This window comes from Hibiscus syriacus, unplaced genomic scaffold, assembly GCF_006381635.1.
Source record: "Hibiscus syriacus cultivar Baekdansim isolate YM2019G1 unplaced genomic scaffold, ASM638163v2 tig00116996_pilon, whole genome shotgun sequence".
Classification (NCBI taxonomy): domain Eukaryota; kingdom Viridiplantae; phylum Streptophyta; class Magnoliopsida; order Malvales; family Malvaceae; genus Hibiscus; species Hibiscus syriacus.
The window spans coordinates 1,647,255-1,714,438 of record NW_024063512.1 but is presented as its reverse complement, the minus strand read 5'-3'; the positions used below and the strand labels follow the sequence as shown (position 1 = coordinate 1,714,438).

The 67,184-nt window shown below is 34.1% G+C and overlaps 2 protein-coding genes, 1 non-coding gene and 2 pseudogenes across 5 annotated transcripts; 4 read left to right on the top strand and 1 right to left on the bottom strand.

The window, feature by feature from the left end:
* Window positions 1-19,253: 19,253 nt before the first annotated feature.
* On the top strand, window positions 19,254-22,046 carry LOC120193593 (annotated as a pseudogene).
* Window positions 22,047-29,438: 7,392 nt separating this feature from the next.
* On the top strand, window positions 29,439-31,224 carry LOC120193455. Its single transcript, XM_039195943.1, has 4 exons — window positions 29,439-29,678; window positions 29,814-30,011; window positions 30,567-30,782; window positions 30,989-31,224. The coding sequence occupies exons 1-4, from the start codon at window positions 29,676-29,678 to the stop codon at window positions 31,217-31,219; spliced, it is 648 nt and encodes a 215-aa protein (XP_039051874.1). The 5' UTR covers window positions 29,439-29,675; the 3' UTR covers window positions 31,220-31,224.
* A 12,225-nt stretch (window positions 31,225-43,449) lies between these two features.
* Window positions 43,450-45,448, bottom strand: LOC120193492 (probable inositol oxygenase). 3 transcript variants are annotated; one of them, XM_039195974.1, is made up of 9 exons: window positions 45,280-45,448; window positions 44,974-45,055; window positions 44,684-44,888; window positions 44,415-44,474; window positions 44,270-44,322; window positions 43,981-44,173; window positions 43,819-43,897; window positions 43,638-43,719; window positions 43,450-43,542 (listed from the first exon to the last, which is right to left on the bottom strand). In XM_039195974.1, exons 1-9 carry the CDS (start codon window positions 45,399-45,401, stop codon window positions 43,516-43,518), a joined length of 903 nt encoding a protein of 300 aa, XP_039051905.1. In that variant the 5' UTR covers window positions 45,402-45,448; the 3' UTR covers window positions 43,450-43,515. The 3 variants fall into 3 exon arrangements, with proteins under 3 accessions (XP_039051905.1, XP_039051906.1, XP_039051907.1); XM_039195975.1 differs by having other exon boundaries at window positions 43,461-43,532; XM_039195976.1 differs by lacking the exon at window positions 43,638-43,719 and having other exon boundaries at window positions 43,472-43,542.
* A 1,687-nt stretch (window positions 45,449-47,135) lies between these two features.
* On the top strand, window positions 47,136-47,209 carry TRNAV-CAC. The gene has a single exon. It is a non-coding gene; the product is annotated as a tRNA-Val (tRNA).
* A 2,229-nt stretch (window positions 47,210-49,438) lies between these two features.
* LOC120193453 lies at window positions 49,439-50,605 on the top strand (annotated as a pseudogene).
* The last annotated feature ends 16,579 nt before the right edge of the window (window positions 50,606-67,184 follow it).

The following is a 67,184-nucleotide window of genomic DNA, read 5'->3' as shown; positions in this document are numbered from 1 at the left end:
TGAGAGACTTTTCTTTGGAGTGTATTGGTGAGGTTTTGTGTTAGTGAGGTCTATATTTCATTTTTATTGTTAATCATGTCTCGTACTTCAAGAGAAAATTCTCATATTTCAGGAGGTGACGCCAAAAATGATGGTGGTGCACCAAACTTGCTAATGCAAGCCATGACACTAGAGATAAGGAGTTTGTTTCAAAAGCATCTCGACCCAATCTCAAAGAAATTGGAGCGAATGATTGAAAGACCTTCTTGTTCACAAATACGTTCATCGAAGATCAAAACACAACTACAAAGGAGAGATAATACTCGATCTTTTTCTAGTTTTACACTTAATTGCAGTAGAAGATCTTACAAGGAGGACCCCAGTTTTCTAATAAGAAGTAATGTCAAAAGTTCAACGCGAAGTGAGCCAATGAATTTTGCATCTTTCAATCCAGAAAGTCTAGCTCGTCTTCAAGTGTGTTTTGATAATTTTGTCAAAGAAACACAATTGCAAGAACAACTAGAAAAAGAAAATATTTGCAAAAAAGAAAGAGAAATAAGAGTTGAAAAAGACATTAAGAGCAGAGAAAAAGAATTTTGTGAAAATATGGGGAAAAGGAAATTTTCGAAGAAAAATAGTGACATTGAAGAAGAAATTCAAAAACAACATGAGAGAGAAAATGATGAGTTTGAAAAAGAAATTGTTTGTGCAAAAGAGAGAGAGAGAGTCAAATTTCATTTTGCACTAACAACCTTAATCATTCTTCTTCTATTCTTGAATTTTCATTGTTGCAGGATAACGAGAAGAGAACTTCAAGAGACATTTCAAACACATTGCCAACCCTAAAGATGATCGAACATCGTCCATGCTTTAATCATGCTTCAAAGGAGGATCCAATGAAGTTTTCTATCACCAAGGAATCGGTGCCCAATAAGATCATCAAGCATCCTCCATGGTTTGATTTTTCCATTTCTTTTGTTATTGAATTATTTACTTCTAACTTTGATTTGCTTTTCATAGGAATGATTCAAAAACAAGGAATTGATTTATTGAGTTGTGAGGATAAGTTTATTTGCAATCTTGAGATGAAATTGCCACTCTCTATTTTGCAAATAGATGATTTAAAGAAAAGGCTATCCACCTACTAAAGAGCCATCATATGGAAAGGCATGAAGATTAAAGATGGTGCAACCTACCTACTTGAAGGAGTTCAAAGGTCAAGACTCTCCACCCACCCTCATGAAGATTCAAAGGAACACAAAGAAGGAGTGCAAAGAACATATACATATTTGGATGAACATGGAAATGAAGTGCACAAGCAAGCAAAACTTAATTCCAAAGAATGGTATTTGTGCAAAACAATAATGAAGAAGTTCCCAGCTAAGAGGAAGTCGAGAATGTTTCCTTTTGTAGCAAGCGTCGATTTGGGGACAAATTGCATTAAAGAGGGAGGGAATGATGTGATTCCAATCAGCCCTAACTTTTTTCTTGATCTGATTAAACCATTGAAGTTCACCAAGGATGATTCAAAGGGATTTCTACCTTACTTCATCCTATACCTACTCATTTATGCACTATATTTTATCATATGTTTGTATTTACCTCTTAGGATATGCTTATCACATGATATCATTCATTGCATGAATTTGCATGAGTTTTATTAGTTTCATGACATTCATTGCATTTAATATGTTTTTCATTAAACCATGCATTGCATTTAAGCATGTATTTCATTTAGGGAAGTAGTTCATTTATACATCTAGTTATTTAATAAACTAATTCATTCATGCATTTAGTTCATTGAATAAAGTTAGTTCATTGAATAATGTTATTTCATTAATAAAAACTAACTCTTAACTATCCCATGCATATTTACATGTTATGATTGAATAAAATTTATCTTTATGTTTAGGTGCAATAGGGAAGCTGAACAGTCTTAACAGATGCAAGATTATCAGTCAGAATGTCTTCCAATTCTGGATTCTATACAGGCATGTTTGGGTCCAACAATCAATTGGACATTATTCCTGTATCTCTTAGCTTTCCAATGCCTTTTGAATCACCTCAATCCAATATCGGGAGCTTGAGATATGATCGATTTACTGAAGATAGTGCAGGCTGGAATTTTCATTACGGGAATTTCATGCATGGATTATTTGGATGAGTTTGTGCCAAGGAAGAGTCATTTCATCTTCTACCAAGAGACAAGCAATTGAAGACTATCTTTAATGCTTCTATTCAAAGCAATTCAAGGATGAATTCTTTTCATCTTTTCAAGGCTGTTCATATTCTTTGAGAGACAATGCATTCAATCCTTCATAATTCACCTATTCAAGTCTTACTTATCATTCTTTGAAGGCTATTCACATGCTACCAAGGAACAAGCAATGAAGGCTGATTTTATTTCATTTAATCATCAAATTAAGTGATAAAATCAGCAAGGAATTTGAAGACACAAGGTGATTTGGACATGTAGGATGTCCACATTCATCATATGACCTCATTTATCCTCTTTTCTTCCATTTGCAAGCAAAGCAAGGCAGCCCAAGAGTCACCCTCCTTTTTGGACGAATTTAAGGCTGAAATTATCTCTAATTAAAGCTTAATTCATCCATTTTCAATCTACATGGCCAGCCATCAAAGGATAAGAAGAATGACAAGTCATTTAATTGAATTCAATTGCATTTAGGTGATTGTTTTCTTTTAATTGTAAAATCTCTTCATATGGTGCCTATCAACACTATAAATAGGCACCTCCATTGCATTTGTACATAGAACTTTTTGCATAATAAACTCTTTGAAAGGTTGCTTTCATTTTAGTTCTTGGATTAGAACTCTATCGGTTTCTTTTCGGTCTTGAAGCCTTCATCCATTTCATCTTGTTATAGCGTTGGTTCCTAACTCTACTATAGCTAGTGGGTCGCGTTCCACCCTCTATCACTTCGATTCCATATTTATTATATTGTTGGTTCCTAACTCATATATAGTTAGAGGGTCACAATCCATCCTTTGAATTACTATCATTCTCCATGCCAACCACAAACATCCTTCATTTTCGTTACATCCATTCAACCACTATCACCACCACACTTCTTTCATTTACAATCCACTTCAACTTCATTCTATCATTTCCATTACTTTCATACACATATTCATATATACATATTTTCCCTCTTATAACGTTGTTTATGCATTTTCAGTCTTCAATCAAAGCACTGTGAAGTTCTTACTAGAATCACAATCGGGCAACATCGTATATGACTCGGAACACATAACCAGGATCATATCAGATAGCCAATCGGTGATTGGCTTCATAGGAATGCTTCTGTTTTGTATGTTTTTCAGATGAATTATTATGTGTTTCAAATTTTATTACAACCCACCACTTATGCATTTGCACCATTCATTCATACTTACCATTAAGCTATGATTTTATATAAAAAGCAAAGGAATTATCAAAACCTATATAAACTATGCTTAGTTGTGAAAGAAACATATTGAACAAAGCATTATCGAACTAAACAAATTATGGAATTTGTCACCAATATTAGGAGCCAACAAAACAAAATTTACATAAATAAACTTGTGACTAAGCTATATCACAATTTTATCTAATTTGTCAACAAACCACAAAGTATATAGAATTCACAAACTTAGTGAAATAATCGAATTCACAAACCTAGTAAACATGTTGAGTAACATATATGACATTAGGACTACCAGAGCGACCCACAGTAAAAAGCCAGGAAAAATTAAAAAATTTGTTAAAACGTGAAAATTATAAAACAATTTATAATTAAAATACCAGTTCATAATACAATTCATATATTACAAACAGAATTAAAATCATATAAGTTTCAAACTCAGTATAAAAAAAATCAAATGTGACCTACATACCCCCTAATTACACTTGTATCGTATTCTTCAACCCAAGCCAAAAGAACTCCCATTACAGAAGTCGATATATGCACTGGATCAATTCTTTTAACCTGAAATGGTTAGTAAAAGAGTGAGCTTTGGGAATCTCAGTAATACATAACTACCAATTGATGCTGAAGAACATGCAAATAATAGACAAGCATAAAAATTTCCTTATTGATTCAGGCTTCTACAGGTTTTTATAATGAGTTGAGGTTTCACTGATGTTTCTTCAAGTAAAAGACATAAAGTTTACAGTTCAGAGGAAAAGGTCAGAGGACCAGGTTTAGGAGATCGAAATAGGATGTCTAGTGTGTTCCCACGAAACCAAAAATAAATAAAATCATATATTATAAATAGTAATATTTTATTTCAGTAATTTTTTTTAAATCACTGTAATATCCTCCATCCAAATACTCTATATGTAGTTTCTCATAATTGCATCCATAAGGGCTTTCCCTAAGCACAAAGCAAAGGAACCACCCTAAGAGAGTACATTGGGGCATATGGGCCTACTTAAGGGTCATCTTAGGTCCGTAAGGAATTACCAGCTTGATCAAAGGTGAACCTTTGTACTCCAGACTCCTACCCATACACTATTCAGTAGAAATCAGATTTAGTTTGTACCCTATAATATCAAAATTATGATCTAATAAAATATTGTAAAAATAACTATGTAGTTAATTTAAATCACATGAATGCCCTCCACCCATACACCATATACAGTTCTCCATAACTATTTACCCTAGGCCCAATGGACCTATGAGCCAACCTAAGGGAATGCCTTGGGTCCATAGGGAATTACCAGCTTGATCAGACCTGAAATTCCTACTCTAGTATCCTACTCAAAACAGTATCTCAATAAAACAATTCACCTTGTAAGTAGTGAATTCAATGGTCCATAAATCGGCATAATCATATCTTACAGTGAAAACATGTAATCATATAACATATATCAGATAACCATGGTACATAATCAGTCAACCTGTATATCAGTAAATCAGTAATTCCGGTAAATCATATTTCAAAACATATAAAACAATCATATAGCACGTAGGGAACATACCAGAAGATTTAGTTATTTTTCGGAGGTATTTGATCGTTATCAAGAAGAGAAAACGTAGAATTTCTGTAGATTGATCGATTTCAAGTACATTGTCCCTATATAAAAAGGGTTTAATTACTAACAGATCTAATCAAACATTTAGGAATTGATACTTTACTACCATTTAGGATTCAAGTGCATCAGGGAAGTATTCAGAAACCTTACGTCAGAATAATTTAAAATTCATATATAACTAGAGTAATTCCATTATTTAGGCAATCAGGGGCGTTTTGGACATTTTATTTTTGGAGAATTCTTAGTAATTTAACCTAATAATGGTTGGGCAAAATTTTGCAATATTTAAGATTATATTGAATCATCAGACTTGAGTCAAGTTGCACTAATCAGATTCTAACATTATGATACTTGCCAATCATTTGGGTCAAGATACTTCACGAATATTCCTTCCCCAATACTTATTGCACTAGTTGAACGAACCTCATTTATAATCAACATCGAATAGATCTTTACAAGACGAACAAATATTTTGGTGGTGTTTAATTTATTTATGAATTGCAACAATATCCAGAATGGTAGACGTACTTCGGTCGTGATTCACCTTAAATAGCGATACAACACTTAGGTTTATCGATGTTTCTAAAATCTACAAAGGACATCCACTTATTTTAAGTTGTTAGGATAACAGGCCACTTCAACAGTCGTGGTTACTTCGATCATCTTAGAGTTCAAGGTATTATGGTTCTTTTATGGTTTAGGGTATTTTGGTTATTTAAATATTGGAGGTTATTTTGGTTGTTTCGTAGATCAAGGACATTTCGGTATTTCTGATTAATCCAAACATATGTACATTTCTGTTAATTTGGTTATGTATGTCATTTCAGGGTTATTTTTCACTTTTAGGGCAATCTTGGTCTTTTTGCAGTGCAAGGGCATTTTTGGAAATTTTACTCCATAAGGTTATTTTTGTCATTTTGATTTTAAAAGAATACTTAATAATTTAACTATAATTTGTCCTATTCAAGATTTATATTGAATTATCATGTTTCTGGGTAAAATAAGGTTGAACAGATCTCAACACTGCAGTACTCACTAATCATTCGGACTGATATCCTTCAAAATATTTACTTCTTAATATTGATTACACTAGTTGAACTAATTACCATCATGCCACCATTAGAGCGAATCTTGAGGAAACAGACATATATCCCAATGATATTATTTATTTCTATATTGCAATCGTATCCAGAGAGAATGACGAGCTTGGGCTGTGTTCCAAGACCTTTGGAGGCAGTTCAATGATTATGTTTAAGGTATTTCAGGGTTTATCCAAATTCATTTACTTATTCCAAGTCGTTTCAACTATTAGAGGTAAATCATGTCATATTTGTATCCGAAGAGCATTTTTGACATTTTACCGAGATTAGTATAAGTTTAGAATAGTTAATATTTATTTATGCATTAACCAATACCTAACTTGTACCATACAACATGCAATGGGCAATAAAATATTAACTCAATTTACGAGCCACATCAATCGACCATTTAAACACCATTCGATCGCCCTCAAACTTTAAGTCCACGAACCATAAAGTCTCAAATACATAACAAATGAATTTACGTCAAAAACATAACTTAATTGAAAAAACCAAATTGAATCCGAAGATAAAACACTAAAAAATAACTTACCGAGTTTGAATTTGGCAAAACAGATTTCTGATTTAGATTCATGACGTTAAAAAACATAAAATACAACTTTTCAAAAAAGTTAACTTTTTGGTCAAAGTCAACAGTCAACTCTGGACAAAGTCAAGGGACAAGTCAACGGTCAGTCAAAGTCAAAGAGTTGACTTTGTCAGAGTTGACTTAGTGAGCTGACTCATCTCAACCTGGTTCAGTTTGACTAGACGGTTCAATCTGACTGGACCAGTTCCAGAATGCTCCTAGATCGGCATACGATTCTCGACGGGGGGCATTTTGAACGGTCGATTCTCTCCTGAGCAACTACACACTTAAAACAGCCAGCATCAACCAAAAATTTGCTGGAACATGTTACAATCGCTGGAAAAGCCTTTGACAACTTACCTCAACGGTGATCAACGACGGCACGTTGACGAGGAGTGAAATCGATCGGGTTTTGGTCGCACGTCACCGAAAAAGCTGATGGGAGCGACGATGAGATAGAACGGTCACCGGATCGGCTGAAAATAAAAAAATCACGGTAGGGGTTCGTTCTTTTCGACGATGTTTCAAATGATGATTCACGGTGTTTCATGGCGTTTTTCGATACAGTGAGGCTCAGGTTTTGGTTGTCGATCGACGACAAACACAATGGTAGCAATGACGGGCTTAACAATGGCCAGACGGTGTGGAATTCGGGGAAGAAAGCGATAACTAGGGCTTAAGATTTAGGAAAATTAGGAATTGGGGATTTTGGGGGAAATTGGGGTTAATTGGGCTTTAAAACGATAATATATATTTTTAACACATATATCATCAACAATACCCTGACCTAAATGGCTAGGGTATGGGCTACCTTATCCCTCGGGATAGGGGTTCGAACCCCGCGGCAACCACTCTATTTCTTTTATTTTTTCCCTACTGACAAAAAATGGATAAATTCAAGGCTAGGTCCCTGAATTTCTTATAGTCTCTAAAACGGACTGCAAGTTTCAAAACTTGTAATTTGGCCCCTAAATTTAACTAACTTGGTTTAAATTTTGTATTTTTACTTTTTATTTCTATTTTATTTAAATTCGTTGTGAAAAGATAATTGACATTCTATCAATTCAAACATTGTACTTAACAACATTTTATCTGAAATATGATTACTTTTTCATGTTATATTTATTTTAACTATTTCAATTATCAATTCAAATATATTTAATCAATGACTCGCTTATATGAACACATAAATCAATACCTACACAGCTCATGGTTCAAAAGGCTTAGCCCTCACACCCTATAATGGCACTAAGTGCCTCCAAACCATAAATTTCATTTTAAAGCAATGATTATATATTTTATTACTACTTGTATCTCATAAAACCCATACAATAATTCTAATGATTTTATAACATGTCAATTATGTCTAACACATTACCAAGACAATCAAGATTTAGATTTTTGGATTACCTGTAATATCCTCATATCGATACAGGTGATCCAACCCAATCTAATCCAGGGTGTCACATTAGGGTCATCGGAGCGACCTAGACTGAAAATCCTGAAAAAAATTGAAATTTTTTTGTTAATCCATTTAAAACTGTAAAATAATTTTTAGATAAAATACAAGTTCAAAAAATCATTTATATATGAAAAATAGAACTCGAAAATATCCAATAATAAAATAAGTTTCAGACTCGAATATAAAAACATACTACAACCTTCATGCCCCCTAATTACATGCACTGTACTCTCCAAGCAACACCGATGGAACTCCTTTACTGATATTGGTAAAAGTACATAATCAATATCTTTAACCCGAAATGGTAATTAACAGAGTAAATTTTGGAAAGGTTAGTAATACAGACCTACTGCAATAAGTCATCGGTTATATGGTAAAGTATAACTTTCCTTAGCATTACAGACATCATCAGATTCTAGCGGTGAATTCAGATTCCATTAGCTAAGTTTTTAGATACAAACATGAATTTATGGTCTAAAGGAAGTATTTAGATAGACAAATTTAGAAAATTGAATTGGGGAGTCTAGTGTGTTCCAACAAAATAGAGAAATGTGTACAGATCCTTTAAAAACATTAGTAGTTTAAAACATATTTTAAAACCACATTAATATCCTTTAACCGAACACCGATATGCAATTCCCCAAAACTGCATCCATAAGAACTTACCCTAGGCCCATTGGGTAGGTGCCATCCTAAGAGAACACATTGTGTCCATAAGGTCTTACCCTAATCGAAGCGTAGGTTCCCACCTAAGGGGTGTGCCCTCAAGTCCATAAGAACTTACCCAATGAACACAACAGAGGAGTCACCCTAAGGGAGTACTTTAAGGTTCATAAGGTATTACCACTAGGCCCAAGATCCCACTCAATGGTCGCCTTAGGTTCATAAGGAATTACCAGCTTGATCGGTGCTGAACCTACATGAGGAATTACCAACTTGATCGGAGCTGAACCTACATACTCCAGAATCCTACCCAGACATTATAACAATAATTGGTTCATACAATAAACAGTAGATTCCATGATCCATAAATCAGAAACGATTATATTTTCTAGTGAAAACATGTAATCAAAGAACACATATCATGTAGCCATAGTTTATAAATACTAAATCAATACATCAATAAATCAACAACTTCGGTAAATCACATTTCAATACAGATAAAATAATCTTATATCACATAGGGAACACACTAGAGGATTCAATTATTTTTTGGAGGTACTTAGTAATTATCAAGCGAGGAAAACACGAAACTTCTACAAATTGATTGAATTTTAGAAACGATATCCCTATAAAAAGGGGTTTAAAAGCTACCAGATTCACCAGTCATTCAGAAAGTGATTTATCAAGATCATAGTATTCAGATATGTTCGAAAGGTATTTAGGAATTATTGTATCATAATTTATTTAGGATTCAGACATTCCTAAAATGATTCATTCAATCAGGCTTATAAGAGCATTTTAGTCATTTGATTCCTGAGAAATTTGATAAATCAGTTTAGTAAGGGCATGCAACGATTTTATAGAATTCCAGAATTCAAGCATCTTAACAGGTTTCCAATTCCAATCGCATTGTACAAATCTCAGCAAAGGTGATACTTATCAAGTATGTATGTAGAGAAAACTTCACAAATATTCATTTCTTAACACCAACTACACTATAGAATCAAATTGATCATCTTCAAAACTATCTTTGTACGTATAATAAGGATACGAACAAGTATTTAAGCAGTATTTAAATACTTCTCGTATTGTAACATTATTAGGGATTATTGACCTACTTAGGTCATACTCTATAAACCTCGAGGGTGTTACAACATTTAAAGCTTCACTGGTATCTTCAAAAGTTATCTAAGACATTCGCGTAATCCAAGTCATAAGAGTATTTAGGTCATTTTGGTATTCGAGCTTGATTTATTCATTTTGGAGCTTAGGGGTATTTAGTCATTCCAGGGCTTGGAGGTACTTTGGGTCATTTTACACTTCAAAAGGGTATTTTGGTTACTTCTTCCAGTCCAGTCTTTCCACTTAATTCAATTTTCTAAGCAATTCAAACATAAGTAGTACTCCTGATGTTTTAGTCTCTAGGTGTTTGCTGATAAATCAATAATTCTAGGTCTTGTACCTTCTCGGATGTTAGGATTTGATTATCAGTGACTTTCTGAACAGATCAGGAATTTAACAGGTGAATCAGTAGTTTGTCAGATTAAATATGAATTCTCAGGGTACTTTCACTATCAGGGTCAGTCAGGACCATTTTTCCCTCATAAGGGTAATTTCGTAATTTCTAAACAATGTGATTTGGGTATTAAAACTTTTAACGAAAATAATTAAAATTTTAATATTATGAGGTTGATTGCTCTATCGGTTAATCATTGAACCTGAAATTATTTCTTATCAGTCTTTTAGTGTCTTATATGTGTAACTTGAGTCTTATTCAATTTAATTATTTTTCATCACATTTGGATCGAGTTTAGAAATATATTAATTACACACATGTAACCAAACACATTCATCTATGTATTAACCAATATCAACGTGTTCTATAAAGCATACATAAGGTAGTAATATATTACCTCAATTTTTGAGTCCTTTCGATTGATCACTTAACTCCATTCAATCGCTTTCAAACTTTAATCCAATGCCCAAAAAATATCTCAGATATAAACAAAATGAATTTCATTAAAAACATAACTTAATTGCGAAAAACGAATCGAATTAGAGGATAAATGCTGAAAATAACTTACCGGGATTGAATTTGGTGAAACGAAATGCGGATTCGGACTCAAAACGTCGAAAAACATAAAATATGACTTTTTGAAAATTGTTGACTTTTGGGTCAAAGTCAACGTTCAACAGGCAGGTCAAAGTCAACGGTCAGATCGATTCAGGTTGACTTAGTTCGGTCTGATTTGACTCAGTTTGGTTAAACAGACCAATTCAGACCAAGTTGGGTCGGGTCGGTTCGGTCCACCTGGACTGATTCTAGAAGAGACCACAGCTGGAGAAGAGCCCCAAGATACGACGTGGTCAAGGGTGGCATCCAATTACTTTGAAAGCAACACCACATTCAATTATCAGTAGAACAACTAACATAATCCACCGATACACCACAAAATATTCAAATAAAATAACGAAAAGCTTACCCAATATAGAATAACAAAACGGCCACAACGGACGACGAACCCGGTTGGGTTTTGGTCAGAAATGGCTTGGGAACACAATACAAGGGGTGGTGAGGCAAACTATCGTCGGGTTTGACCGGAATCAATGAGCCATTAACTGTGGCTGACGGTTTTCGATGCACACTTGATCGTTGATTCTCGACGAATGACGGTGACCCACGACAAGAGGATGAAGGGGTTTTGGTCGTGGGAGACCGTCCGTCATTCATACTGGTAGGGGTCAGAACACCACAATGGCGGTCGTAGCGGGCGATAAGGGATGGTTTGGGGTTTGGTTTTTCTCGAATGGAGGTTTGGGTACTTGGTTCACGAATGGGGGATGGATTTTTCTGGTTTTTGGTTTTTAGTTTTAACCCAAATCAAATTATTATAAAAATATATTTTATTAAATGAAACATTAATAGAAGCCTAGCTTAATGACTAAGGGTATAGGTGGTCACAACCCTATGGTAATGGGTTCAATCCTCCTAACCACTCCTTTATTTTATTTTTGGTGTCAACTGATATTTTTGGGTATGAAAAAATTACTGGGTTATTCTCTAAACTTCCTATATATTCAAACTTGATCCATAAATCTTCATAATTATCCATTTTAGTCCCTTAAATTTTACCTCAACTTCAGGGGTGTGATATTACATATCATTGAAAACTTTTAAGTATTGTTTTAGCATATCAATATTCTACTTACAAATTTTTGGACAATATCATATATGTCATAGTTATATTTAATACATTTAGAGAATATATATTTCTATATATCAAATCCATCAAATAACTGTAGTAGTTAAAGAGATTATTGTTTTTCTTAAAAGTTTTGTGTTCGAACAGTTATATTTACAGAGTGTGTATTGTTAATGGTTTAGATTGTTTTTGAAATACACTATTCTATCACACATTTAGATATCACTTTAATTACAGATTCATTGAATTTATACAATGCTTACACTTTACCGACATAAGGAAACACATATACGTAAACAAATCATGTATCAAACAATTCAATTATACTCATCTTTTCAAAGCCCTACAAAATGCCATCCAACTCCAATCAAGCATTTCAACCTTTCCACGTCCTCTCTTTCCTTTAGATTTTTTCGAAGTTTCTACGTCAATTTGAGCTTCAAATATAAGTGTATACATTCAATACACATATAACCATTATTTATAAATTTAAATGAATTTCTATATGTGCATGAATAAAAGAGATGACTTTAAGACTTAAAAAAATCTTACCACATATAGTGACAATCCAAATGCTAATTTTATAAATTTCTTCAACCAGTTAATTTCTAAATTTATTATAATTAAAAAATAATGATTATTATAAATTTATTTGTCAAAATATAACGTAGACATTTGATGACTCATCAATTTTATGAATCGTTTAACATGCAAAGATCCCTCTTTTTCTTTTATTCAATTTTGTCACTTCTATTCAATTTATGAGTTATTTAACATGCAAAAGTGGTAAACATTGAGGTCTTTTTTTTGTCAATATACCAATTTTAAGATTTATATATAATTTTAACATATACATCATCCAAAATTTTCAAACAGTAAGGATACACATTTGTAATTTGATTCACGTGTCTTAAATATGCTTCATGTCATCATTTAAACCAATATTTAATGCCTAAACTAATAATTAGGCTCATCAAATAACTTAATCAGTGAGATACTAAGGGTTTGTTTGGTTTTAGCAAATATAGGCTACTCTAATTTTCTTATAAAATAGGAAACGTTGAAGAAAATATGTTTGGTTGTAAAATTGGAAAATGATTTCTGGAGACGAAAACGAAAATAAATGAAAACATGAAAACATAAAATAGATGATTTTAGTATTTTCATTATTTATTTTTTTTGAAATTTAAAAAATAAGGAAACATAGATCTAGATTTTTAACTTAACTTACACGAGTTCAAATTATTCTAATAATCATTTTTTGATTTAATGATATCTAAAGCCATCAAACTTTTGTAAAAAAATTGATATGGTCTTTGAACTTTTTTTACACTTAATATAGACCTTAAATTGATTTTTAATAAGCTAATTTTATAGTATTTTTATATTTAATGTATTGAATATCTTAATATTTGTTCATGTTTTATATTTTTAATTTAAATATTTTTCACTTTTTTAAAAAAAATATATAAATCCTCAAATTTTCTAGAAATTTTCTAAAAGAACAATTACACCATCAAACTTAACTAAAAAATCAATTAAACTCGTCTACCACATTATCGTCTAGTGTGTACTACCACAACAATAACATAAATTGTCACATCAATATTGTAAATTATCATGTAAGTTTATGAACTATCATGTAAGTTTATGAACTATCATGTAAGGATCATGATAGTCAACGTTTGATTCCGTTCTTCAAAGGGCTATATTATTTTTTTTAGTGAAAAAAACGTCAGGGGTACACTAATTATTTTTCCCCAAAAGTTCAAGGGTCTCAATTGCCATTAAACATATTTTTATTTTAATGACACTTTTGTGTGCTCTTGCTTATAACAATATTTTTTGTATTTTTAAAGTTTAATACTTTTAATTCATTTAGATGCCCAACCTTTATCTTTGAGTATTATAAAAAAATCAAATGGGTATTTAAGGCTAGCCCATTTTTAAAATAAAAAAGAAGTATAAGTAATAATATTTAAATGAAACATAACTTATTAATATTATAATTAAAATCAATTGTATTTAAATATGTTTCAATATGTAACTTCTTAGATATTAAAATAAAAATTGTACTGATCAAATTAATATCCGATCTGTATTTTTATACAAAGATTACAAAATGATAAATAATAAGTTAAATAACCCAAGCAACGAAAAATGTCCAATTTTTATATCCGAACATTGGACTTAATGTCTGATGTATAAGAAAGGTTTGGCGTATAGTTTGAAGGGCAAGAGACGATTATTGTTTAAATTCGGGCCCTAATAAACAAAATATTGGCTAGGAATAAAGGACTGATTGAATTATCTTAAATTTTTGTGTGTGGATAAATCAGCTTTATTATCCAAATAGCAGAATCTGCTACAAAATACAAGAGGGTTTATAACAAAAATGATCTACATACAAAAAGAATTAGTGATCAACAATACCCCAATGGTTACATAGAGAAATATTAACACTATCAACTCTATTAATATTTCTACCTCTAAGTTGTATACTTACAATATCCTTAATAGCCTTAAAGATTTCTTCAACAGACAGGGAACGACCTTGGAACACCCTTTTGTTTCTTTCATCCCAGATTATGTAGATGAGAGCATTGAGAACAATCTTCATTACCATTGTTAACAAGGATTTGCCTTTCCATGTTGAGCAAGCCCACGCTTCAAATGTTTCCCAAGAACGAGCAGCAAAATGCAAACCATAAAGAGATAAATAGATTTCCAAATGATGACAACCGTAGGACATTTAAGAAACAGGTGCTCCCTTGTTTCCAGTTCTGAATTGCAGAGGACACAGAGGCTTTCATTGATAAGTTCCATTTTTTGAAGCCTTTCCCTTGTTGGTAGCCTATCAAGGAAAGCCATCCAAGCTATCAGATTGTGCTTGGGAATATGCAAGGGGAACCATAAAAGTTTCTGCCAAGGAACTGTAGGCTTTTTCTCCCGAATAAAATCCCATATTGCAGTAGCATTCAAAGCTCCAGAGGACAGAACTTGATGAGCTTCTGATCTTAGCTTCATCAGTTTTTTTAAACTCCAACTGGCAGTGGAGTTTATATCAACAATCCAAAAATCTTTCTCTTTAAAAACGTATTTTTGGAGCCAAGCGACCCATAGAGATCCTTCGCCTGCAAGGATTTTTTTTTAATTAATAATATCATGCTAGCTTTATTCCAGGTTTTCATGTCCTTTAACCCAAGACCACCTTTAGATTTCAAGTGGCAAATATTTTTCCAACTCACTCTTGCTCTAGTTGCAGCTTTATCTGTCCCCTTACAAAAAAACCGAGAGCAAAGTTGCTCAATCTTCTTCAAAACAGATTGAGGAAGGAAAAGATGTGTGCACCAGAAATTGGTGATACTAGACAGAACATCCTTGATAAGTTCCAACCTTCCTGCATAGCTAAGAGTTTTAGAAGACCAGTTGTGCAATCTTGATTTGATGGAATCAATATGCATCACACAATCTTTTTCAGAAATTTTCCTAGTGAGCAGAGGGATGCCTGAGTAACGGACTGGCAGAATACCAAGTTTGAAGCATTAAGTTTAAGGCCTAACATCTCATAAATTTTTTTCAAGAACACAAGTGACCCCAATAAAAGACTCAACATTCCCTTTGCAAAAGATAATAAGGTCGTCAGCAAAAGATAGGTGTGCCAAACCTATTTTTTTATATTTGGGGTGGTAACCGAATAATCCTCTTGAAGCTACCAAATTAAGGAGATGAGAAATGACATTCATAGAGAGGATAAACAGTAAAGGAGAAAGGGGGTCTCATTTCCTTAGTCCTTTGGCTCCCTTAAAAAATCCAGTCAAGCTTCCATTAAAAGAGACTGAGTAGCTTGCAGTAGAAAAACAAATTTCAATCCATGAGACAAAGGACCTTGGAAGGCCAATGGATTTCAAAATGGCAGAAATAAAGTTCCAATTGAGAGAGCCAAAAGCTTTATGCATGTCATTTTTAGAGAACATCTAGGGGAAAGGTTTTTCCTACTATAACCTCTAACAAGTTCTTGAGCCAGTAAGGTGTTATCAGTAATGCTTCTCCCTTTAACAAAAGCAGTCTGATTAAGTGTGACCAGGTCAGGCATAAAAGAAGTCATTATTTTAACCAAAATCTTGGAGATAGCCTTGTAGACCACAAAACAACATGAGATTGGTCTAAAGTCCTTTACCTTACTAGGGTTAGGAAGCTTTGGAACCAGTGAAATAATAGTTTTGTTGAAGGCAAGGAGGAGAAAAGATTCTTGAAAAAATTGAGATATAGCAGCAACAACATCCCTCTCAATAACAACCCATGTTTTTTAAAAAAGAAAGGTGAGAATCCATCTGGGCCTGGATATTTTTCATTTCCTTGATTGAATAATGCCTCTTTTATCTCCTCTTTAGTAACATCCTGCACTAGAGAATCAACCTTATCAGCAGGCAAGGAAAAATTAAAAAAATCCTTTAACAGGTTAGGATTGATACTAGCGACTGTAGGATCTTCAGTGTCAATCAAGTCGGTGAAGAATTGAATCACCTCAGCGGACATTTGCTCAAATGATTCCAGTCTATTGCCATTCTCATCAATGAGGATGCGAATAGTGTCTTTTTTTATTTTTGTGTGCAACAACTGAGTGGAAAATGTGGTGCATTTATCCCCCTCCTTCAACCATTGAACTTTTGCTTTTTGTCTAAAAAACAATGTTTCAGCTTCTTCCATAATTTTTAACTCATTTTGGAGGAGCAGTTCTTTGGCATTGTCATCTTCTCCTTTAAGAGTTTTAAGTTGTTGCAGCTCAATGATAGATTTCAATTGTTTAACCCTTGCAGGAAGGTCACTAAACCATGTCTGGTTTAGTTTCTTGAGGCAGGTTTTCAATCTCTTTAACTTAGTGAAAAGAATCTTCATTGGGTTTCCAATAGCGGGTCTCTGCCAAGACTGTTGCACCACCTCCATGAAACTAGGGTGATTGGTCCAATAGTTGAAGAATTTGAAAGGCTTTGGCCTATTGGCTTGAGCTTCTTTTTTGAGCCAAACTTGAGCAAGGCAATGGTCAGAGATACCAGGAGCTTGAAATTCAACGTGGGAGTCCTTGTAGGTGGTCACCCAATTAGAATTAACTAAAACTCTATCTTAAAATTTTAATCATTAAAATAATATAAAATTTCTTTAAAAATAATTTTATACGTTCAACTAACATATAAATTTCTCATTTTTTTTAATATGAATAATTATATTTTTATGTAATCTTAATTGTATGATCTAATAACAGTAAAAGGAAAAAATCATATTATCACTTTAATAACCACAACTAATGGTGTCAATAGTTTAAACCTACTAATAACAATATAAGAATAAATTATTAAATTATATCAAATCAAAGTAAAAGAAATAAACCTTGATCCTCTTACTTTAGAACGATGGAATTTCAAATAGTTGACTAACAGTAATACCTTAAAAAATGCAAAAGGGGAATAAATAATAATAATAATAAATAAATCCCTAGAAATAGGTTGAGCCATCAAATAAATAAAGCTGAGGTGGAGGAAATACGTACTAGTTGAGCTTTAAACATCCGAGTTAGGGGATCGGTAATAACCACTACTTGGCCACCAAACTCCGCGTGGGACGTCGTCCCCCTTTCCCACCCCACGTGTCCCTCAAGGTCATTTACGTCATTAATACTGCTATAATCGTCATTTCCTTAATAAATTTGTTTGCATTTATACATTGTTGTCGTCAATTCTAAAGCCATGCGTGAGGAGAAGAGAAGAAAAGAGGAGAGGATCCAACGCTCTCACAACAAACCTTCTCTTCTTCAAAAAAACAAAATTACGCCAATTTTGTAACAATAATAATAAACAACGTCCATGGCGTCCTCCGATAACCTGAGCGATAAGAACGCTGTTTTCAGAAAGCTGAAAGCAAATCAGATAACAAGGTTTGTTTGTTTGTAACGCTCTCCCAACAAACCTTCTCTTCTTCAAAAAAACAAAATTACGCCAATTTTGTTTCGAAATTCTGAATAATTATAATAACAATAAATAAACAACGTCCATGGCGTCCTCCGATAACCTGAGCGATAAGAACGCTGTTTTCAGAAAGCTGAAAGCAAATCAGATAACAAGGTTTGTTGTTTGTTGATTGATTTTTAAATTATTATTATTTAGATCTGGAAAATTCTTTTTCTCCATCTCCGATTATTCTTATCGTTATTTTATTCGTAGATGTGTTCGATTGTAATGCGAGGAATCCGACATGGCGTCGGTGACGTATGGGATCTTTCTGCATTGATTGCTCTGCCGTTCATCGGAGTCTCGGTGTCCACGTCAGCTTTGTCAGGTATCGGCGTCATTTTTTTTATTATTAAATATGCATTCTGTTATTTTTAGTTGTGTTTTGTTCTGTGATCTAAGCTCCGAATTATGTGTGAACACGTTGGATTTTTGTCGAATTATAAAGGGAAGAAAATTGATTTGGTTTTTCCCTCTGATGCATCTTTTCATAGGGAAACCGAACTGTCTGGTGTTGACATTTATAAATTTAATATATCAAAGGTTTGAGTTGACAGATTATTACTATTGGAGGGGATCTCCAGATGGTGGAACAGCCAAATGATGCTTTTGAGAAATTTGGTTCCTTTTATAGTTAATATTATTTTTATAAGCTCCTCAACTGAAGTACGATCTGTTCTATATTCTTTCTAAGAGATCTATTGTTCATATTTATAATGATGTTTGCATTGGACTCGAATCCTAATATGAAATGTCCTCTTTTTCTGTGTTTTTTAATGAATGTGATAAATTCATTGTCAGGTATATTATGCATATGAGATAAGCTGCTACGATTTTAGTTACTTAGATATAGTTCCAAAAATTACTCAGGAAGTCAGGATTGTTTTCTCTTTTTTCTAGGGGTGTAATGGTTTGATAGTTGGAACTTCTTGCAGATATTAATCTGCTCATATTTAACATGCCCGTGAGCATTTGTGGGTGAAAAATGTAGCATGCACATTTTCCCAACTTGCTATTTTCTGGGCATTAGGTTTTTTGGTACTCATGTTTAGCCAAATTTGGAGGTACATAATCACTTAACCACTTTCTCAAGAAAATATCCATACTGGCACAAAATGCACTTTTTCAAGAGTGTCCTCCTTCCTAGCCAGAAAAGCAAGAGCTTTCAGATATTTTCTGTCTACTCTGAAACATGTTCACATGTTCATTAGTGAAGACTTGGGATTTGAGAATCCATGATGTTGATGCTATCATACAATGTCCCTGCTATTGATTATATTCGTGAGACTTTGTGTTCCTCTCTTCTGTTCTTAACGCACTTATATTTTATGCAGGTCTACAATTTAGATTCATGGTCTCCTGAACAATTGAAAATGATGATCTATGGAGGAAACAACCGTGCACAAGTTTCTTTAAGCAGCATGGATGGACTGATGGAGGCAAAATGAGTCCAAGTATACTTCAAGGGCTGCTGAGTTATATAGGCAAACACTATTAAAAGAAGTCACTAAAAGCTTGGCACAAGAGGCGAGTTTGCCATCATCTGTTGCCTCTCAGTCGTCACAAGCATCCAATGGACTTCTTGATAGCAAGATTGATGAGGTTCCTAAGAAAGTTCTTTAGACAGGTTGGAAAAAACAGAAGTTTCTGCTCCGCAAAAGTCCTTTACAACTGTTACAAGCACTGTCAGGAAGCCTCTTGGCACAAAGAAAACTGGGAAAGCTGGGGCTTGGCACCAGAAAGCTTGCCTCTAAGGTATTCACATAGACTTTTGAGCAATGCAATCACAGCAGAATGATCATAAGCATATCTCATTAGAACAATTACATTTTTTGGAGTTATTTTCAGTGCTTTTCTCTTCATAACATCAATTTACTTGCAGTCGAGTGAAAATATTAACCAGAAGCCTCAAGAACCCGTTGTCCCTATTGCTTCCTCAACAAGAAAACCTGCACCACCCATTGGCTCATCTTTTCCATCGCGTTTTGAGTATGTAGAAAATGGTCAATCTACTGAGTTGAATTCTGGTGGCCCACAAGTGCTTAGCCACGTTGCTCCACCAAAGTCATCTAGCTTCTTTTCTGATTTGGAATGGACAACGGATTTGAGAAGAAATCAAGCTCAAATTCCCCAAAAGTGCAAGTAAGTAATATACCTCTGTCAAAGACCTAGAAATTGCATATCTTGTGTATAGATGGCCGATTAGTTTGATGGAAAGTCTCTTTCTGTTTAGAACATACGGCTCTTCCATTTGAGTCTTCATATCACTCAAGGTCAATTTCAAAACTACTAAATATGTTTACAACTTTCATGTTGAGGATGTTTGACATCAAGGGATTGAACCCAGTATACATAATTCTGGTTATGCTTTTAGCTAAAGTGGACTTATATTTCCTTAAAAATCAAATTTCAATACATGACATTTAAGTTTGCATGCTGTGTTTGTGGACACTTTATGAGACACCTTGAATCTTCTTGGATCACACGTCCATGTAATACAAGGTTGGAGAATTTGACGGGTAGGAATTTTTTTGGGATTATCTTTTAATTTTTCTAGTTGTCGATTGAAGTGGTCAATATTTGTTTATTAGTTCTTGTATCTGTTCTGCCTTCTCGCTGTGTTTCTTATTGCTTATTATTATTTTTTTATCCCAGATTCAGGAAACTGATGAAGCTAGGAAAAAGTTCTCGAATGCGAAATCTATTTCATCAGCCCAATTTTTTGGTGATCAGACCAGAACAGCAGACAATGAAGCTCAAGCTACTTTGCAGAAATTCTCTGTATGTACACCGGCTTTTCCTTCCTCAAAGAATCATTTTATGTGCTCAAGAGACTGTATTACTCTATTACGAAAACTAGGGATGACAAAAATCCGAAACTGATGGGTTCTAACCCAATCCAATAAGGTTGGATTTTTTAAATTGGGTTTTGGAGTGGGGTTTTTGATAATTTTTTTGTGGTTGGGCTGGACGGATTTAGACGAAACCATCTTGCCCTCATATATTTGCTAAAATATCATTTTTTTTAAATTATTTTTATAAAATATTATTTAGGGTTTTTTAGGACGGGTGGGATTTTGTTTAAAAAAAATAGGGGTCGGATATATCATTTATTTTTGGGTTTGGATTTTAGTCGAATTAAAGTATTTTGAAATTAGGTTGTGTTAGGCTTTCATTATGTCGGGTTGCGGCAGGGAAAAATCTGCCCCGCTCCGCCCCTCCCCTCCCCGCCATCACCATCTCTAATTATGAATTTTTACTACCCTTGTATAATATCCTTTTCCTTAATATTTTGATTGACCATCGGCTGTAAATAAAGTAGATTCTTATAACTGTAATAGCATCAGTTATTTGCGGTAAGGTAGCAAAAGAAATAGCAAATGCTTGTTTTAACGAAAAAATATTGGCATAACCGGAAGTAGTACTAGTGGGTAACTCATTTATGAGGTAAGAGATAATTTACGTTTGAAATGTGGTTCCTGAGATGAATAGCCATCTTGTGTTTTTTTGCAGGCTTCAACAGCCATCTCCAGTGCTGATCTATTTGGGAAGGGTGAGGATCTAGACCTCTCGGCTAGTGACCTCATCAACCGACTCTCATTCCAGGTCTGCTGTCTAAATTGCATCATCCCTTGTCACCTTCTGTGTTATAGTGCGTATGACATACATGGGGAATTTATCTTTCTTTTGTTTTGTTGTTTGTGAAATTTATTGTCAGGCACAACAGGATATCTCGAACATAAAGAACATTGCGGGGGAGACCGGGAAGAAACTTAGCTCCTTTGCAACCACTTTTATGTCAGATCTTCAGGATAGAATCCTCTGATGTAATGTTCTGGGTCTAAGATTTGTAGTGAAACAAGTGCAAAGTGGTTTCATCATTTTTTTTTTTGCATTTTGCATTTTGCAAAGACTTCCTTTTGGGGGGTGGGGTTTATTATAAAATTGGTTCAAAAGGGTCGAGTGAAAAACCCCTCCAGATTTGTAACAGGCTGGTTTTCTTCATATCACCGGTTGGTGTTGGGTTATCGTAGTATTATAAATAAACACTTTCACTTATCCAGAAACCAAATTGGGACCTTAAACGACAACTACGTAATCGAACTTCAAAGTTTCCGAAATGGCAATTCATCATGTTGTGTTCTTTCCATGAAGCAGAGCTGGAATTATGCTGGATGGATTGTTTATGGTTCTTGAATTTGGGCTAGAATTCACCACTCCATTTTCCACTTCCCTTTCCCTTTTGAGGTATATGACACTATAGTGATCAAGGTGGGATAATTAGATCAGATCAAGATGCAATTTAAACACATCAAAATTAAAAAGCAAAAAAAGAAGTAAATATAAGACAAATAAAGTTTACGAACAAGACCAAAAGAAGTGAAGAGTTTTTAATTATATAGACTACTATTATCTACCACGTTTACCATAGATTTTTTTTCTTTTTAATTCCAAAAGTTGGTTTAAAAAACCTTATCTAAGAGTTATTTTTTTAGTTATAGACTGGACTATTATTCTACCACGTTTACCATTGATTTTTTTTCTTTTTAATTCCAAAAGTTGGTTTAAAAAGCCTGCTCATTTTTTATTTTTAAATAATGATATATATTTTTTTTAATATTGTTTGTTCAATTAAAAAATTATTGCTAGCATATCAAATAATAATAATTTTTAAATTATAGTATAACAAATAAAAACCTGATTTTCTTTCTTAGATATACATATGTTATTGTAGTATTTGGCTTATTACTTCAACTACTACTTTTGTTCAATAGCCTAATGACCGAATACTTAACAAAGTTAACCCACTTCATACTTTTCCAAAACAAATATCTTAATTTTCTCTACGTATTGTTTAAGAATCATCACATTTTGGTCGATCAACTTGCTGACAAGCAACTGGTTCCCTATCTTTTATCTTCAGATACTGCCTCTCTCTCCCGAAGTACAACCCTTCTCTATTTCCTCCTAAAGTTACGATCCAAAGGCATCAAACCTTTGATGTCAAATAATGCACCCAACACAATATAAATACTGCATAAAATGGATGGTTTTCATATATGATTTGGCAAGTCATTATCAGATTCCTATGACAAATATGGACAAAGTAAACGGAAAAAAAGTGGGTAATGGAAACCCTAGCGCATACAGAATATCAATAAAATATACATGGCAAAGTCATCAAAAAGTAGATATGGGAGCAAATCATATAAGACTATAGCTATTGATCGATATCATCGTCACATTGTTTGTATATAATTAGGGATGTAACTAGGGGACCGGGTGGAGACAATTGTCCCCTAAAATTTTTAAAATCTATATATTTTATATATTTCTTTATATTTTTTATTAAAAATTATTTTCTCCCCTAAAGTTTAATAAATTCATCGTCCTTTAATTTTATAAATTCGTTCCCCTAAAAAAATCATGTGCCAGGTATAATGCTTATGCTTTTTCATAATGACAAAAAAAAACTAGTTAAAAAGTATACATACGGGAAAAGGAACCCTAATTTTAAAAGAACAGTTTTTTTTTACATGTTGGAGCTTGTAAGGCCAGACCGTTACTTTCTTCCAAAAGTTCTTTTGGTTTTAATGGGTTAGGTAAAGTTCTTGTAGCTTTCCTTCCCCTCCAATGAGCTCAATTTCACCTCTTATTTTAATTGCTTTTATCGACCCCTTTTCTTTCATGAGATTTGCTTTTAGGCACATTTTTTTTTGTTGGCTTGTGATGTATCCATTTCCATAATTATTCTCTCCCACTCCTTGCTGAGGACAAGAACCAAAGTACTTGAAAGACAAATATGATTTGGATTCTTTTATCATCTAAGCTAAGTGTAACTTTCATGAAAAGAGACTGAATTCATCTGCAATAATAGATAGCCCATTGTATATTCAGAGATAAATTTTTTTAACTGTATTTCGGTAGTAAATCATAAATATATCAAATCATAAAAAATAATCTAATAATTGAAATATTTCTGAATAAAATCTCATATGATTAAATCTAAAACAAAATTATAGCGCTTATTAAAAAATGCTTTAAATCTTACTTTTAAATTTGTTAAAAGCGAATTAACCAAAAAAAAAAAGAGAAACTCCCACGCTTGGCCTAAAGGGGTTTGGAATTTAATTTAATTTTGGTATTATAAACATTGAACTTTACGTTGTTGTGACAAAGAAAGACAGCAAATGACACAAGGATGGAAAAAAACTTCATTAGGTGGCATGACCATGAAAAGCATTCCACCTTTGCAACTTGCTCCACTCCTGGGATATCCTTTTCTTACATTAATTAATATATGTAGTTCCTCCTCCGAAATCACATGACCATTGAAAAACTCACATAATCTACAATCCGCAATCTTATAGTCAAATTTAGTTGGCTTGTAACATACAAATAACCTTAGGCCTTACATCAATACTAAGGGTCAGTATATAAGTCACCGTGCAAGGTTAAAAAAGAGGCTTTTCTATTTTTCGGGCTTTTTCATTCTTGACGAGTGTTCATCGTCGTCTCCTGCCCATTTGCTCTTTATTTTCTCTGCACTAAGTAACTAATCGTGGTTCTCCGCTAAACTAAAAAAGGGTGAACTGTTTACATCTACGTAACTCAATTTTTCAATCAACAATTGGTGCAGTGAACATAACACCTCCCAAACAAAAGAATCAGATTAACCCCCAAGAGCGTAATAACTAGTCCTACCTCTCATCTCCTTATCAAACATTCCATGTAATTCCACAACAAACCATATGTTGAAAAAGTTTACTAGTGTTATGGCATGTGATAGGTTTATTGAAACTGATTTTTTACGAGAAAGATAGATTTATTGAGGTAAGTTTCTAAGAGAAGAAAACCATCAAGCTGATGTTTTGTCGATATGGATTGCTTTCGTAGAAATCAAAGAGAGGGAAAATGTACTGCTTGAATACAAAGCCTATCCAAACTATATGCTTACACATGTCTTGTTCTTAGATGAAGGATTGAATTGGATGACGCATATCATCAAGGTCATTTCAGATGAAGAAGAACCAAAGGATCCCAACGAGAGAATTAAACTACGCAATAAGGCTGTCATATTTACATCTTACTTGATAGAGTATTGTATAAGAAACTTCTCTGAACCCTTCCTCTATTGCTTGGGTCTATCGAAGGCAATTATGTTTGAAGCAATAAATTTGATGCTCTTGATAGTTCCTTTATTTGGGCAACGTCTTTTGACGTGATTACTCTCAATTCTATTACCATCTAAATTTATTATGACAGTCGAATTCATATTAATCGGTGTCGTCAATCTTAAGACCGACACCAACACCCTATCGTTTAGTGTCGAAGAGATAAATATATATATCCCCACGAGCAATACTAAGTGAGGATCTTGAATTCCGCACCTGCTGTTCATCATCATTTGCTAATCATTTTTTTCCTCTCTCTAAACCGTCACTGACGGTAATTCTCATACCATCAACATATTTAATGACAAGAAATTACTGATGACTGAAGTGTTCATTTTAATTAAGCTAAGGTCATTGTATTCGGTGAAAGTATCGAAGGAAGTGTTGTCAATTTCAGTCACAATGGTGAGACTGCCCGCTTTGGGGTGGCGTGTTGCAAGACCATTCAATTTGTTTTAAAGTTCAATAAATTGTCTTATTGCTGAGAAATATATATATATATATAATCTTTGTTTTTATTAAGATTATAGTTTATACAAAATTACCTTCAAATTTAGTTTTAGTATTTTAGTTTACAAAAATAAAATGTGTGTTGTAATAAATTGACAATGATTTAGTATAAAATTATAGGGTGAAGTACACAAATGATCCCTCGACTATAAGATGTAACTTTGTTAAGTTTTCTGACTATTAAAAGTTACAAATTGGTCTCCCTACTATAAAGCATTATTTTGTTGAGTCTCCGGACTATTAAAAGTGATAAAATGGTCACCTGACTATTCATATGTTCCAAACTCATCATTTTTGGTTAAAAAATTAACGACCGCCTGAGTTTGATATTAACCTGCTAATTGAGATATGATAAAATCATATTTTAATGATGTCTACTGACATTGTTGTTGCTTTCAAGCATTGACCCAACGACATAATGTTTCAAGCGTTGATTCAACGACATAATGTAAATGGAGAGTCGATCCATAAAATACAACTCAAACGGTTCCGACATCAAATTTTATCATATCCTAATCAAAAGGTTAATGTCCAGCTCAAACTTCAACCAATTTTTTTACAAAAAAGGACGAGTTTGAAACATATGAATAGTCAAGTGATTATTTTGTAACTTTTAATAGTATGATGATTCAACAAAGCAATGTCCTACGGTTGAAATATCATTTATAACTTTTAATAGTTGAGAGACTAAACAAAATAACGCCGTATAGTTGAAGGACCATTTGTGTACTTTACCCAGAATTCTAATAATTTGTCAATAAATTGAAACTAAATTACCCTACGAGGTTTATAAAGTGGTTTAGTTTAGACCAAAATCAACATGAACCAACAAATTTAAGAAAAGGAAAAATAACTTTTAGGCTTTAAATTGATAAAATTTATAATTTACTTCTTGAATTTTATTTTGATCCATTTAATGTGAATTTGATAATTTCAATTTTAATTCTTTTAATTATATGATATTTTAAGGGCTACTCTCGAGATAATGTTCTCGAATAATTAATTCATTCACAGATAATGCACTCCTCAGATTAATTGCTCAAATAGGGTGAAATCTACAGTGTTGGTCGTAGGCGCCATGCCATCCGGCGACCTACTAGGTCGCCATGTCTTCCCGGCGAGCTATGAGAGAGATTGCATGTCATGCACGTTCCAACACGTTGGGCATCTGAAGGCATCCGACCGAGGGCATCCGACCGATGCCATTCGAGCGAGCTATGCGAGGGCATCCGAGGGCAAGGAATCACGCGAGGAGCAGGAGGAGTGCATGGCGACCTACAAGCGCCAGGAGTGCATGGCGACTATGCTGGGAAGCTGCCACGCCGTAGGTCGCCCGGAAGGCATGGCGACCTACGGCCAACACTGTGCAATTCACCCTATTTGAGCAATTAATCTTGGGAGTACGTTATATCGTTAAATAAATTTTCGAGAACATTATCTCGAAAATTTTGCCTATTTTAAGATCATATTATATCATTAAAATAATTAAAAATAGATAAAAAAATAGATTTAAGACCCATGTGAACTAAAAATATTTAAAGAACAATTTTTTTAAAAAACAATTAAAAGTCACCTATCTCGACCATTTTCAAATCAAATACACAGAGAAAGCTACGAGAAAATGAAAGCGGAAATAATAACAATATGTAAAGTCAAAGTCAATCGTTGGTTTGCTGACATGGCACGATCATTGGTCAGAACTCAAAGCTAAGAAATCTGAGAAGCAAACGGAGTGGGGGTCCCACATAGCAGTTGCAATAATAGAAGTGAGTCCCAACTCCCGTATTCGGACGGCAACAGCCGAAACACATGGTGTAATAAAACGGCGTAGCATCAGATAGCCGCTCTATCGTTGTTATTTTGCTCTCGAGTCGTGAGTGGTATCCCGTGTTGGGTGCAGTTCAAATCTTGTGTCATTGACTTCTAAAGTCCGTAAATTTTCAGAAAAAAATATCTATTCAATTTTTTTTATCATAATAGTATCTAAAAATTATTTAAAGAAATAATATTATTTTTATCGTATAAACAGTTTTTATAATATGGGTAAACGAGGTAGTATCTGTCCAATTATAACTTTCAACCATTTGACATTAAACACTCGTACCCTGGACATTTTTTGTACTCGAACTCGAGACCTTAAGAAAGTGATTGATTGAATAGGAAATATATAGATTGTAATTCGTGTCTCTCATTAAAAAAATTTAAAATTTAGAGGCCTGATATTTTAACTGTAATTTTTTCTTTGAATAGACTGTGATAATTATAAAGTAATATTTGTTCATAATCTAAATTGATATTAGATAAAAGTCGATTACTAATATTTTAAAATAAAATTTAATTATTAAATCAAATAAATAGAAAACATTATTTTAATCTAGATGGATATTAGATAATGAATTGCTTTAATATAAATGCATTATAAATGAATAAAATCGATTGTGAACTATGTACTTATGTATTTATTGTCATTTTAATTTCATTTTTATTTTATATTAGTTGCCTCTATTTATTGTGAGACGAATTAATCAATTGTAAGTATAATTACAATTGTAATTTTTTTAGAATTCGAACATTTAAAAATAATTAGTATCTAAGATTGCAATCTCCTTATACCAAAAGAAGAAAAAAATTCAAAATATCAATGGTGATTTACTATTAAAAATCATACCAACATTGTTCACCACATCTTAAAAATATTATTATTAACATAAACTAAACGGTCTCGATAGTAAATGAATTGTTGTTATTCATTGAGATCTTGGGTTCAAGCATTCTTAATATCAGAGATGAGCATTCATTGTCAAATGATTAAGAGTTATCTTTGAGCATATATTGTCTATACTTACATCAGATTAATAAAAAATAATAACATTATTCGAATTAAGTTATCTCACAGTAAATGTTGATCATGAACAAGATTAAATTATTAAAATAGTTTTCTTTTAATCATTTTTTTATTAAAATAGTACTCTAAAGATCATTAATTTCTAAAATGACACATATTTTTGTCACATAAGAGAAGGTATGTGTCTATGAAAAGCTTTTTTTTTTCAAAGAAATACCTTTACTTACATGATAAGTCACATGGATTATTTCTCCAACGCTGACATTATTCAATACCAAAATAAAAAAATAAAATATTAAGCTAAAAATTACATAAACTTTATTAAAAGAAAAGTATTGGGTCAAAATATATTAAAAATAATTAATAATTAATTTATTTTTAAATTTTATATAAATTATGAATTTAATATTTTTATTTTAAAAAAATAAATATCATAAAAAATTTAGTTAAAATTATTAAAAATTTTAATTTTAAAATTTTCTCGTATTTTTTTTAATTAATTTATATCCTTTAAAATTATAAGTTAATACAATTTAATGTTTTTTTAATAAAATATAAAGTTTTGGAAATTACACTAAAGGTTACTAATTTAGTGTTCTTTTAATAAAAGTTATATAATTTCTAATTTAATTTTTATTTCTTTCATTTTGTTGATAATGTCAATGTTAAAAGAAATAATATGACCTGTCACATAAGCAGAAATATTTTCCTTAGAAACAACTTTTCAAAATTTTTAATATAATTTTAATAAAAAAGAATTAAATGATATTATTTTAATAATTTAACCAATGAACAATGAATGAGAATTAAGACATTAAATAATAAAGAATTATAATATATGATAAGACCGAGAGAGAAATGGGTGTGTGAAAATGAAAGAGGTGGATTCCTTGCACCTCCCATCGACTTCGAGAGCGTAGCTTCGGTTTTAGCTTGGTGTCTGGACTCCCTCTCTATTTAGCCTTTCTTTATTCTCTTTTCATTTTGCATCTCTCTCTCTCTCTCTCTCTCTCTCTCTCTGCTCGCCGCCTTCTATTCTCTCTCTGTAATCTCACTCATTACCTCAAGACTTCAAGCTGGCGATCGAAAACCAAGAATCCACTGTGAAGCCCAAGAACAGAAGAATCATGGTAAAAAAAAAGACTACTCCTTTTTCGTATTTGTCAATTCAGCTTTTGTTTCTTTTCAAAATTTTCTCTTGTTTTCGCTACTTGGATATTGATAAGATTGCGTTTGATGAGATTGGATTTGTGTGTTCTTGATAGGGAGCTGATGGACCCGATGAAGAAGATAACAGATGGCCGCCATGGTTGGAACCTTTGTTGAGAGAACATTTCTTTGTTCAATGCAAACTTCATGTTGATTCTCACAAGAGTGAATGCAATATGTACTGCTTAGATTGTATGAATGGCGCTCTCTGCTCTCTCTGTCTACCTTATCACAAGGACCATCGTTGTATTCAGGTTCAATATTTTTTTGCCCTTTTTTTCTTTTGAAATTTGCTTCATTTCCTAATTCATCTTATGGAGATATGAGGAATCCCGTTAGTCAATCTCCTTTTGGCATTCATGTTTCCAATTCTGGACTTCTGTTTTTTGTCCTTTCTTAGAGATTGTTTTCAATTCTGAGATTCTCCTCCAAGTTTATTTCTTTTTGCTCTGTTTTTTTTTCTTGAATGTACTAAAAAGACTGGAATTTTCACATTTTCTCAACATCCAAGCAGGCATTGACTCAATCTTGTAGACCTTTTCTCTGTTTTGTAAATGATTTTCGCTTATTTTCTTTTCTATTGTCATCCAAAACATTAGTGGTTTTTCAATCTAACAATCAATCCCACCAAAAAAAAACTCCTTAATTTGTCCTTTGTTTCTAACAAGAAACCCAAATGTTTTTTCCCCATGAAAATGGGTCAAATCTGATTTTGTATTTCTTGGCAGAAAAGGCCATAAAACTCAGAACTTTTCCATTAACTTACTAATTCGATTGCTCTGTTCTTTTTTTTCCCCTTTTTCCTACAGATCAGGAGGTCCTCGTACCATGATGTGATAAGGGTATCGGAGATACAAAAATACCTGGACATATCTGGTGTCCAAACTTATGTTATTAACAGCGCCAAGGTCGTCTTCATCAATGAGAGGCCTCAACCAAGGCCCGGAAAAGGTGTCACCAACACCTGTGAGGTCTGTGACCGTAGCCTCGTCGACTCCTTCCGATTCTGCTCTCTCCGTTGCAAGGTGAATCCCATGTTTTCTCTTTAATCAATTTTCTCGGTAGTCAACGGTGTTGTTTGGTAGTTGAGAAACTGTACGATTAGTCAAGGTTCCAGTTTTCCAAGCAAAAAACCAAAGTAGTCAAATTTGCTTAATTTTTGTTTGGCGAAAGATATGTTGACTTGTTCTTCATTCTAATTGGTTTCCACATTTACTTTTTCAAATTTCAGATTGTGGGCACATCAGGAAGTTTCCCGAAGAAGAAGAGGCACATCTCCGCCGTGGCATCGGACTCCGAAGACTCGAAATGTAGCCATGGAAAGCTGAAGAACCACAACAACAAAGTGCAGAGCTTTAGTCCTTCGACACCGCCTCCGAGTACGGTTAATTACCGAACCGCGAAACGGAGAAAGGGGATTCCCCATCGAGCCCCAATGGGAGGACTAATCATAGAATATTAGTCATAGACATAGCGTTGTGCCTTTTTGTCCTCAAAGGCCGTCATTGTCACTATTGTGTATATAATTACATGAGAAGCAGGAACCAACAGAGCGTATAACTGGAGAATGATGGGAAAATAAAGCCCCAAAATATGTCAAAAGGAGTCCACAATGATTATACATAGGTTCTTTAGCAAATAATGATGTGAAACCAGATATGTAAATAGGGTTTCTTTTTCAAGTTTTTGGGTTTGGGTAGTGGAAGAAAGCCACGTACTGTGTGCAAATGCTTATAATTTTGGGTTATGGAAATGAAATAATAGTAAGGTTGGTCGCTTATGATTTGATTGATTGCTTTCCGTTATTGGAGCGTGGTTTCCTTTTCCTGGCGAGTGGCACGTGTGGGATTGGATATGTCTTGAAATTGTGTGTTTTGGTCGTGTCCACTGTCCAATACCACCATGGTTAGGTTAGCCGCCACTCGCTGAAATCGTTGAACCGTCCACGTATCGAAATGTCATATTCCACGTGTGAATCCACAACTAGCCAGACCAGCCACATACCATTGTCTTAAAACATAGAAAGGAAAGCAAAAAACAAAAACATCCATCGTCATTGATGATCTGATCCATCACGAGGAACCCGGGGAACATGGAATATGGATAAAGTTGTTCGGTTTCGGCCTAGATACTTGTAATAATTTTAATATATATATGGTGTGAAGTAAATATAATATATGTGCTTCCAAGATTTGCAACGACGCAGCCCTGGCCGGCAATATAATAATGGAAAGATCGTGCGATGTGCATTTTGGAGATGGAGCGGCAATCCGGCTGTTGGTTTACACTTCCCTCCACCTCAGTGAGGGAGCGAGGTTGAGTTAGCGGTGGATTAAATATATTTTCATAATGAACATATCATACATACATATATATTAATAATATAATTTTTTGTACAAACAAAATTTTATGATAAATATAACCAATCAAATAAATAAATAATAGAAAAAAATTAGATTTCAATCCGCCACTAGGTTGAGCCCACGTGACATTAATGAATCCACCATTAAAAGCACATGCATTCCAGAACTGCTGTGTCTGCTCTGTTCCAGTAGGAGTGGGATTTCTGTATGGGACTGGCTGACCATAAGCAATCAAATATTTGTTTAAGTTGTGGAAACTCTTTCACCCCGAATACTATATGTATGTAAACAATTTAATCCATGCATTTAATTATTATAAAATTCCAGCTTCTTTTACACTAAAAAACAATATATTCTAATGGATATGGTGGTGAAATCGTAGGATATCACATTAAAGAAAAGGAGAGTCAAAAGAAAGTGGGCAAAGGGGGATATCTCTCCACTACCTTTTGTGTTGTTTCAGTGTTGTGCTTTTGATATGAAATATCAAATCACTCTCCCTCTTTTTAAAAAAAACATTTTATGTGATTTAATTATTAATTAGATTATAAATATGTTTTTTTTTCTAATTTAATAACTTTTTAATTGTTATATCTATCGCGGCCGTATTTCGGTTGGGCCCGGATTTAAGTTTCGATGTGAATGAATTGGGTTAGAGTCGCCACATATCATTTAAAAATAATTTTAGGTTGATCGGACACCATCTTACCTGATCTACGTTTTACCAGAAATGTGTCGGGTTCGGGAGTCAATTACGGTCAAGGAAAGATTAGCACCCTTGAATCACTCTTTCGGTACCAATTAATTTGTCGGTTGTCTTAATTACGAAAATTTAAAATTAAAATTAAAATTTAAAAAACGTTCGATTCAAATTACTTACTTTTGATTAGTTAAAAAGTATCCCTAAAGTCAAAAATATTGTTAGATTGAAAAAAAATAAAAAGAGAAAGAGAAAAATATTAATATAATAATAATAATAAAATAGATAACAAAGATAAATAAAAATTAGTAAAAAATAATATAAATAAATAAAAAGGACCAAAATGAATGATGTTGAAAAATGGCATGACTAAGCAAGGATTAACCCTTAGAAAATCCAAAATACTTCAATTTGCACAAACAAATTTAAAAGGAAAACACAATATTTAAAGGGAAAACACGTCAATTTACGCAAACAAATGGTTATTAGCTTATGGGTCCCACTTATAATATATTAAAAGGGGTTAGGAGGGCAAGGATCATGGAGATTATTAAAGTTGTCAAACGATTCAAGGGAATATTTGATGATACCATACCATGTCATCATTGCCCGTAAAAGACAAGTTAAATTTTCAATTGGATTTGCGAGGTTTCAAAGGTAGTATTATGTGCTAAAAAAGATTAGACTATCCCACAATAGGAAAGTTGTTGAAAACAAACCAGTAAATAAATCGGAAGCTGGAATGCCGCTAGATAATTGCAGAATCTTCAACTGAACAAGTAAAGACGGACCTCGAACTAGAATGAAACCGCTTAGAGTAAGCCGGGACCTGTTTCTGACGCAAAGGGAAAAGATATGCAAAGGTTTTTTTAGGTGCCTCTTCTAGCTTGAGCGATCACGTCTTTGTCTTCTTCAAACACAGATATCCTCTGTCGGACGCTAATTTGCTCGAAGTTTAAAGGGTTGTTCACCGTTTTAATGCTTTGATTCTTCTTTCGCAAAGTTTTCTTCTCATTCTCGGATATTTCGATTTTTTCAGGATTCCTTTTCCCCCTGTTTTTCCAAATCGTTGCCCCTTCCTCTGATTTTGGTTTCACCTTTTTCCCCGTTGCGTTTACAAGCATGCCTATTTATAATGTTTAGAAGCCTAGTTCCGTTTGATTTTAGACTTCTAATGATGTTGTACAACTTGCTTGTTTGTTGATGATGTGGGTGTTGGTTGTTGTCGAGAAAACCAGTCGAAAAATCGAGGCTTTGTAGATAGGGAAATGCGGCTGCGGTTGGGTGGGAATGGTGAGAAATCAGGGACGTTTTGTTACGGTTAAAAGATGGAGTCTTCAAGGTCGAAAATTAGTGTCTACAGTTGTCCCTATTTGTCCTTTATCGTGGAACGAAAAATAGGACAAAGATAAAATGATACATTTTCGTTCGATGGAGTTGAAAATTGAATCTGATATTTCAATTAAAAATAATTCCCTGTCGAATTGAGTTGCGGATGACTCCTCCGTCGCGAAGTCGAGTCTATCTTGAAATGATATGGAATTGAAGCCGTAATTCGGAATTTGAATCGAAATGTGGCTTCTCGTTACCAAATTGTAGTCAACTTCGGTCTTTTTCTCGGTTTAAAGACATTGGTTTAAAAATTTGACTGGAAAATAGTTCATTGACTCCACCATGTGGTTGATAGTCTCTCGAGATCGAACTCAGAAATCTTCGTTGACAGATAGCTTTTCTGGACTTAAGTTGTGCTGCCGGAAAACGGTTTCTTGTCACTAAGGCACGGCTTACCCAGGTCTTCTTCTCGACTTGAAAACCTCGACTGCAACCGAAAAATATTGTGATTGATATGTCATCGAGCTGAATGGAATCGAACTCGACAATTTCGTTGACAAATAGCTCTTATTACATTGAGCTATGCTGCAACTGATGTGCCTTTGAGCTGAATGGAATCGAACTCGAAGGGTCTTTGATGACAGATAACCCCTCTAGCTTGAGCTATGCTGTAAATTTGATATGCCTTTGAGCTGAGTGTAATCAAACTCGAAGGTCTTGGTTGACAGATAACCCTTCTCGCCTTGAGTTATGCTGTAAATTGGACATGCCTTTGAGCTGAGTGTAATCGAACTCGAAGGTCTTTTGTTGGCAGATAGCCCTTCTCGCCTTGAGCTATCCTGCAAATGATGTGCCTTTGAGTTGAGTGTAATCGAACTCGAAGGTCTTTTGTTGGTAGATAACTCGAAGGTCTTTTGTTGGCAGATAGCCCTTCTCGCCTTGAGCTATGCTGCAAATGATGTATCTTTGAGCTGAGTGTAATCGAACTCGAAGTTCTTTTGTTGGCAGATAACCCTTCTCGCATTGAGCTATGCTGCAAATGATGAGTGTAATCGAACTCGAAGGTCTTTTGTTGGCAGATATCCCTTCTCGCATTGAGCTATACTACAAATGATGTGCCTTTGAGATGAGTGTAATCGAACTCGAAGGTTTTTTGTTGGCAAATAGACTTTCTTGCCCTGAGTTATGCTACAAATGATGTGCCTTTGAGCTGAGTGTAATCGAACTTGAAGGTCTTTGGCATATAGCCTTTCTTTCCTTGAGCTATGCTGCAAATAATATGCTTTTAAGCTAAGTGTAATCGAACTCGAAGGTCTTTGTTGACAGATAACCCTTCTAGCCTTGAGTTATGCTGTAAATGATGTGCCTTTGAGCTGAGTGTAATCGAACTCGAAGGTCTTTTGTTGGCATATAGCCCTTCTTGCCTTGAGTTATGTTGCAAATGATGTGCCTTTCGAAGATCTTTAGCAGATATCCCTTCTTTCCTTGAGCTATGCTGCAAATAATGTGCCTTTGAGCTGAGTGTAATCGAACTCAAAGGTCTTTGGTAGATAACCCTTCTTGCCTTAAGTTATACTGCAAATGATGTGCTTTTGAGCTGAGTGTAATCGAACTCGAAGGTCTTTGGCAGGTAACCCTTCTTACCTTGAGCTATGCTGCAAATGATGTGCCTTTGAGCTGAGTGTAATCGAACTCGAAGGTCTTTGGCAGGTAGCCCTTGTTGCCTTGAGCTATGCTGCAAATGATGTGCCTTTGAGCTGAGTGTAATCGAACTCAAATGTCTTTGGCAGCTAGCCCTTCTTGCCTTGAGCTATACTACAAATGATGTGCCTTTAAGCTGAGTGTAATTGAACTCGAAGGTCTTTGGCAGGTAGCCCTTCTTGCCTTGAGCTATGCTGCAAATAATGTGCCTTTGAGCTGAGTGTAATTGAACTTGAAGGTTTTTTGTTAAAGGTGCTTTTGAATCGAGTATTTTCCATTTTGGAGTCGAAACTTGACCCTAAAAGCTACAAAACATTATGTATGTGAAAAAAAAATGTAATTATCTTAAGTATGTCTAAGATGCATGCAATATGAATTAGTCATGGATGGAGCCTCATTCTGTCTGTCAGTTTTGTACTCGGAATCGACCATGCCCTATTTTCTTCTCGGGTTGTAGCATTTCACATTTGAGACTGTCCTGTTTGAAAGTGTTTTTCTCATTTCTCTTATTTTAGGAGGGAAAACGATATGAGAATATAAAAATTCTGTAAAACATTGCTTCTTAATCTAGGCTCGCAATCGAATCAAATAATAAACATGATTTCAAAGAATATCAAAAGAAGCAACAACTCTCTCATGCTTTTAGAGTTATATTTATTTGACAAATATTTAAATGGATTGGTTGGCTTTAGGTTGGCTTCCTATTTTCTAAGGTTCCAGCCATAAAAAAATGTCATTTTTTCAATCATTGTAACGTGCCTTTTTCTTGGCTTGGCATTTTAATTGGATGCGGACAAAATGACGCAACTAGCATGATCAACTACTAGACCTTCTATTTTAGTTCTCTGAAATCTTCCATTTGTTCAAGCTTCGTAGGCTCATCTAACAAAGGCAGTGCAAAAATATCGGTCTAAAAATGAAATTCTTGAGTGCTCGTGTGAAATTGACTATAACAAGTGTTCCTTAACTCCCTTAGGCCATTTTTACCGAAACTCCTTATTTAATTTGCCATTGTCTGGCTAGCTGGATCCATAAAGCCGAGGCGTTTAACCAATTTCTCTAGAATGACAACTCAATGATATTATAATCACCTTTATCAGGCTAGCTGAATATTATCCATAAAACTGGGGCGTTTAACCAATTGCTCTACAGGGACAACTCAAGCTTTATTGTATAGATATTATAATCACCTTTATCAGGTTAGTTGAATCTTATCCATAAAGCCGGGACGTTTAACCAATTGCTCTAGAGAAACAGCTCAAGCTTTAATGTATATATAATATTATAATCTGGGTATACGGATCCAATTTCTTAAGTTTGTCAAGAAGAACCTGTTATAGTCTAGGTGTTGTTGAAAGTCAAGGAATCTCATCTTTAGAGTTCAATTTCCAAGCAACTGACCTAAACTAGATTCACCTACTCGACTATTCCATATGTGAAGATCATTATCATCACTGAACGTCTTAAACAAAAGGTATAGTAATGTCATGTGCAAAAGATGCCACATGTTGTCCGCACCTATGCACATCTAAATACCAATCCTATTTTCCATGAGAGGAGAATGCTATATTGGTTATTTGCAAGAGAAGGGTACGGTGTTTGAGCGTATATTCTGGGTAAGGTCAAAGTCCTTTTTTTATTAGCTTGTCAAAGATCTGTAACTCTGAATCATTTATAAAGTTTTTAATTCAGCTGACATTCAAAGAATTTCAAGTTGTAAATTTGATTCAATGCCCAGCATGAATTCATTGAAATATCCTTAAAAAGTAAAATATAAGAGCTTGAAAGCAAGTTACAAAAAAAAGTATATGAGAAAGTTCCAAAAACAAATTCAAACAAGATGCCTCAAAATTAAATAAGGCCTCATCAGGATGCCCCATTAGCTGGATTAGGGCCTTCATCTGCACTTGCTCCCCATTTCTCGATCGTTTCACTTGTCGGAGCTCCTTTTAATGTACTCTAAGATGAGCAAATTTCTTCTTCGAGAGTGTCATTGCTTTTATCGTAAAATTCCCGCACTTTTCTATTTGAACGAGTGTTATGTGGATGAGGTGTGTCCAACTCTTGTTAGTTAATGTGAATGTAATGAGGGGGAAAAAGAAAAAAGAAAAATAATGCAAAAATGCATGATGCATGAAGTTTCAAGACACTGATCCAAAAATGTGTCTGTTATTATAAATTATTGGGGACAAAAGTATTATGTCTTAAGAGACAAAAAATATTATAAATGTATAAACCCCGAACAACTTCTGACAGGTTGACTCATCTTCTGCCTTCATTCGTCACTGGTTGAATACATTTTCAAACCGTTCCAACCTCTCTGAGCTGCTTTTTGTACTTGTCCCATGAAGTTTCGAATGGCTGCATCTCCGGTTTTCACTCTCTGTTAAGTCTGTTCCTTAACTGAAACGCTATTGAAGCCCTTTATCGTTAAGAGCTATCTAAAGTTCATTTGCTTGTTTAATGAATTCGTCAGCAATGGCATCCAGCTCAGCTAGGGTTTCGCCATCTTGTTCTAGTAGTCTTCGAAAGGACTCTCCGGGTCAATAACCTTTTTCTTGTCTTACCCCTGTAACTTTTGTCATCCCGTTTTGGAAAAGTTAACTTTCGGTGTACACAGTGTAAATCTCGGTCCATTCTGATTATTCTCTGACCATAGCTGGACTTATGAGCTTTTCATCTATTGTCTAATAACCCCTTTATCCATTAATACAAATTATTTACGTTTAACGAACACGTTTTTTGTAGATCAACACCTCATTTGAATGATGCAAATGATAGAAATGAAATAGAACAAAAATGAAAAGAGTTAGTGAGGTAAATCAAAACAATAATAAAAATGAAAAGTCTTACCCCACATAATATCTACCCCACATGCTTAGTATTCCTACCCAGACATGATCTTTATCCCGCAAGTTGACTTTGAACAAGTCCTAACCGCATAAATTTATAGTTCATATGCTTTGAACATAAAATAAGGCAGGAAATGAACTCAAAATAGCCTAGGGTTTGAAATGAAGTTTCGGGGTGAGCTATAATTCCATATAGTCTCCCGATTTAGGTTCTAAAAAAGGGTACCAGAGTTCTCCATGCTGGTGCCCCCTTGGGCTTGCCAGACCTTTAGTCTTAAGCCATTACAAGCTTGTGTGAACTAAGTTAAACTCAAGAGGAAACATTCCCTTATGCCCATACGGAGAATAAATTCCCACGAAAGCATTAGGTATATGAATCCCGAAGGTTACTTGTTAGGCCCATACGGAGAATAAATTCTCACGAGAGTGTCGCTTTCACCCCACTTAAAAAGGGCTCGGAGCTCGGGTATAGAGCCAGAGATAGAAACTTTTCAAAAATCTAAAATCATTAAAAAAATGTCAATACAACTATTTATTTGAAAAATAATTAAAGGTAAATAATTAGAATCAAATAAATAAATTAAAATTTAAACTTGTAATTTTCGCTCAAAAAGACAACCAAAAATTAATTTCGGCCTGACTCACTTATCTGTCCCCAACAAAGTTGCCAAGCAGTCGCGACCGTCTTTCGGTTGGACCCGGAATTGGACTTCGACGTGAATGAATTGGGTTAGAGTCGCCACCGATCATTTAAAAATAATTTTAGGTTGATCGGACACCATCTTATCTGATCTGCGTTTTATCAGAAATGTGTTGGGTTCGGGAGTCGGTTACGGTCAATGAAGGATTAGTACCCTTGAACCGCCCTTTCGGTACCAATTAATTTGTCGACTATCTTAATTGCGAAAATTTGAAATTAAAATTAAAATTTAAAAAACGTTCGATTCAAATTACTTACCTTTGATTAGTTGAAAAGTATCCCTAAAGTCAAAAATATTGTTAAATTGAAAAATAAATATAAATAAATATAAAAAAAGAGAAAAAATATTAATATAATAATAATAATAAAATAAAATAGATAACAAAGATAAATAAAAGTTATTAAAAAATAATAAAAATAAATAAAATAAATAAATAAATAAAAAGGACCAAAATGAATGATGCTGAAAGATGGCATGACTAAACAAGGATTAACCCTTAGAAATCCAAACACTTCAATTTACACAAACATATTTAAAAGGAAAACACAATATTTAAATGGAAAACACGTCAATTTACTCAAACAAATGGGTTATTAGCTTGTGGGTTCCACTTATAATATATTTAAAGGGGTTAGGAGGGCAAGGATCATGGAGATTATTAAAGTTGTCACACGATTCAAGGGAAGATTTGACGATACCATACCATGTCATCATTGCCTGTAAAGGACAAGTTAAATTTTCAATTGGATTTGCGAGGTTTCAAAGGCAGTATTATGTGCTAAAAAAGATTAGACCACGCCACAATAGAAAAGTTTTCGAAAACAAACCAATAAATAAATCAGAATCTGGAATGCCGCTAGATAACTGCAGAATCTTCAACTGACCAAGTAAAGACGGACCTTGAACCAGAATGAAACCGCCTGAGCAAACCGGGACCTTCTTCTGATGCAAAGGGAGAAGACATGCAAAGGTTTTTTTTAGGTGCCTCTTCTAGCTTGAGCGATCACGTCTTTGCCTTCTTCAAACATAGATATCCTCCGTCGGACGCTAGCTTGCTCGGAGTTTAAAGGTTTGTTCGCCGTTTTAATGCTTTGATTCTTCTTTCGTAAACTTCTCTTCTCATGCTCGGATATTTCGATTTCTTCGGGATTCCTTTTCCCACCCTCGGTTTTTTCAAATCGTTGCCATTTCCTCTGATTTTGGTTCCACCTTTTTTCTCTGTTGCGTTTACAAGCATGCCTATTTATAATGTCTGGAAGCCTAGTTCCGTTTGATTTTAGACTTCTAATGATGTTGTACCACTTGCTTGTTTGTTGATGATGTGGGTGTTGGTTGTTGCCGAGGAAACTAACCGAAAAAACGGGGCTTTGTTGACAGGGGAATGCGGCTGCTGTTGGATGAGAATGGCGAGAAATCAGGGACGTTTTGTTGCGGTTGGAAGATGGAGTCTTCAAGGTCGAAGATTAGTCTCTACAATATCATTGAAGATCGTCTTCGGAGATTCTCGATTCTCCTCCTCCGAATCTCCATATAAACGTCTCTTTTCATTAGAGTCTACAGTAAATTTTTCAAATCAATCACCCTATACTAACAAAAATTTTAAACAAAACAGTCGACAAAGTTCGAACAATCTACTTACATAAAATCGAAAGATATGATTATTAATTCTATTTAATTTACTAACCTACCGAAAATCAAAGTAAGTGTAATGCGACGTATCACAAAGGCATCGCTTACCGACCCGTACACGAGATTAGGATCGACCAAGATTTGAAGCAAAGTCAGATGCTTGCCACACTTTCTATTTGCGTACCAAATGCATAATCTTTCATTTATTTCCCTCTGAGGACAACCAATGAATGAGATTGTAGGTCTCCATCCATGTAAAAGAAGGGTTTTCTTTATATATATATATTCGGTAAACTAGACATTCAATCACTTATCTTTACTTTTATGTTTTCATTATTCAAACTTTAATTATTTTAAACTTGGTTTGTGTTGTTTTGATTACTCTCTTCTTTTTTTTTGGTAAAAATACACAAATAGTACTTGGACTATAGGTTAATGTTTTGTTGAGTCATTCAACTGTTAAAAGTTATAAAATGATCCCTGACTAGAGGGCATTGCTTTTTTGAGTCCTTTGACTATTAAAAGTTACGAAATGGTCACATGACTATACATATATTCCAAACCCGTCTTTTTCTGTTAAAAAAATTGACAATATTCTAAGCTGGACGTTAACCTGCTAACTGAGATATGATAGAATCTGATCCCGAAACTATTTCAGGTGTATTTTTTGGATCGAGTCTCCATTTGCATTATGTCCTCAAGTTAGTGTTTAAAACATTATGATGTCAAGTTAGTACTTAAAAACAATGGCAGTGCCATTATACATCTTTAAAATATAATTTTATCATATCTCAGTCAGTAGATTAACGTCTAGCTCAAACGAATGTCAATTTTTTAACCTAGAAGGACGAGTTTGGAACATTTGAATAGTAAGATGACTATTTTGTAACTTTAAATAGTCGGAGACTCAACAAAGTAACTCCCTATAATAAGAGGATCATTTTGTAACTTTTAATAGTTGAAGAACTCAACAAAGCAACTTGGAGACTCAACAAAGTAACTCCCTATAATCAAATGATCATTTTGTAACTTTTAATAGTTAAAGAACCCAACAAAGCAGCGTCCTATAATCGAGGGACCATTTGTATACTTTATCCTATTTTCTTTTATCATCGGTCATCATTTATGATGTAACTTATATAAAGATGTTTCCCTTTCTTCCATCTTTCTTCCATCTTTCTTCTTCCTAATTTTGTTTTTCTCAAAATCTCCTCAAAATTTATAAAACTCAAATTTAAATTTTGATCTGATTTACAATCTCTACAGTTTTATCATTGTGTAACTAAAATCAATTCTCTTTTCTCCCTCTCCACCTCCACATCTTTTTGAGTTAAAAGAAAAATAAAATAACTTCGTTGAATCAAAGGGAGTCCAAAGAAAAAAATATATAATAACTTATTTGAATCAAAGAGAGTCCAGAAATTTGAGTTTAGAAAAAAAATCAAATTACTTTTTAGTATAAATTTATCTAGAAAATTTTAAATGACTTTATACATTTAATAGTTAAGTGAAAAAAATAAAATTAAAAATTGGATAATCAAATCAAAAGAATTTAAAGTTAAATGACCAAAACATAATTAAATGTAAGGTTGAGTAACCAAAAATGAAGTTTACCCCTTATTTATGTTATAAATGGATAAGAACGGCCGCTAAGATACACGTTAACATAGTGATGTACTGATGTTAGATTTAGACCCCTTTACGAAATGGCAATGGAAGTTCAAAATTTTGTGATACAACCCCTCATCTCTATCCCACAGTGTCTCACATTTATTTTCAATTAGCAGTTATGAAACTCAATTTGGAGGAATAGACATGGAAGTAAAATTTTATGTTATAGGATAAACTTCTAAAATTTTAGGAGGAAATAAATTTATAAAATTTTAAGAAATGAAAATAAATTAATAAAAATAGAAAAAATATATGATAATTTAAAATTTTTAGACAAATCTTCTTTAGTCCATCCCTGTGGAGGGACCTGGCCTCCCTCTGTAAATGAGAGCTCCTTTGGGATTGTATATGATTATGAGGAACTGTGATTTGTGTTTGATTCTGGATTTGGATGAGTTTTGGCCTTTAGTTTTTGTTCAGACAATTGGGATATTATTGGATTAGTAGTGCTGATACGTGAGCAGAACTATCCGTCAAGAGTGTCCTCCATCCCCATAAATTGTCTCACCGGAAGCAAATTAGGTGGGACGATCTCAAGGGTTATGCCCATTTCCCGCCCCCATTATTTTATGCTTAACATTCTTTTCTGCGGCTACAAATTCTTTGGCCACAATTCAGTTCTAATTAATGTGAATTATTTCACTCTTGCACATCAGTGTTCATGGGCAGCCAAATGAAGTTAATGTCAAAGTATGACTTCAGATTAGTTTATGTAAAGTCAAACTGGTATATATAGATTTAACATACAGGACTATGATATTTGCAGCCTATAGCCAGCAGTCCCTTTCTTCATGCTCTTTTTCAAAACTTCACCACTTCAGCTTTTCTGGGAAGTACTGCAATGTTTTCCATTCAGAAAGTGAAATAATTATTCAACTTTTGAAGAATGATTGCAATTGAGGAATAAAACAAGGGAAGATGATGAACTTACCTTCTTAATCAAGGATTCATAATAAGGTTTGACCTTTTCAGCATCTACCCTAACTTTGCTCTTACTGTACAGATCATATTTGCTGCCAACATTTTTTGAGGCAAATCAATACGTTAATCTTTTACGAAACGATTGCACAAGTTTATTACATAAGAAACTGAACGAGGAATGGGATAATCACTTGAATATCTGAAGCCATTCCATGGTGGCCTTATCCTCCTCATTCATGAACTGTGCATAAGCTCCATGCTTGTGCAATGCTGTAAGGTAAACAAGGAAATGAAGCCCATATCATCACCCAAAATTCTCTAACATCTGTAATCTTTTCTTTGTAAATTCTTACGGTAAAAGGAATGGTATCTGATGATGAACAATCCTGCATGAGGCAATGTGGTTCCATTTTCCTTGGCCACCATGTACATGTAGTCATCATGACCCCATGACATTAGCACATTGTCTAGTCCACACCCTTCCTTGTATATCCCATATTTGGGGTTGTATTTGGGATTGTTGAAGTCCGGGTTGTCCTTGAAATACTGCAATTCAAAAATTTTGTATGTATTATGTTTTACCATTAAAATATCGTAATCTCAAATTAAGTAAAGATATAACAGAAATAAGATTTTAAAAACCTTGTAATGAACATTGGACTCATCAAATCGACATCCAACAGGGAATGTGTCACCTGTTATATTGAAATTAATTTGTCAGTTAAAATTATATAAAAAACATGGGTTTTTTTTTAATTTGTGAATTCAAAACAAATATTATACTTACCAACAACAGCCCACTGAGGTAGCCCCCCAAATTTTGGAAGAATAAGGATCTTTCCAAGATCTAAAATGTATTGGAAAGTAATTAAGCCAAGTACAAAAACGAAAAAATGGTTGAGAAAATATAGTGATTATAAGGTAATTTTTATTACATCCTATAAATGTTGTTCGAAATCCGATCATCAAGAGAGAATAATATTATTTTTTACCATTAAAACCACTTAATATTTTGTTCAAAATGTGGTAAAAGATTAATGTAAGGGGTTTTTTTACCATGAATGAGTGCAGTCAAATGCAACCAGTCTTCATTAGGATAGTCTTTTCTGATTGCTTCAGCACTCTGCAACAAATGTTGGATTTGGGGTTCATCCAAGTCAGGGTCACTGTCATCGACAACCTCATTGAGAAGCTCGCAACATTCCCATATCCCCATTTCTGCCCTATTAAGCTTCTTGTATTCTTCCCTCATCTTCATCACCTGCATTTGTTTGCATTAACATGTCGATCAAAATCATCATCAAAAACTACCAAATTGATTATGTATATTAAAAGATATTCCTCACGTAATCATATGTTTGGTTAATATGGCTGTTTTTGTAGAACTCCTCCACTTTGGAATTCCTTTCACTTTCTGCTTCGTAATTCCTGCCATGCAAGACACAAATTATACATCCAAGACATGATGATAGAGTTTGACTTGAATTAAATGAGCCACAAATTAATTCTAGTTTAAGAAATGATTTTTCTCATTAGGGTTTTTCACCTTAAATCTTGATGTCCTTTCTTTTACGATCGTTTTACATTAGTTATTATCCTACTTCCATCATAACAAATTGCTTAACCGACTATATGTTTAAGAAATGATTTACCTGAATGAGTTTCCAAAAGCATTGTTTTTAGGCACTGCAAATTCTTGATTCGATGCCAATTTATTAGCATCAGGCTGCACCTTGTCCCCCTTGGCATGAGTGACTGTAACGGTAGCCGTCATCTTCACCAAAATAACTAAGGTAACTAAACAGTAAAATAAATTAATAAGAGAAATTAAGAGAAGCCAAGGGAGGTTGGGTGAATTGAAGAGTGTTTAGGCTGAGAATTTATAGCAAATATTGAGTCCTTGAATGAAGTTCTCACTTACTATTTGCTACAAAAATTTAACTAAAATCTTCTAAAATTAGAAGAATGTTTAACAAGTTTTGGATAATCCAACTAAATTAGCCAAAGGTTTAGCAAAAATTGTGGCTTCTATATGGAGTTTTCTTTTAGTATTATTATCGATACATAGTATGTAATATGTTAGGTTCTTTTAGCACATCTTTTTTCTTTCTATATATTTTTCACGACAATACACCAAAAAAGCCTCTAACTCATCCTATCAATAAGTATACTCGGTCAAACATATCATATAGGCATAATAATATATTTAGGCATGTTTTACACACAACAAAATATTAAGACATCATTTTTCATATTAAGCAACTTAAAGCATCCATTAGATAATTCAAGCAACATAATAGCTCTTAGGGGTGAGTGTTTTATCGAGTCGAGTCAAGTAAAAAAATATCGAGTTATTCGAATTGACAAGTATTATTTTATAACTCAAACTTTATTTGAATTTTTTTAGTCAAGTCGAGCTTTATGAGTTTATATTTAAATTTATTTGTAAATATTTATAACATTATGGTACTATTTGATTCTAATTTAAACAGTTTTCTATATATATATATATATATATATATATATATCATACAAAGTTGAGGGACTCGACCCAAGCTTGAAAATCAATCCACTAGTTACTAAAGATTTTGAGTTATTCGAGTTCTATTTTATCACTTGACTTGAATTTTAAATTTTTTGAGTCGAGTCAATTAGAATCGAGATGAAAATATAGATTTTTTTCGAATCAAGTTGAATTTTACTCACCCCTAATAACTACGTAAATAGTTAAGTATTTTAAAGTTTGTAGTATACTACCTTAATCTTTAGTAAATAAGGGCTCCTTAGATAATCCTCAATCAATTATTTTTTTCTTTTTGGCTTGAAAGGATTCTCATACTTCTCTTGCTAACCATATCAACAAAAGAATATTCATAATCACCATATTGATATAAATAATAAAAGGAACGATTTTAATAACATAAAACGAGATGAAAATACTTTCCCTTTCCTTAACCATCGTTTTGCTCACTATCAACATTGAATGTGTTCTTTAACTTTGCTTCAAGCTAATAAGGAGGTTAGGAAGATGCTTACCTACACAAGTAATGTCTAGAGCAATAAAGATTACTCTTTTAACACCAAACTTAAATTTTTTTAGTTGAAAAGAAAAAATAAGAGAGAAATGGGAGGAGAAAACAAAAGAAAAAAATAATGGCATGGGCATTAAATTTTTTATATATTTATATTTAAGGTAAAGTATACAAATGGTCCCCCAACTATTGAAAGTTACAAAATGATCACCCAAAATGATAAAATTATATTTAACTCTTTGAATATATATATATCCAAGAGTAGAGGATTTAAGTTATCATATTTTGTTTACTTTGACCCCAAAATTTTAAATTTTATCTAACTTCTAAAAAAATAATCTTCCTTTAGCAATAATTCTAGCTTCGTGGCTGGATGCAAATTTGATCAGGGATGCACCTAATATCACTTAACATTATTATAACAGACCAAGATAATTTATGTACATCCATATCAATTGCCATTTCCTTTCAAACAAGTCTGGGTGGTGTAGTTGGTTATCACGCTAGTCTCACACACTAGAGGTCCCCGGTTCGAACCCGGGCTCAGACATTCTATTTCTAATCATTTTTGGTTTTTCCAACCATTTCACAGACAGTTTTACAGGCCAACACAGTGGTCACTGGTAAATATTGTATGAAATAACTGGACAGAGATGATAACATAAATCATAATTCAATTAACACACTTCTTAAATTTTATATTAATCCCTCCAAATCAAAACTATTGAGTTTGCACCTCTACATCGGCTCCTTTAACAATACTTCTTGCCTTCTCCTTGGCTGCAAATCTGACGAGGAATGCACTTAATATCACTTTTGACTATTTGGGTTGTGGAACATAATCATGATAAATATACTCCTTAAAAAGGTCATCTATATTCTAATTCAGTATTGTATCTGTTATTCTTGGTAGTATTGTTCTTGTTACCATTTCAGGTTTATAAGAAATCATTTAAGCACATAATGATCTTTTGCTTTTCAAATGATTCCATATGATTAGATTAAACTACTTTTTCTCCTTGTTAATTGGGATCTTATGCTGCTACACATTATTAATTAATTTCAACTCCTTGCTGCTGCTTTTACAGACTACTAATGCAGAGTGCTTAGACTTCAGTTAGCACTTCGCAGACATTCCATCTTCTCTTTTCTTTGGTTCCCCAAGAAAATGATTTGAGCAATTATGGCCTTCAAAGGGCAAATTATTAAGAAAATGATTTTGTCAACAAGAACTGGGCACGAAGCACTAAAAAAAGGGGTAGAAATGAAAAGAAGAGAAAAGCTTCTTTATTGACTAGAGAAACAACCTAATTCATTGACAAGATTTTACCGTATTTTCTTTGGGTCTCGACAACAAACTTTACCTTGTAAAGAAAGTCACTTCATGTCTTATATAATGGACCTGGAAAATAGTTGTTGTTGTTGTTGTGAATTAAACATTCTTGGTGTTGCTTGAGTTCTTTCTTTCTTTTTACTTGCACTTAATCTTGTAGTTAAGGCAATCAAAGACCCTTTGCTTCAATGGCAAGGAAAAAGGTGGGAATTGGATTGTGTGATGTGGGGGAATAAATGCTCATCTAAAGTCAAATTTTCATTCCATTTTCTGAGCTCCCTCACTGCTACAATTTGATGAATTTAGAAGTGAGAATAGAGCATACCAAGTTGAGTAAATTATAAATTTCATCATTCAACTTTTTCTCGCTCCTATTTTAGTCACCGAAGTTTGAACTTTTTTAATTTACTCGTTGACTTTCGATGTGCTTTTATTTTGGTTACTTTGCCATGAATATTTTTCTTTTAAAATTTATGAAATAACTCCAAAACTATCTTCATTTGTGTGTGAAAACCCCTTAGTTTTGAATTCCCTTTGATTTTTCGTTGAAAAACCATCTTCCAAATTCCAATGGTGGAGAGGTGGAGAAGGAGAAAGCGAGTTGTGTATCTTGATTCCATGATTATCGGATTGTGAATATATATATCGGAGTGATTTGGGGTTTTATGAGTTTTAGGTTTAGGGTTGAGTTTTTTGAGTTTTAAAGCGATTTTAGGTATAATAAATTGATAGAGTGATAGGAGCCAATGAGACAAGTTCGTCGATATATTAAGTGGAAGAAAAAAATGCCAAAGAACAGTAATTGAAGCGCTAACGCGACACAGTGACGAAACTGTAAAAAACTTACATCTTTGAAGGAAGGAAATAAAATAAAAAAATGAAAGAAACAAAAGAGAAAATGACATAGACGACATACGAATTTCATGTCAATAAAAACAATCCACATCAGCACACATGGCTACCATGTCACCCTTCCATTTACGATTCAACGTCTAAGTGACTAAAATGGGAGTAAATCAAAATTTTAATAAGTAAATTAAAAAAATTAAACTTGAGCAATGAAATTCATAATTTACTCTATTAAGTTTGATATTGCTTAGGATAATTTTGTCTAGTGTCTCAAGAAATATTCCCACCTAATCCGACGGCTCATTCGACGATTTAAGACTTTGGGTTGATAACATTCACTTCAACTGCTACTGCCTAAGACAATGAAAAAAGCATCGATTTTCCCAACCAACAACACATCATTATCCTCACACATAAGAAAAGAAACCCATTAGTAACTGTCTTGCTTTGCTCTCCAACCCTTTAGACTTGACCTGCTTTTCCACCCCTTTCTTCGTTTCTTCAACAAATTTTGCTTATACACTTCTTTTCATTATATTTTGCTCTTTCGCATCTTGCTATATGCTATACTTCTTTACTGATACATCCATATGATCTAAAGGGCTATTTCCATTTCGATTGTTATTGATTTTGCTATGGAGTCTATTGGTAACCCAACAACCTGGGTACCATTACCATATATGAAAACCAAGGACTGTTCTCAGGGTCTTTGTAGCTTGTATTGTCCACAATGGTGCTACATCATCTTCCCTCCACCGCCTCCGATCGAATTCACTGCCGATAGTGATTCAGGCCGAAATTTCTCCTCTCTTGTGGTCGCCATCATTGGCATTTTAGCCGCTGCTTTTCTGCTAGTAAGTTACTACACGATAGTATCTAAATATTGTGGGAACGCGGACTCCACTAGTAGAAGAGAGAGTAATCATGAGACTGATGATATAATGGAAGACGATCACGATCCTTATGCACATGAGCCGTGGCAGATTTCGACTACCGGATTGGACGAGGCTTTGATAAAGTCCATCACGGCTTTCAGATACAAGAAGGGTGATGGTTTCATCCAAGAGACGGATTGCTCGGTCTGCCTCAACGAGTTCCAAGATGATGAGAGTTTAAGGCTGTTGCCTAAATGCAGCCATGCTTTCCATCTCCCCTGCATTGATACATGGCTCAAGTCTCACTCGAATTGCCCTTTGTGTCGAGCTAATATAGTCTTTATTACTGCTTCAGAATCACCTCCGGTGACGGAAACTCTTCCGGGCAATGAACAACCATCAGCAAATGAAAATCTAGCTGATGAACAAGATTCACAAAGAGATGGTGGGTTTCCAAAGACTCCGTCGTCACGTGCTTTCAGCGATCTAGGCAACGTGCGAGGAAGAGATGCCGTGATTCGTATTAGAGAAGAAGGTTATCAACAACAGATGAGAAGATCAATCTCCATGGATCATTTCTGTCAAACCCAAGCTTCAGTTGCGGATCAAGAGATAAAAGAGTTGAATCCAGTAAGGATAGCAATAGAATGAGTGTGTTGCAATGTGCAATGAAGAGATCCTTTTCTAGATTGTTTCTTACTAGGCTAGGAAGAGTAAGAGATTTCTCTATTCCCCTTTAAGGGAAACAAACCATATTCAAAGTTGCGGAATCATGAATTCATGAAAACATTAAGAGATTGTTACTTATGTAATTGTGTAAGATGAAGCCTAAGTGACAACTATAATCATCTTGTGAAATCCAAAAATTATTTCACTGTTTTTGGACTTTCTCGTTTATTAATTTGATCATGAAAAACATTTGTATTTTGTTGGTAATTTTTAATCTAGAAAATGATAATGGAATAAAACCCTAGACACTTATTTTGATCTAAAAAAAGTTTTACACACCTAAAATAAAAAAATACTTATTTTGTAAATTAAACTTCTATTATACAGTTTATTAGATATAAGATCCTAAATTTGGTACCTTTGTCGACTTGGTCCTTAAATTATAAAATTTAATAAAGACAGATACAAGATTCAAGGAAATGATCACTTCTGTTCGCCCCTCGATTCATCCCTAATCTTCAATGGATGCTCATACGTATATTTTCTGATTACATGCAAATGTAGCATATCTTTGTATGCAATATTTTATTTTGGATAATTCAGAAATTTATTACCTAAAATAGCAATGTTTTGCTACAACCAATCAACAAAAGAACAATCAACCTAATTACAAAAGAACAAAAGATTGGTCGGACTATACCCCAAGCATTATAAAGGTAAAAATTAGTACTATCAAGTCTATTTATAGATTTACCCCTAAGTCTAATACTAACAGCTTCAATGATATCTATAAGCAAAATATCGATCGATCTATATCGACCCTGGAACATTCTTTGATTTCTTTCTTGCCAAATGAAGTAGATAAATGTGTTCCAAGAAATCTTCAAGATGGAGATGATTAGAGACTTCCCTTTCCAAGTTGTTCTTGCCCGAGAGACCATTTCTTCCCAAGTGAGGGAAGTAAAATCATTCCATTTAGATTTAAGACAGATTTCCAAAGACCAACAGCCAAGGAACATTGAGAAAAAAGATGATCTCGTGTTTCTTGGTACAGACAACAGTTAACACATATAGTTTCGGAGCATAATCCCATTCTCTGTAATCAGTCTCTAGTAGGTAACATGTCCAGAATGGTCATCCAAGAAATTAAGATATGCTTTGGAATATGCATTGGATACTAAATAAGTCTATGCCAACAAACTTTCTGCCCTTGCATCCGAATCTTGTCCCAGACTTCCCTAATTGGCTAGGGTCCAGTTGAAATAATAGGATAAGCAATTGATCTCATTTTGAGTATTCTGCTGATGCTCCAGCTAACATTGGATCCTGCTTCAAAGTTCCAGAAATCGTGCTCCAGCTAACATTGGATCTTGCTTCAATATTTGAACAATCAATAGTTTTCTTTGAATCTTCATATCAAAGATTATTATCCGTTTAAACGTATTTAAATTTAAAACTCTTAAGATATTGTAATAAAAACAATATCAACTGAATTAAAACTTAATAAATAAATAAATATAGGGTAAACTACATGGGACCATCAAACTATGGTCAAAAATCATTTTGACCACCAACATTTTAATTTGATCAATCAGACCATACAACTATTTAAATGCTTCAATCAAGCCATTGGCCGTTAAAACGGAGGTGGTGATATGTAAATTAATAAAATTGGCATAATTCTAATTTGGTCCTCAATATTTATACATTCTATCAATTTAGTCATCATTTTAATTCAATTAAATAAATTTAACATCCAATTAGATGATGACATGTGTCATGATGATTGAAGGATATTTTTTAATTTTAATTTATTTATCTTTCAATAATATGATGACAAATATTGTCATTTTATTGGAGAATTTTTTTTTTCTAATTTTAATTTATTTAGTATAATATTCTATTCGTCCAACCATATGGTGACACTTGTCACCATCTGGTTAAAAGAAAAACTAATTACAATGAAATGAAAGGGGAAGGAAACAAACCTATAACCAAGCGACTAAGGGAGAGCTAAGTGAGCAATGCCACTGAGCAAGCCTTCATTTGTGATTTAGTTTACATAATCTGTATTAATTATATTTTGGTTACTGCCAGAAAAAATAAAGAAAGAAAATTACTTATTTAGGGATTTAAACCTAAGTAAACTATATGATTATGGACTTATTCAGCTCAAATTAATATAAAATTAAAATTAAAATTTTTATATTTTAGAAAAAATTAATATTTGTTCTTTTTCATGATTATAATTCAATGATTTTTAACTTTTACATTTGAGTTGAAAAATATTTTCTAAGTGCACTTTTTATCCAACAATTAAATTTATAAATTATAAAATAAGCACGTCATACGATAACAAATAATTGTTAAAAATTTAATTTTGACTCTAAAAAATAATTTTCAAATTCAAAAGTTAAAATTTTTAACTTTTACTCTTGAGTTAAAGAAATGTATATAAAATATATTTTTTCCTTTTAAATTCTATCGTTTAACATTGTTTATAATTTCAAAAATATTTTTTTATAAATAATGATGAATGGGTTAAGTTAAATGGTTAAAATTTAAAGATAATTATTTATTCATTCTATTTAAAAAATTTAAATTTATTTTTATTTTAAATTTTGTATTAATTTGAGATTATTTTAGAGGTTAATGGTTAAAATTTAAAGATAATGGTTAAAATAATAATGAATAGGTTAATTTTAAATTTAAATTCTATCTTTTTTGCAGTAGCCACAATATATTTTATACAAAATTATGTAAATTGAATCATTATTGAAAGCTTGGCTCAGTGGTGTTGCTTGCTTTGCTTCCCCAAGCACTTGGACATATGTTCAGATTCCTCCTCTCTCATCTTTTTGGTAATTTGTTATTCCTTTAGTTAGATAATGATATGTGTCACCGCCTTATTGGAAGACAAATAAATTAGATTAAATAAATTAAAAATAAAAAATATCCTCCAATCATGTAATGACACATGTCATCATCTAATTGGGTGTTAAATTTATTTAAATGAATTAAAGTGGTGACTAAATTGATAGAATATATAAATATTGAGGACTAAATATATAATTATGTTAATTTATTAACCGATACATCATCACCTCCGTTAAAAATTAACGGTCGGTGACTTGATTGAAGCACTTAAATAGTTGGGTATCTAATTGATCAAATTGAAACTTTAGTAGTCAAAATAATTTTTTATCATAGTTTGGTGGTCTCACGTGTAGTTTACCCATAAATATAATAATATTTAAGTATAAACAGAAAAGTAGCAAAAAAAAAGGGGACATTAAATAGTAGAAGTAGAAGGAAATAAAGAGTTTTGGATCCATTTGCCCTAGGGTTTGGATTGAAATGTACAATGAAAAAGCCTTTTGAAAATGTTTCGTTTTAGGACATGCATGGGGGACATTAAATGTTAATAATAATTTTTAAGTTTTGTCTATACTTCTAAATTTAATTATAAATATTATTTAACCAATATAAAAATATAGACAAATTTTTACAAGTGGGCCACCTTCTGAACTAATTAATCTCTGACAATAATCTTTTGACTTTTGTTTTGGGTTACTCTGTATTTTGCAAGAACAAAAATGACCATCCAGCTTAGTTGGTATAGCACAAGGTTCTTAACCTTGAGGTCGTGAGATCGAGTCCTATAGAGGGCATTTCATAATTTGGAGGTCTCCTATTGAAGTAGCTCTCAACCTAGTGTTGGGGGCAGCCTACTATCTTACCCCCCCTTACCCCATTATATATGGGAACAAGGGACAGTCATTTTTGTATTTTGCAAGAACATTTGGCACATTCGTTTTTCTTTTAAACCCATTAATTAAATATAAGGGTAAACTCTACCATTTATCAGTGAACTTTAATTTATCCTATTTCATTTATTGTACTTTTAATTTTTTTAATTTACTCACTGAACTTTAGATTAAATTTTTTTGATCACTCAACGATAACATGAACTATTTTATTATTTTTTTCATATGACATGTCATATTTTTAATATTTTAGTACCAAATATGATTAAGATAAAAATAAATTTAAAAATTCTAAATTATACCTTTAAATTTTAAATCTAAACCCTAAATTCTCAAATTATATCTTAAACCTTAATCCCCAAATTATAATCCTACCCACCCTCACCCTTAACAGTTTCGCCCTCCCACCGGTAGATGGTGGCTTGCTCATCGGCCGATAACAAATGTTGAATGGCAGCTTTAATGAAATAAGAAGAAGAAGAAGGTGTTATTGTTACCATTAAGAGAATAAAGAAGAAGAAGGTGTTGCCGTTGAGAGAATAAGGTGATATCGTTGTCGTTGAGAGAAGAAGTTGATACAAGAAGGTGTTATCGTTGTCGTTGAGAGACGAAGGTGCTACTATGAGAGAATACAAGAAGGTGCTGCCATGAGTAGGGATGGCAACTTAACTCGAACCCGACCGACCCGATCGGGTTAAATTTTTTTTAAAAAAAATTGGGTTCGGGTGGGGTTTTTTTTATGCGTTGTTCGGGTCAGGTCGGATTTAGGGTGGAAAAAATCCGACTCGACCTGACCCGAAAAATATATATATATTTACCCTATATATTTAGGGATAATTACAATAATTGTAACACCCCAATTTAGGGGCTAAAATTAAGAAATTATAAAGTGGTGGATTTAATTGGTATTTGGAAGAAATTTGGGGATTAAATTGTCAGATTTCAAAGATGGCAGACCGTTTTAAGAAATGCATGAAGTTTAGTGGCTAAAGTCATGATTTAACCAATTTTTATATATGTTGAATTATAAGTTCCCCCGTGCGCAGGTTCAGCGGAAAATTTTCCAGTTTTCCTCTCCCGTTCTCCCTACTTCGAACTCCGATCTACTCGCCGTTCGACCTCCGATCGACGAGCCGAAACCACCATCGTGTTCGTTGTCAACCGAGGAACAAAACCCCTCAAACCTTTCGTCGTGAATCATCTCCGTTCGTCGTTAATTTCAGTCGGAAGTATCGTCGGTAATAACTCGGTTTTAGTTGGTTTTTCAACGATTCACAACGATCAGGTCATCCGTTTACGACACCTCCCGCACCATCGTGTTCCTTGTGCCGTTCCGAGTCCACCGGTGTTCTCCTTTTTCTCCGACGGCGGCGGCGCGTTGGGAGGTGAACCGGTCAAACTTCCCGATTTGTTGAAATCGAGCTCTCCGCCGTTCAAAATTGTGAACCGAGCTTTGTAAGTATCTCGAAATCGCTCAAAATAATTTTTAGAAATTTTTCCGGGATTTTATCACTGTTCACGCGCCCCCACGCGCCGCCACTGCGCGTGGGGAAGGGAAAAGTGACCGGTTTGACCGGTTTTGGAACTGTTTTGACCGGTTTGACCGGTCACAACCCGACCCGACCCGTTTACTGGACCCGTTGACTCGACCCGTTAACCCGACCCGACCCGTTGACCCGACCCGTTGACCGTTGACCGGAGTTGACCAATGTTGACCAAAACTTTGACCGGCTTTGATCGGGCATTAAACGACCTTTGACTTCGACCGAGTATACCTATCCTGACATTTTTCGACGTTCCAAATCCGATTCCGCTGTCCGTTTTTCGAAATTCAAACCCGAAGGCCTCGAAATTGTCAGTCAAACCCGTTGACTTTGATTTTGACCAAAAATTCCAAATTTTCGAAAAGTCATATTTTATGCTTTCGACGTCCTGAATCCGAATCCGAAGTCCGTTTCGCCAAATTCGAACCCGGTAAGCCGTCTTCCACTAATTTATCACCCGATTCGATCCGTTTATCGTAATTAAGCTTCGTTTCTGATATAATTTATGTTGATATGTATCTGAGGAATTATTGGAAGTTGAATTGAAGATCAAAGGCGTTCGAATGGAATTTTTATGGTCGATCAGTATTGCACGGAAATCGAGGTAATACTTTACTACCTCTTTATGCTTTATGGAACATGTTGGTATTGATAAATGCATGAATGGAAATGTTTGGTCTCATATGTGTAATTAATGAAGATCTACACTAGGTACGAATACGGTAGAAAGTAGATAACTGAATATGGCTCAGATGACTATTATAAGAAATTGGAGGACGGTTTGAATTAAATTACAAGTTCCGGAATTAAGTAATAAAAGAATTAACCATGGATTGTAGATTATAATTTATCTCATTAAAGGTACTTAGATAATAAATTAAGATAATATTTCGATTAGGGAAAATTACGAAATTACCCTTATGTTGGAAAATGATAAGAATTGTCTCGGGAAGTGGATTAATAAATCTGAGAAGAATTATTGATCTGCTAAAACTATTGATGTGCATAAGAAATGTTAGTTTTACTTGGAAATTATGGAGAACCGGTTTTTAACCCCAAGAAGGTTTATGCAAGATACTAGAAGTGTGTTAAGGGAATTATTTCAAGATCAGAGATTGTTCAAGAAAGCAATTAATCATAGGATCTCTAAATTATATTATTTTCGTTAAGAGCTAATATCGAACTTATCTAGTTAAGAAATTACGGAAATGCCTTAAGAGGTAGAATAGTCTGAGATGACTCTGAATGAGAAAATACTTAGAGGATTCATACTTAACTCGATTAAGTACGGATTTAATTGTTAAGATCCCGACTTAGTGCAGGAAAATTTATGATATTCCGTTTGTAAAGTCTGAGAAGACACTTGACCTGAAAATATTCGAATAATGAGTAAATACTGGAAGAGTAATTTATCGGGGTATTCTGCTGTCAGAATTGTTCGAAAGGACTGAAGTAATGATAAGATTGAATTAAATAATAAGATCGGATGGAAGGAAAAGATTGAAATACCGTAGATCTGTAAAATGACCAAAATACCCCTGTAATGGAAATGACCCAAGAATATCACCAAGCTCAGGAATGATTGAATATCCTCGAGTTCTGAAATGAATGGAACAAAACTAAACATCAAAATTACCAAAATACCCTTATGGCCTAAATTAAGTAAATGTCTTGGATTAATTAAGGAATCCAAGTAAGCATAGGTATTGGACTACCTTTAAAGGTAATGGAAAATAATTTAAGTGAGTAGATCAAACCTAAAGCTATGTCAATACCTGAATGGCATAGATATTACTGGAACATATGTTCGTCTTCTCAAGTTTGGCTCGATGACGAATCTTGGAAGTATTCAGTTCAGCTCAGATCTAGATCGTATTCAGTACTAAGAATTGGACGTTTGTTCAACAATCAACCACGAAGACCAAATTGAATGGGATGGAAGTACAACATGTATCTGAAATTCAGGAACGTTTGAATTACTCTGGAAAATTCTGAAGTAACTGGAATGGAGATGACTGCTAAATGAAATAGGTAACCTTAATGACGGAGGATTTAGTAAGTGATTTGGATAAGTCTGGAAACTCTGATGAGTTTACGTAGTGTACAATTACAATGGGTTATGAACAAATTAATCAAGTACGTCAACATTTCATGATATTGTGGAAGTGTGGAAATGAAATAAAGTCATTGGAAGATTTATTCAGCGATAATTCCGAAAATGGTCTACGGACAAGAATTTGTGGTATTAAAGAGTAAATACCCTAGAAGGAAAATGAATTGACCAGTCGACATAGATTGTTAAGGTTCTGAATCTTCGTTCTCAAGTTGTTCGATTATCCGATCAATCGACATGGATGTAAAGGATTCTGAATACCCTTCTGATTACGTACAGCTTCTGAAAACTGTCCGAATAAGATAATATCCTGATAATTCACATTCTGAATAACTGATGATTCTGTCAGTTAATGAACTATTTCAAATAGTGATTCTAAATTCCGATATCCTATCGGTATACTGAATATTTGCGTTTCTCTGCCCGATAAGATTATCCTGTATCTCTAAATAATATCTGGAAACTCTAGTGTGTTCCCTACTTATATGAATATTTTATCTGATTTCTGATTTGAATTCTGTTTTGACATCTGATCTGAAATCTGTTCTGATTCCTAACCTGGATTCTGTTATGATATCTGATCTGAATTATGTTTTGATTTTTGATATCTCCGTTTACCGATGGAGAAATGTTTTAAATGGGGGTATTGTTGAAGGATGAAGTTCCGCAGGTTCCTCGGCTTTGTGCTCAGGGCCTTATATGTTGTGTTGGGTTGGGTGTATGGTTCTGGGGAACCTACACATTATGTTGTGTTGGGATGGGGGTATATATATATATATATATATATATGTTTTAAAAAGATCTGAAAAGTTACATGGTTTTTGGGAATACACTAGAAAACCTATTCTGATCTCCTGAACTCAGTCATCCGAAATATTTCTCTGAAACAAAAGCTCATTGTCCGTTACCACCTGAAATATCAGTAGGATCTCTGCTCAACATAAAAATCTGTAAATATCTGAACCAATAAGGAAAATATGTTATCTGTATCTGCACGTTTTTCAGCATCATCTGGTAGTTCTGTATTACTGAGCTTTCCAAAGCTCACTCTATTACTCACATTTTCAGGTTAAAAGAATTGTACCAGTGCATCTATCGACTTCGGTAAGGGAGTTCTTCCGGTGTTGTTGCAGAGTATGGTACATGTGATTAGGGGGCATGTAATTATATTTTGATTTATATACGAGTCTGGAAATATGTTTTATTTTTAAATAGTGACAACTGATTTTATAAGTTACATGTTTGGATAAAAAGATTTAAATTTTCCGCTATTTTTACAGTGGGTCGCTCCGGTGGCCCTAATGTGACTTCCCGGATCGGATCGGGCTACTGTTTTGGAACTGTTTTGACCGGTTTGACCGGTTTTGGAACTGTTTTGACCGGTTTGACCGGTCACAACCCGACCCGACCCGTTTACTGGACCCGTTGACTCGACCCGTTAACCCGACCCGACCCGTTGACCCGACCCGTTGACCGTTGACCGGAGTTGACCAATGTTGACCAAAACTTTGACCGGCTTTGATCGGGCATTAAACGACCTTTGACTTCGACCGAGTATACCTATCCTGACATTTTTCGACGTTCCAAATCCGATTCCGCTGTCCGTTTTTCGAAATTCAAACCCGAAGGCCTCGAAATTGTCAGTCAAACCCGTTGACTTTGATTTTGACCAAAAATTCCAAATTTTCGAAAAGTCATATTTTATGCTTTCGACGTCCTGAATCCGAATCCGAAGTCCGTTTCGCCAAATTCGAACCCGGTAAGCCGTCTTCCACTAATTTATCACCCGATTCGATCCGTTTATCGTAATTAAGCTTCGTTTCTGATATAATTTATGTTGATATGTATCTGAGGAATTATTGGAAGTTGAATTGAAGATCAAAGGCGTTCGAATGGAATTTTTATGGTCGATCAGTATTGCACGGAAATCGAGGTAATACTTTACTACCTCTTTATGCTTTATGGAACATGTTGGTATTGATAAATGCATGAATGGAAATGTTTGGTCTCATATGTGTAATTAATGAAGATCTACACTAGGTACGAATACGGTAGAAAGTAGATAACTGAATATGGCTCAGATGACTATTATAAGAAATTGGAGGACGGTTTGAATTAAATTACAAGTTCCGGAATTAAGTAATAAAAGAATTAACCATGGATTGTAGATTATAATTTATCTCATTAAAGGTACTTAGATAATAAATTAAGATAATATTTCGATTAGGGAAAATTACGAAATTACCCTTATGTTGGAAAATGATAAGAATTGTCTCGGAAGTGGATTAATAAATCTGAGAAGAATTATTGATCTGCTAAAACTATTGATGTGCATAAGAAATGTTAGTTTTACTTGGAAATTATGGAGAACCGGTTTTTAACCCCAAGAAGGTTTATGCAAGATACTAGAAGTGTGTTAAGGGAATTATTTCAAGATCAGAGATTGTTCAAGAAAGCAATTAATCATAGGATCTCTAAATTATATTATTTTCGTTAAGAGCTAATATCGAACTTATCTAGTTAAGAAATTACGGAAATGCCTTAAGAGGTAGAATAGTCTGAGATGACTCTGAATGAGAAAATACTTAGAGGATTCATACTTAACTCGATTAAGTACGGATTTAATTGTTAAGATCCCGACTTAGTGCAGGAAAATTTATGATATTCCGTTTGTAAAGTCTGAGAAGACACTTGACCTGAAAATATTCGAATAATGAGTAAATACTGGAAGAGTAATTTATCGGGGTATTCTGCTGTCAGAATTGTTCGAAAGGACTGAAGTAAATGATAAGATTGAATTAAATAATAAGATCGGATGGAAGGAAAAGATTGAAATACCGTAGATCTGTAAAATGACCAAAATACCCCTGTAATGGAAATGACCCAAGAATATCACCAAGCTCAGGAATGATTGAATATCCTCGAGTTCTGAAATGAATGGAACAAAACTAAACATCAAAATTACCAAAATACCCTTATGGCCTAAATTAAGTAAATGTCTTGGATTAATTAAGGAATCCAAGTAAGCATAGGTATTGGACTACCTTTAAAGGTAATGGAAAATAATTTAAGTGAGTAGATCAAACCTAAAGCTATGTCAATACCTGAATGGCATAGATATTACTGGAACATATGTTCGTCTTCTCAAGTTTGGCTCGATGACGAATCTTGGAAGTATTCAGTTCAGCTCAGATCTAGATCGTATTCAGTACTAAGAATTGGACGTTTGTTCAACAATCAACCACGAAGACCAAATTGAATGGGATGGAAGTACAACATGTATCTGAAATTCAGGAACGTTTGAATTACTCTGGAAAATTCTGAAGTAACTGGAATGGAGATGACTGCTAAATGAAATAGGTAACCTTAATGACGGAGGATTTAGTAAGTGATTTGGATAAGTCTGGAAACTCTGATGAGTTTACGTAGTGTACAATTACAATGGGTTATGAACAAATTAATCAAGTACGTCAACATTTCATGATATTGTGGAAGTGTGGAAATGAAATAAAGTCATTGGAAGATTTATTCAGCGATAATTCCGAAAATGGTCTACGGACAAGAATTTGTGGTATTAAAGAGTAAATACCCTAGAAGGAAAATGAATTGACCAGTCGACATAGATTGTTAAGGTTCTGAATCTTCGTTCTCAAGTTGTTCGATTATCCGATCAATCGACATGGATGTAAAGGATTCTGAATACCCTTCTGATTACGTACAGCTTCTGAAAACTGTCCGAATAAGATAATATCCTGATAATTCACATTCTGAATAACTGATGATTCTGTCAGTTAATGAACTATTTCAAATAGTGATTCTAAATTCCGATATCCTATCGGTATACTGAATATTTGCGTTTCTCTGCCCGATAAGATTATCCTGTATCTCTAAATAATATCTAGAAACTCTAGTGTGTTCCCTACTTATATGAATATTTTATCTGATTTCTGATTTGAATTCTGTTTTGACATCTGATCTGAAATCTGTTCTGATTCCTAACCTGGATTCTGTTATGATATCTGATCTGAATTATGTTTTGATTTTTGATATCTCCGTTTACCGATGGAGAAATGTTTTAAATGGGGGTATTGTTGAAGGATGAAGTTCCGCAGGTTCCTCGGCTTTGTGCTCAGGGCCTTATATGTTGTGTTGGGTTGGGTGTATGGTTCTGGGGAACCTACACATTATGTTGTGTTGGGATGGGGGTATATATATATATATATATATATATATATGTTTTAAAAAGATCTGAAAAGTTACATGGTTTTTGGGAATACACTAGAAAACCTATTCTGATCTCCTGAACTCAGTCATCCGAAATATTTCTCTGAAACAAAAGCTCATTGTCCGTTACCACCTGAAATATCAGTAGGATCTCTGCTCAACATAAAAATCTGTAAATATCTGAACCAATAAGGAAAATATGTTATCTGTATCTGCACGTTTTTCAGCATCATCTGGTAGTTCTGTATTACTGAGCTTTCCAAAGCTCACTCTATTACTCACATTTTCAGGTTAAAAGAATTGTACCAGTGCATCTATCGACTTCGGTAAGGGAGTTCTTCCGGTGTTGTTGCAGAGTATGGTACATGTGATTAGGGGGCATGTAATTATATTTTGATTTATATACGAGTCTGGAAATATGTTTTATTTTTAAATAGTGACAACTGATTTTTATAAGTTACATGTTTGGATAAAAAGATTTAAATTTTCCGCTATTTTTACAGTGGGTCGCTCCGGTGGCCCTAATGTGACTTCCCGGATCGGATCGGGCTACCCGCATCGGTCTGGGGGGTTACATTTAGTGGTATCAGAGCTATGGTTTGAGTCAAAATTTTCAAGTTAGACCGGCCGGTCGAATGTCAAAATATGTCTGATCAATACATGCCCCTAGACTGCAATCGTACCTCTCTGAGCTGGAACTCCAGGGCTGAGCCCCTATCTGTAATGAACAAACTGAAGTTTCTATCTGTTAAGGCTATACTTGTACAAAAAGAAATTCCATTAACATCTGTCTTAACGCAGTAAAGTACCTTAGCTATGTGAGAGTTATTCATCTGAGAAATTCTGACTCGACTCCAGAAATAAAATTGAGATATGTTGCTGCTCTACGAGCCTATTCACGTAACCAAGGCTGAATTGATTTCACAAGGATAAAGTTGTTTTAATTATTTACTTGGACTGAGGGACAATTATGAAGAGATTGATTACTCGAGAAAATTTTCGTTCAGATTCTTTTATTGAAATGAGGAAAAGTTCTGATAAGAATGTATACTCAACTGATTAAGGATTAGTGAAGGATCTGTGTTTCTATAAAAGCTACATGAAAGATATGAAAGAACTGATGGAAGTTTCATTTCTGCAATTATGTGACATTAATGAATTTCGAGGACGAAATTCTTTTAAGGAGGGGAGAATTGTAACACCCCAATTTAGGGGCTAAAATTAAGAAATTATAAAGTGGTGGATTTAATTGGTATTTGGAAGAAATTTGGGGATTAAATTGTCAGATTTCAAAGATGGCAGACCGTTTTAAGAAATGCATGAAGTTTAGTGGCTAAAGTCATGATTTAACCAATTTTATATATGTTGAATTATAAGTTCCCCCGTGCGCAGGTTCAGCGGAAAATTTTCCAGTTTTCCTCTCCCGTTCTCCCTACTTCGAACTCCGATCTACTCGCCGTTCGACCTCCGATCGACGAGCCGAAACCACCATCGTGTTCGTTGTCAACCGAGGAACAAAACCCCTCAAACCTTTCGTCGTGAATCATCTCCGTTCGTCGTTAATTTCAGTCGGAAGTATCGTCGGTAATAACTCGGTTTTAGTTGGTTTTTCAACGATTCACAACGATCAGGTCATCCGTTTACGACACCTCCCGCACCATCGTGTTCCTTGTGCCGTTCCGAGTCCACCGGTGTTCTCCTTTTTCTCCGACGGCGGCGGCGCGTTGGGAGGTGAACCGGTCAAACTTCCCGATTTGTTGAAATCGAGCTCTCCGCCGTTCAAAATTGTGAACCGAGCTTTGTAAGTATCTCGAAATCGCTCAAATAATTTTTAGAAATTTTTCCGGGATTTTATCACTGTTCACGCGCCCCCACGCGCCGCCACTGCGCGTGGGGAAGGGAAAAGTGACCGGTTTGACCGGTTTTGGAACTGTTTTGACCGGTTTGACCGGTCACAACCCGACCCGACCCGTTTACTGGACCCGTTGACTCGACCCGTTAACCCGACCCGACCCGTTGACCCGACCCGTTGACCGTTGACCGGAGTTGACCAATGTTGACCAAAACTTTGACCGGCTTTGATCGGCATTAAACGACCTTTGACTTCGACCGAGTATACCTATCCTGACATTTTTCGACGTTCCAAATCCGATTCCGCTGTCCGTTTTTCGAAATTCAAACCCGAAGGCCTCGAAATTGTCAGTCAAACCCGTTGACTTTGATTTTGACCAAAAATTCCAAATTTTCGAAAAGTCATATTTTATGCTTTCGACGTCCTGAATCCGAATCCGAAGTCCGTTTCGCCAAATTCGAACCCGGTAAGCCGTCTTCCACTAATTTATCACCCGATTCGATCCGTTTATCGTAATTAAGCTTCGTTTCTGATATAATTTATGTTGATATGTATCTGAGGAATTATTGGAAGTTGAATTGAAGATCAAAGGCGTTCGAATGGAATTTTTATGGTCGATCAGTATTGCACGGAAATCGAGGTAATACTTTACTACCTCTTTATGCTTTATGGAACATGTTGGTATTGATAAATGCATGAATGGAAATGTTTGGTCTCATATGTGTAATTAATGAAGATCTACACTAGGTACGAATACGGTAGAAAGTAGATAACTGAATATGGCTCAGATGACTATTATAAGAAATTGGAGGACGGTTTGAATTAAATTACAAGTTCCGGAATTAAGTAATAAAAGAATTAACCATGGATTGTAGATTATAATTTATCTCATTAAAGGTACTTAGATAATAAATTAAGATAATATTTCGATTAGGGAAAATTACGAAATTACCCTTATGTTGGAAAATGATAAGAATTGTCTCGGGAAGTGGATTAATAAATCTGAGAAGAATTATTGATCTGCTAAAACTATTGATGTGCATAAGAAATGTTAGTTTTACTTGGAAATTATGGAGAACCGGTTTTTAACCCCAAGAAGGTTTATGCAAGATACTAGAAGTGTGTTAAGGGAATTATTTCAAGATCAGAGATTGTTCAAGAAAGCAATTAATCATAGGATCTCTAAATTATATTATTTTCGTTAAGAGCTAATATCGAACTTATCTAGTTAAGAATTACGGAAATGCCTTAAGAGGTAGAATAGTCTGAGATGACTCTGAATGAGAAAATACTTAGAGGATTCATACTTAACTCGATTAAGTACGGATTTAATTGTTAAGATCCCGACTTAGTGCAGGAAAATTTATGATATTCCGTTTGTAAAGTCTGAGAAGACACTTGACCTGAAAATATTCGAATAATGAGTAAATACTGGAAGAGTAATTTATCGGGGTATTCTACTGTCAGAATTGTTCGAAAGGACTGAAGTAAATGATAAGATTGAATTAAATAATAAGATCGGATGGAAGGAAAAGATTGAAATACCGTAGATCTGTAAAATGACCAAAATACCCCTGTAATGGAAATGACCCAAGAATATCACCAAGCTCAGGAATGATTGAATATCCTCGAGTTCTGAAATGAATGGAACAAAACTAAACATCAAAATTACCAAAATACCCTTATGGCCTAAATTAAGTAAATGTCTTGGATTAATTAAGGAATCCAAGTAAGCATAGGTATTGGACTACCTTTAAAGGTAATGGAAAATAATTTAAGTGAGTAGATCAAACCTAAAGCTATGTCAATACCTGAATGGCATAGATATTACTGGAACATATGTTCGTCTTCTCAAGTTTGGCTCGATGACGAATCTTGGAAGTATTCAGTTCAGCTCAGATCTAGATCGTATTCAGTACTAAGAATTGGACGTTTGTTCAACAATCAACCACGAAGACCAAATTGAATGGGATGGAAGTACAACATGTATCTGAAATTCAGGAACGTTTGAATTACTCTGGAAAATTCTGAAGTAACTGGAATGGAGATGACTGCTAAATGAAATAGGTAACCTTAATGACGGAGGATTTAGTAAGTGATTTGGATAAGTCTGGAAACTCTGATGAGTTTACGTAGTGTACAATTACAATGGGTTATGAACAAATTAATCAAGTACGTCAACATTTCATGATATTGTGGAAGTGTGGAAATGAAATAAAGTCATTGGAAGATTTATTCAGCGATAATTCCGAAAATGGTCTACGGACAAGAATTTGTGGTATTAAAGAGTAAATACCCTAGAAGGAAAATGAATTGACCAGTCGACATAGATTGTTAAGGTTCTGAATCTTCGTTCTCAAGTTGTTCGATTATCCGATCAATCGACATGGATGTAAAGGATTCTGAATACCCTTCTGATTACGTACAGCTTCTGAAAACTGTCCGAATAAGATAATATCCTGATAATTCACATTCTGAATAACTGATGATTCTGTCAGTTAATGAACTATTTCAAATAGTGATTCTAAATTCCGATATCCTATCGGTATACTGAATATTTGCGTTTCTCTGCCCGATAAGATTATCCTGTATCTCTAAATAATATCTGGAAACTCTAGTGTGTTCCCTACTTATATGAATATTTTATCTGATTTCTGATTTGAATTCTGTTTTGACATCTGATCTGAAATCTGTTCTGATTCCTAACCTGGATTCTGTTATGATATCTGATCTGAATTATGTTTTGATTTTTGATATCTCCGTTTACCGATGGAGAAATGTTTTAAATGGGGGTATTGTTGAAGGATGAAGTTCCGCAGGTTCCTCGGCTTTGTGCTCAGGGCCTTATATGTTGTGTTGGGTTGGGTGTATGGTTCTGGGGAACCTACACATTATGTTGTGTTGGGATGGGGGTATATATATATATATATATATGTTTTAAAAAGATCTGAAAAGTTACATGGTTTTTGGGAATACACTAGAAAACCTATTCTGATCTCCTGAACTCAGTCATCCGAAATATTTCTCTGAAACAAAAGCTCATTGTCCGTTACCACCTGAAATATCAGTAGGATCTCTGCTCAACATAAAAATCTGTAAATATCTGAACCAATAAGGAAAATATGTTATCTGTATCTGCACGTTTTTCAGCATCATCTGGTAGTTCTGTATTACTGAGCTTTCCAAAGCTCACTCTATTACTCACATTTTCAGGTTAAAAGAATTGTACCAGTGCATCTATCGACTTCGGTAAGGGAGTTCTTCCGGTGTTGTTGCAGAGTATGGTACATGTGATTAGG

What these genes read in the sequence shown, in the direction of transcription:
- LOC120193455 (XM_039195943.1), top strand. An exon ending in AGGACCATCGTTGTATTCAG is followed by an intron (nt 30,012 to 30,566) that starts GTTCAATATTTT and finishes TTTTTCCTACAG; the next exon opens with ATCAGGAGGTCCTCGTACCA. An exon ending in TCTGCTCTCTCCGTTGCAAG is followed by an intron (nt 30,783 to 30,988) that starts GTGAATCCCATG and finishes TTCAAATTTCAG; the next exon opens with ATTGTGGGCACATCAGGAAG.
- LOC120193492 (XM_039195974.1), bottom strand. Translation starts at nt 45,401, where the DNA reads ATGACGGCTACCGTTACAGTCACTCATGCCAAGGGGGACAAGGTGCAG. An exon ending in TTAACCAAACATATGATTAC is followed by an intron (nt 44,889 to 44,973) that starts GTGAGGAATATC and finishes AAACAAATGCAG; the next exon opens with GTGATGAAGATGAGGGAAGA. An exon ending in CAGATACCATTCCTTTTACC is followed by an intron (nt 43,898 to 43,980) that starts GTAAGAATTTAC and finishes TTTACCTTACAG; the next exon opens with CATTGCACAAGCATGGAGCT.